Source organism: Bombina bombina, chromosome 5, assembly GCF_027579735.1.
Source record: "Bombina bombina isolate aBomBom1 chromosome 5, aBomBom1.pri, whole genome shotgun sequence".
NCBI classification, from domain to species: domain Eukaryota; kingdom Metazoa; phylum Chordata; class Amphibia; order Anura; family Bombinatoridae; genus Bombina; species Bombina bombina.
Window position 1 is genome coordinate 604,521,529 of NC_069503.1, and position 72,089 is coordinate 604,593,617.

Here is a 72,089-nt window from a genome sequence, read left to right on the forward strand (position 1 = left end):
TTTCATACCACCATTTCACCGCCAAATGCGATCAAATACAAAAAATTGTTCACTTTTTCACAAATTTTTTCACAAACTTTAGGTTTCTCACTGAAATCATTTACAAACAGCTTGTGCAATTATGGCATAAATGGTTGTAAATTCTTCTCTGGGATCCCCTTTGTTCAGAAATAGCACACATATATGGCTTTGGCGTTGCTTTTTGGTAATTAGAAGGCCGCTAAATGCCACTGCGCACCACAAGTGTATCATGCCCAGCAGTTAAGGGGTTAATTAGGGGGCTTTTAGGGAGCTTGTAGGGTTAATTTTAGCTTTAGTGTAGTGTAGTAGACAACCCCAAGTATTGATCTAGGCACATTTTGGTATATTTCATGCCACCATTTCACCGCCAAATGCGATCAAATTAAAAAAAACGTAAAATTTTTCACAATTTTAGGTTTCTCACTGAAATCATTTACAAACAGCTTGTGCAATTATGGCACAAATGGTTGTAAATGCTTGTCTGGGATCCCCTTTGTTCAGAAATAGCAGACATATATGACTTTGGCGTTGCTTTCTGGTAATTAGAAGGCCACTAAATCCTGTTGCGCCTCACACGTGTATTATGGCTAGCAGTGAAAGGGTTAATTAGGGAGTTTGTAGTGAGCTTGCAGGGTTAATTTTAGCTTTAGTGTAGAGATCAGCCTCCCATCTGACACATCCCACCCCCTGATCCCTCCCAAACAGCTCCCTTCCCTCCCCCACCCCACAATTGTCCCCGCCATCTTAAGTACTGGCAGAAAGTCTGCCAGTACTAAAATAAAAGGGTTTTTAAAAAAAACTGAATTTTTTTTTTAGCATATTTACATATGCTACTGTGTAGGATCCCCCCCTTAGCCCCCAACCTCCCTGATCCCCCCTAAAACCGCTCTCTAACCCTCCCCTCTGCCTTATTGGGGGCCATCTTGGGTACTGGCAGCTGTCTGCCAGTACCCAGTTTACAATAAAAAGTGCTTTTTTTTTTGTTTTTTTTTTTTTTTCTGTAGTGTAGCTTCCCCCCACCCCACCCCCCACAGACAAACCCCCACCACCTTGCTGATTGTTTTAATTTTCATTTATTATATATTTTTTATTTCCCCATTTTCTGCAGTGTAGCGGTTCCCACCCGCTCCCTCCCCGTGCACGCGCCCGCCCCCACCCTCCCGCACACGCGTGCGCGCCGTGCGCGCCCCCAGCCACCCCCGCCCACGATCCCGCCCCCCTTCACATCCACAGGGCTGTGGAAATTTCTGTGTTAACATTGTACTCTCTGACAAAAAAGTTTCTTTATTAGAACAGTTACGTTTTAACCTGATCATTTCACCCTTTATCATACCAAATCCAGTGCTTTTGGGATGCAAGCTCTTTGCATGCAGCAAAGCATTGGACTTGATGGGTTTGGAGTACAGTTCAGTAGAGATAGTATTGCTACAAACATCACCTATCAATGTTAAATCAAGATAGGGAATCTTGGTACAGTCACATGTATATGTGAAACTTAAACCGCATCTGTTAACATTGAGGGATGCAACAAACTCATCTACTTCCTGTAATGTACCTTCCCAGATAAAGAGCAGGTCGTCAATGTAACGCCTGTAGAATCTGGATACATTGACGAAAAGAGTTTTCCTGTCCATAAACGTGGAACAGCTCCCACCAACCCATAAACAGGTTGGCATAGGAGGGGGCGAATTTCGCCCCCATAGCTGTTCCACGTTTCTGGAGAAAAAGCTCATTTTCAAACAGAAAATAGTTGTGATTGAGTAAAAACTCTATCACATCCATTACATAGTTCTTGAAATCCGTTGAATAATTACTAAATCTGTCTAGGAAAAATCTTACTGATTGTAAACCTAAACTGTGTGGAATGGCTGAATACAGCCCCACTACATCCACAGTTAGCCATATGTAATCCTGAGACCAGACTTCCTTATCCAAGAGATTCAAGAGATGTTTGGTATCTTTTAGAAAGCTTGGGATAAGTTGGACTAGGGGCTGAAGGATGCTGTCTATCCAGGCTGATAATCTCTCCAAGAGAGAGCCAATGCCCGAAACAATGGGCCTACCCTTAATAGATTCCAGAGACTTGTGCACTTTTGGAAGGTGGTGAAAAATTGGGACAATAGGATCTTTTACATAAAGATAATCATGTGTGTCACTATCAAAAAATCCCGCTTCTCTCCCATCATCCAATATGTCGTACACAAGTCTCTGGTATTCAAAGGTAGGATTTTTTCCCAATTTCATGTAGACATTAGTATCATTGAGCTGGCGATAAGCCTCCTCAATATAATCAACTCTGTTAAGCACTACCACATTCCCACCCTTGTCCGCTTGTTTAATAACAATGTTGGAATTCACCTGCAGGGACTTGAGAGCTTTCTTTTGTAATAAAGATAAGTTTTGAAACCTCGAAGAGGTATTCAAACTATCATGTAGGTTATTCAGATCCGCTTCTATCTTCTTATGGAAAAACTCCAAAACATTACCCCTATGTTTAGTCGGATAGAAGACTGAAGGTGGTCTGAAACCTACATGTGTATTTATAACTCCCAAATTCACTCTGCTGGACTCTAATTCCAATTCCAAAAGGGACATGTAGTCATGTACTTCATCAAATGATACATCTATTGGAGAAATTTCCAAAAGACCAGAGTTAGATACATGGTGAGAAATATTAGAGGGCAACAAGTTTTGCTGTGCGAAAAACTTTTTTAACCCCTTAGTGACCAGAGCACTTTTCCATTTTCTGTCCGTTTGGGACCAAGGCTATTTTTACATTTTTGCGGTGTTTGTGTTTAGCTGTAATTTTCTTCTTACTCATTTACTGTACCCACACATATTATATACCGTTTTTCTCGCCATTAAATGGACTTTCTAAAGATACCATTATTTTCATCATATCTTATAATTTACTATAAAAAAAATGATAAAATATGAGGAAAAATGGAAAAAAAAACACTTTTTCTAACTTTGACCCCCAAAATCTGTTACATATCTAAAACCACCAAAAAACACCCATGCTAAATAGTTTCTAAATTTTGTCCTGAGTTTAGAAATACCCAATGTTTACATGTTCTTTGCTTTTTTTGCAAGTTATAGGGCCATAAATACAAGTAGCACTTTGCTATTTCCAAACCATTTTTTTCCAAAATTAGCGCTAGTTACATTAGAACACTGATATCTTTCAGGAATCCCTGAATATCCCTTGACATGTATATATTTTTTTTTAGTAGACATCCCAAAGTATTGATCTAGGCCAATTTTGGTATATTTCATACCACCATTTCACCGCCAAATGCGATCAAATACAAAAAATTGTTCACTTTTTCACAAATTTTTTCACAAACTTTAGGTTTCTCACTGAAATCATTTACAAACAGCTTGTGCAATTATGGCATAAATGGTTGTAAATTCTTCTCTGGGATCCCCTTTGTTCAGAAATAGCACACATATATGGCTTTGGCGTTGCTTTTTGGTAATTAGAAGGCCGCTAAATGCCACTGCGCACCACAAGTGTATCATGCCCAGCAGTTAAGGGGTTAATTAGGGGGCTTTTAGGGAGCTTGTAGGGTTAATTTTAGCTTTAGTGTAGTGTAGTAGACAACCCCAAGTATTGATCTAGGCACATTTTGGTATATTTCATGCCACCATTTCACCGCCAAATGCGATCAAATTAAAAAAAAACGTAAAATTTTTCACAATTTTAGGTTTCTCACTGAAATCATTTACAAACAGCTTGTGCAATTATGGCACAAATGGTTGTAAATGCTTGTCTGGGATCCCCTTTGTTCAGAAATAGCAGACATATATGACTTTGGCGTTGCTTTCTGGTAATTAGAAGGCCACTAAATCCTGTTGCGCCTCACACGTGTATTATGGCTAGCAGTGAAAGGGTTAATTAGGGAGTTTGTAGTGAGCTTGCAGGGTTAATTTTAGCTTTAGTGTAGAGATCAGCCTCCCATCTGACACATCCCACCCCCTGATCCCTCCCAAACAGCTCCCTTCCCTCCCCCACCCCACAATTGTCCCCGCCATCTTAAGTACTGGCAGAAAGTCTGCCAGTACTAAAATAAAAGGGTTTTTAAAAAAAACTGAATTTTTTTTTTAGCATATTTACATATGCTACTGTGTAGGATCCCCCCCTTAGCCCCCAACCTCCCTGATCCCCCCTAAAACCGCTCTCTAACCCTCCCCTCTGCCTTATTGGGGGCCATCTTGGGTACTGGCAGCTGTCTGCCAGTACCCAGTTTACAATAAAAAGTGCTTTTTTTTTTGTTTTTTTTGTTTTTTCTGTAGTGTAGCTTCCCCCCACCCCACCCCCCACAGACAAACCCCCACCACCTTGCTGATTGTTTTAATTTTCATTTATTATATATTTTTTATTTCCCCATTTTCTGCAGTGTAGCGGTTCCCACCCGCTCCCTCCCCGTGCACGCGCCCGCCCCCACCCTCCCGCACACGCGTGCGCGCCGTGCGCGCCCCCAGCCACCCCCGCCCACGATCCCGCCCCCCTTCACATCCACAGGGCCATCGATGGCCGCCACCCGCCTCCCGGTCCGGCTCCCACCCACCAACACATGGAGCAACCGATCTCCGGTGCAGAGAGGGCCACAGAGTGGCTCTCTCTGCACCGGATGACTTAAAAAGGTTATTGCAGGATGCCTCCATATCGAGGCATCACTGCAATAACCGGAAAGCAGCTGGAAGCGAGCAGGATCGCTTCCAGCTGCTTTCCACACTGAGGACGTGCAGGGTACGTTCTCAGGCATTAACTGCCTTTTTTCTGAGGACGTACCCTGCATGTCCTCAGTCGTTAAGGGGTTAATGTCAATTTACGTATGAATCTATTGACATCTATAATTGTATCAAAAAGATTAAAGTCTTCAGCAGGTACAAAGCCTAAACCTAGCTGGAGAACTTGTTTTTGTTCATCTGTTAACTCATATGAAGAGACATTAATTACTGTGTGACTTTGTATTTGTTTTTCTGACGGTTCACTCTCACTGGGTATTTTCTGTCATTCTGCGTTGATACGCTTGCCCCTTCTCTTTCTTTTTCTAGACCTATGCCTTTAGTTCTCTGTTCCTTGGGAAAAACCTGTGTAGTAGATTGTATGGAGACAACTTGGCTTGAGTGATCTAATCCTGTTGAAGTATCAGTCCCTTCTCTATCATCTAGAACTAAATCAAAGGTAGGTCTAATGGTACTAATAAATTCCTGACCAGATCTGTCTGAGGTGTCTGCAATATGTGTTTGAGTAATCTCCTGTCTATTTGTATTGTCAATTACAATGTTACCATTACCTGGATCATTGTATCTACTTTGTTGTTGGTCTCGTGCCTCAGGGAGTAAGGTAGATTTTGGAGAATCATCTTCTGTTGAGGATGCATCTGTGTCTGAAAAAGAAACCTGTTTAGCACGTGATTTTTGATTTTTCTTATTAAATCTCCTAGATTTTTTCTTATAACTAGACCAAAGATACACCAAATTATTCTTATAGTCCAAAAGATCCCTATCAAATTTCTTAAATTTTAGAGCATCAATGTCCTCTTTAACAGAAGTGACAGTCCCTTGGAGGATATCATCAAACTTATTATAATCTTTATGTGTCAAGAATTGATTTAGATCTTCCTGAAGTGTGGTAATTTCACCTCGTATATGATCCAATTGCTCCTTCTTATATGTTATAAGCATATTCATAAGCCTGATTGAGCAATCCGTTAGTATAGAGTTCCATCTTTCTATGAAGACCTTGTCAGTGATCATAAAGGTGGGGAATTTGACGATCCTCAAACCCCTGGGAATCATGTCCAAACTTAGATATTTTTCCATGAGATTAATATCCCACCAGATCTTGTGTTCCTTGATAAGGAGATCCTCTAACTTAGAGAAGACATCTGTGATAGTCACTCTCCTAGATTTACAGGAGAATAGCTCATCCAAGGTGGGCCTTGATCTATCCAAATCAGCTATTGCTCTTAGGGAAAAAGGTTTTACACTTTCCATGATAACTTTAAATGCTCACAAATGGACTGTTATGAAAAAACAGACCCCAAATAGAAAGTCAACAGGTTACACAGCGTTGTGTGTGCTGAATGGTGCTGTCTCTTATATATTGTAAGGAAGTGGGTAAATCGAGTGGAGAAAGGCAAGGGAAAAAAATTTGGGATTTGAAGATCCAGATACACAAAGAATTTCCTAACAAACCACTTCTAAATTATCCCCACTTCCGTAACCAGGAAAAATAATTCTTTATAATTTAGCATATATTTAGGACAGTCTTTGTCATCATGCCTCAATATCCGAAAGTAACTGTGGTATTAATAACTGTGGAAATGAATACCCAAAATTGAAAAACAGCGTCTTACCGGTAAGGAGCGAAGTGGAGCGTCCTTGGGATTAAGCAGCTGTTTGATGCAGATCAGACCCTGGTAACGGGAGCCCTGCAGTATGTAGCGAAAAACCTCTCCACATCAGCGGCTCCTCTCGGTCGACGCATCGGCGGCCCTGTCGGCTTCACCGGAAATGACGTAATCCCAAATGCGCTGTGCGCTTCCACTTCCGTTACCTATGCCGGTCCCCCAGGCAACTCCGAGCGGAGGAAAAGTTCCACATCAAGCAGCTCCCTCACACCGCTGTCGCCGGATAGGCCATAGATCCTCTGTATGTCAGGTATGGGTTATTTCCATATAAAAGTTATTAATAGTGTTATATTCGTTGATCCTTATTTTTTAAGTAACCTTTAGATTAGGGCATGAAGCAACAGGACGTCCAATAAGAAAAATATCCAATAAGAGACCAAACTCCAATTTTCACTCGGCTAACCGCTGCTGGCAATCCCCAGACCAGAATAGATGAGTGTATACAAAGAAAGCGGGTCTCAAGCGAAATTTGAAATCCAATGCACCTTTATTGTGAGCAAAATAGAAAGTAAAATAATAGGACATAAAAACTACATGTAGACTAAGTGGTCAGACGCGTTTCGGCTCACGCCTTCATCTGTGACCTGTACATTATACTCTGCTAAGCATGTATATACCCTAAAGGTATTGCTGATTGGTTGATTGGTGTACAGAACAATCAGTTAATTACGGTTGAGAGAACACCCTCTTAAAATTTAACCCCTGGAAAAATGCATGTAACAGAAAATGCATGTTGTAAACAAACAGATTATCAATGTTAAAAGCTTATGTGCAACAGAGACTGATAATAATGAAACACAATACAATAATACACACTACAATGATAGTAATGGCTGCTGAAAAATGTATATGTACAGACGTGCCTGCTAAAAAAACATCGCTCAAACATGTAAAATTTAATTTCACTGATCAAATGTTATATTTAATCAATATTAATTAATTTTACTTTTAATTTTTATTTAAATTTTATTTAATTTCTATTTAATTTTTGTTATGTTGATTGCAGGCTCTCAACGTGTAAACTTATAATAGTGAGCTCAAAAAGAAAAGAAGAGAAAAGAGGAAAAAGAGAATAAAAATAGAAATAGAATTTGACTGGGGGGAAGGTTTCCTGGACTATTAACACATTTTGTCACATAAATTTAAGGACATTTTTAACTGTAAAAGTTGTCACTTGAACCATCATCCCTTTGCCAAATCAAAGCTCTTCTTAATCAAAAAACTTTATCACTAAATCTTAGGTTTTATACCACATTGAGAGAACTGCAAAAAGCCATAGATTCTCATAGCAAGTGTTTTTTTCAGCAGTGATTGGTCAGGAACATATATTATATGTACTATAGTATTGAGCTTATATAGAGGTTTTAATATGTATGTGCCCCTAATGACCCCTATTATAGCAAACCCCACTCTAATCACCAACCCTCCCCGGAGAGAAAGTGTGATAATAAAGTAAGATACTTAATGCTCGTGGGATACTCCTCTATCAGACCGAACTCGGCCAGTAGTCTTGTTTAGGGATGGGCGAATGTTTCGCAACATTCGAAAAATGAAACGGATTTTAACACATGCGTTCGTTCAAATCAAATTTTGAATGTTTACATAACATTCTAACATTCGATTTTTGAATGTTCGGTTTAGAATTTTACGATTACATTCGAAAATATTTGTTTCGATAAATTCTAATTTATATTTGTAATAGTATTTCTAATGCTTTCTTTAAATGTGATATTCGAATTATGCAATATTCGAATTCGAGAAATTCTAATTTATATGTTTGTAATAGTATTTCTAATGCCTTCTTTAAATGTAATATTCAAATTATGCAATATTCTATATAGAAACATTCAAAATGATATATTTGTATCTATTATGTATCAATTTACTAGATTCCCTCCCTACCACATGAACTATTGAACTTCTGAATAGTATTTGTTAAATAGAATGTTAAATTCAAAATTTCGAATGTGGACATTCAATATAATTATAAACATTCAAATTTGAAAGTGACATTCGAAAACGGTAAATAGCATTCTATTATAGAGTTTTTAAGAATATTCGTTCTTATCAACATTCGGATTTATAAATTGAATTTCGGTAATAACATTCGTTCTAACATTCTAATTCGGAAATTTACACATTCGCCCATCCCTAGTCTTGTTATCCTGGCGTCAAGCCGAATGATAGGGAATATCCCAGAGCAGAGAAAGATATTAAGATGAGTAAGGCAGCACTCACCACAGGCAGGACAGTCCCCAGCGGCATTGGCAGAGCAGTCCAAGGACAAGTCACTAGAATGGTCAGGCAGACAGGGTTTGGCAACAGCAAAGCAGTCCAAGGGCACAACACTAGAATGGTCAGGCAGGCAGGATTTGACAACAGTAGAGCAGTCCAAGGGCACACCACTAGAATGGTCACGAAGGTAGGGTTTGGCAACAAAGAGGCAATCCAGAATAACAGGGGTTAATAAGCAGAGTAGTCAGACAGGCAGGGTTCAGCAGCAGTATATCAATCCAGCAAATTAGGGCTTAGACAGGCAGAGTAGTCAGACAGGCAGGGTTCAGCAGCTGTATATCAGTCCAGCAATTTAGGGGTTAAACAGGCAGAGTAGTCAGACAGGCAGAGTTCAGCAGCAGTATATCAATCCAGAAATTCAGGGATATAACAGGCAGAGTAGTCAGACAGGCAGGGTTCAAACACATTAAGGCAATAAGTAGAAACGATCTATCACACCCAGGAGCACACAAAGTAACACCTATACTTGGGCAGTGATAGATCCGGACCTGACACAGCCCCTGGCAACGAGCAGGGAAGGAGACGCCGCGCCCCTAGCAACAGCTAGAGCGGCGCGGCATGACATATACTCACATATCATAATTCTAAATTACTCAATTTATTAAAATGGATTTTTATCAGCAATCCCACATTTGTGATCAGGATTTAACAGTTTGCCTTCCTGTTTTTGTTGGTGACCAAGATCTTTTGCACTGGTGTTCACAGGGGTAAATCCATCTCAAGTGGTCCAACATAGGTCGCTTGACCATTTTTAAGTTTCCTAATTTTTATTGAGCGATTACCTATCAATACAATATCTCAGCTCAGGATTGTCCTAGCTTCTTGGAACAAAAATTGATCTCTAGATCAAATTACAAGATAAATGTACATATATAAACATTTAGCAGCCTTCTAATTACCAAAAAACAATGCTAAAGCCATATATGTCTGCTATTTCTGAACAAAGGAGATCCCAGAGAAGCATTTACAACCATTTGTGGCATGATTATACAAGCTGTTTGTAAATAGTTTCAGTGTGAAACCTAAAGTTTGTAAAAAAGTGAACATTTTTTTTATTTGATGGCATTTGGTGGTGAAATGGTGGCATGAAATATACCAAAATGGGCCTAGATCAATACTTTGGATTGTCTACTACACTACACAAAAGCTAAAATTAACCCTACAAGCTCCCTTCAAGCTCCCTAATTAACCCATTCACTGCTGGGCATAATACACATGTGGTGCGCAGCGGCATTTAGCGGCCTTCTAATTACCAAAAAACAACGCCAAAGCCATATATGTCTGCTATTTCTGAACAAAGGAGATCCCAGAGAAGCATTTACAACCATTTGTGCCATAATTGCACAAGCTGTTTGTAAATAATTTCAGTGTGAAACCTAAAGTTTGTGAAAAAGTGAACTATTTTTTTTTTTTATCGCATTTGAAATGGTGGCATGAAATATAGCAAAATGGACCTAGATCAATACTTTGGGTACTAAAAAAAATATATACATGTCAAGGGATATTCAGGGATTCCTGACAGATATCAGTGTTCCAATGTAACTATCGCTAATTTTGAAAAAAAAAAATAGTTTGGAAACAGCAAAGTGCTACTTGTATTTATTGCCCTATAACGTTCAAAAAAAGCAAATAACATGTAAACATTGGGTATTTACTCAGGGCAAAATTTAGAAACTATTTTGCATGGGTGTTTTTTGGTGGTTGTAAATGTGTAAGAGATTTTGGGTGTCAAAGTTAGAAAAAGTGAGTTATTTTCCATTTTTTTCATCATATGTTATAAAAAAAATTATAGTAAACTATAAGATATGATGAAAATAATCTTTAGAAAGTCCATTTAATGGCGAAAAAAACGGTATATAATATGTGTGGTAAGAGGAAAATTTCAGCTAAACACAAACACTGCAGAAATGTAAAAATAGCCCTGGTCCCAGACGGTCAACAAATGGAAAAGTGGTCTGGTCATGAAGGGGTTAACCCTTTTAATAATTTTTTTAAAATAATTATTTGAATGGTTTTATTGTTTTTTTTGTATATATGAGTGTAAAACTTTATTTTAATGTATTTTTTGTTGTGTTTACTGCAATTTTAGTTTTAGCCCTAATTATAAATAAGTACTAAGTAGTCACGCTAACCAGACGAGCGCAAATTTAGTTTGCGCTTGTTTGGTCACATTTACTTTCATCTTGTAATATGTAATGTGTAAGTAAGTGTGGGTGCGATATTTCAATTCCATGCATGCTAACGTTGGCATGTCACTTGTAATCTAGCCCACAGTGTTCAACTGGGTGTTTAACAAATGAACAGTCAATATTTCATATGAATACAGGGCAGAACAGACAGGATTGGCCAACTCCTTACTCATAAAATTAAATAAGTCCAGCCACATATATAAAACAATATCCTTTCTTTCATAAGATCTAGTTACAAGAACCTTATGAATCAAAAAAGCATATTGTTTTATATATTTGGCTAGAATTGTATAATTTTATATACAGTACAAATGAACAGTGTCATAAACAGAGCTATGGGGCCGATTTACTATGCCCCAAATGGTGCCTAATGCACCTGTTTCCGCACTAGCCTTCAGGCTCGCCAGAAACAGGAGGTAAGAAGCAGCGGTCTTCAGACCGCTGCTCCTAAACTCGTCCGCTGTCTCTGAGGCTGTGGACATCAAACCGCCTGATGAAATACGATCAGGTTGATTGACACCGCCTGCTAACGGCCAAATCTACAGGGGGCGGCATTGCACAAGACCGCTACTCCTTAACTCATCCACTGCCTCTGAGGTTGCAGACATCAATCCGCCTGATCATAATTTGCACTGTCTAGAACCTCCCGTTGTTTTCTTCTTAAAAATAAATTTGGCAAAGATAAACCTTGTTCTGTACAGTGAGGTTTGGAACATTTGTCAATATTTTTAACCTCATCCCTTAGCAATTTAACGATATACAGTTTGACAACTGATAAATCCTGTTTTAAAAGATGAGAAAGATGAGATAAATTGAAGTTATTTTTATGAAAGTTGATTCCCTGCAGTGTTTTTGATTTAGATGAAAATCTTGCCACATCGAAAAATGAAGTTTTCTCAATCAATTATTGAACTAAATAAAGAAATAAAACTACTTTAAAAATATTAAAATTTAAAAACATCAGTGAGTAAATATGCCCAGTTAACCCATCAAGTCCATATACAAATGACATTCAGATTGATTAACCCTTATCAGAAACAGCACTTTATCAAATTGCAAAACACACACAATATGCTAAACTATCATCCCATCTATCCTGCTTTAGTATTTTGCGACAGGAGTGAATTATTGCCTGTACTTTTCCCAGCACATTGTTCATACAACACTCTTAAGGTTTAGGAACCGTTCCTTGAGGTTTTAATTCACTACCATTTATTTTTAAGTAGCCTAATTAAAAGTTATTTTTTTATTGTGTCCTTGTCCCTTCTTAATCTTGCCATAAGTTGTTCTTTAATGTTCAATTACCTTTATTAGGGAATTTGAGTGCTTGAAGTTGTACATTTCTTTGCAGTCTTGTACTGCTTTTGGGAAATTATTCCCAGTACACAGCACCAACACCTATAATATATTATAATCCTTAAGTGTAGAATATTATTCCACTCCAAGATTGGAATTCATACAGAAATAGTAGGTTCTCTATAACTGTCATAGTAGTGCCATCGGTTTCTTTGTATTTACCCATTTTCTGATGGCTACTTCCAGCAGGATAATGCACCATGTCACAAAGCTCAAATCATCTCAAACTGGTTTCTTGAACATGACAATGAGTTCACTGTACTCCAATAGCCTCAACAGTCACCAGATCTCAATCCAATAAAGCACCTTAGGGATGAGGTGGAACGGGAGATTTGCATCATGGATGTGCAGCCGACAAATCTGCAACAACTGCGTAATGCTATCATGTCAATATGTAACAAAATCTCTGAGGAATGTTTCCAACACCTTGTTGAATCTATGCCACGAAGAATTAAGGCATTTCTGAAGGCAAAAGGGGGTCCAACCCGGGAAGAGCAAGGTGTACATAATAAAGTGGCCGGTGAGTGTATGTACCAATATATAGAGCGATTGTAAGAGATCTGGTAAACCTGCAAATTCTCATGATATCGATGTTTATCAGCCATTAAAATGAATGTTCTCGGGCGGAGCCTGGCCAAGCTCTGAGATGGCAGCTTAACTTGGGAACTCCGTGCAATGCCTGATATATAATTGACGAAACATGCCATATTAACCTGCTAACACACCGCTGATTGAAGCAGATACCTCCCGGATAGCAGAGGCCTAATCAGCTGCGAGTCCACGCAACTCCGGGAGTGGCTCCCAACTTACAGTCACTTTTCCCATCCAAGGTCACATACGGATGTAGAGGAGAAACTGTGCAGTGGAGGACAGAGAAAAGAGCTCATAGGCTGGTGGACTATCGAATGTGGCAATCGACTTTGGAGGAAGGGCAGGTCATCTGTGACCGAGCAACAATACAGAGGCAGAGGAGAAAGACTCCGCAATTGACATCTAAAGCCTCTCACAAACTATAATTCTATAACATAACATATATATAAAGTCACAGTGTGGCTTGGAGAACAAACTTTCCCTGAGGTGAAGGATACAACATATATCTACAACTTTAGTCTGTCTTGCAAAAAAGACTTGCCATTTTGATTACCCTCTACGGCTCTTCTGCTGATCCGCTGCTTTCTTAGGGTCTGGAAGTCATATAATACAGACATGGCGGCTAGAAAGAACATTAAATCTGATAAGACTTTCAAATCCACAGCTATGGATACTTTCCTAAAAGCCAGCTAAAGGGCTTGTCATAACATTAGAGTATACAAATGGTGAAGACTCTGTTTTATCTAGTAACTCTCAAGATGCTTTAGGAAACCTAACTGCTGTAACGAAAGCTGATCTACAGACATTAGTGTCCAAAGATGATATGGCCGCCAGCTTTGAAAGGCTAATAAAATTAATAACCTCCATTCCTCAGTCACAACTAGCCTGGCAGAGATCAAGAAAGACATATCTGAATTGGGAGACAAGGTTGAGGCAGTGGAGAATAACCAAGAGGCATTGGTGGAGGATATCAATACAGCAACTGACTCCATCTCAAATCAGCAGCAACAACTTCAAGATCTCCAAGACAAGATGGAGGATCTTGAAAATAGAAACAGGAGTAACAACATCAGAGTCAAGGGTATCCCGGAGAGTGTAGAGGCCTCTGCGTTGTCCTCTTACCTGGCACAGCTTTTCAGAGCTATCACTGGGGATGAGGGAGATACAGATTTTTTGATGGAAAGGGCCCATAGGGCCTTGAAGCCCAAGCCAAAGGAAAGCCTCCCATGTTAGATGTTATTATCAAGATACTAAGATTCCCAGATAGGGAAACTATTATGTCAGCTTCTAGACAACACCCAACCTTCAAATTTCAGGGAAACGTTATCCAATTTTACCAAGATTTATGCATATGCACACTCCAGCGTAGATACGTCCTGCGTCCTCTTACCTCTCTCTTGAAAAAACACAAAATTCTATACAGATGGGGTTACCCCTTTGCCCTACACATCTCTCATGACAGCAAATTGATTTCTCTCAAATTGGAACAAGATATTCCAGAGATCTGCAAGTACTTGAATATTGAGGAGCCAGAGATGCAACAAAATTCTCCTTCCCTGCATCAACCTGGACCCAAAGATCCACAGGCCCTCGCTCAAAAATCTAGGTGGACTAGGGTAACGAAAAAGAAACAATTCAAGACTTGAACTGAACTTTTGGGTAATGTTGTGAATGTTTCATTGCAAAATGTGAAGCCCACTGGCGGCCTGTGTTTGACCTTATTATAGATTCCACATTGTTTATATCTTTAATGCTAGTATGTCGTTAAGGAGCTTTGACATGTTTAGATTAGCTATACTACACTTACCTGCATTCAATCCATTCATATGTATGGACATCTAGATGTCCAAATTCTTGTTGCTGTTCAACTTATATACATGTTATGTTTTATATTTATTTTTTACTATGTATGCAATTGTCGCTGTGGGGGCAATGTCCAGTCCACCACATTACTGATCATTCCATCAGAAAAAACACATCCCAGTTACAAAGCTAAGCTGCAGATTATTGTGGTAGTAATCCATGATTACACTAGGCCCCGACATCAACACTGTCTGTTGAAATTGAACATTGACTCTCCACAGGAATATTACACATAGATATAGCTCTTTGAACACTTAATCTAATCTCACATAATGTGAGAGGTCTGAACACAGACACTAAAAGGCGCACAGTGCTAAATCATTATAGAAACCTACACGCGAACGTAATCTTCTTGCAGGAAACCCATCTCACTAGACCACATATCCCCAAGTATTGGTCCAGAGAGTTCCAACAAAACTTCCATTCCACTGCTGGTTCGAAGAAAAGAGGGGTGTCAATACTACTCCATTCCTCACTGCACTTTATGCACACCAAAACAATCTCGGATAAGGAAGGTAGATACTTGTTAGTTCAGGGTCAAATGCCCCGAATGAAAAGCACAATGTATTCTTCTGTGATATTTCACATCTACTTACAGGTTGGCCGCAAATGAGGATCATACTGGCCGGAGACTTTAACATTGACCTCCAGGCACTTTAATACACACCAAATATACATCTCACCAAAAAGCAGGCTAGGATGAGAACAACGGCCAATAAGATCTTAAACTCGCTTTCCCCACATACACTCACTGACACATGGAAATCTCTGTATGGGGTTACAACTGATACAACATATTTCTCAGCAGCCCACAACAGCTACTCTAAGATTGACTATATTCTAATTAGTCAGATTCTACGCCCACTACTGATATCTGCTAACATTCACATTTGTACATGGTCAGACCATTCTATCATACAGATTTTTCTCAAAAGCGTTAGGGACACCAATAGAACTCAGACATGGACCTATGATCCGTCTTGCCTTCGAGACCCACAAATAAAACAAACACGATACAGGCTATGGGGGAATACTGGAATATAAATTTAGGTACTACGGAGAGTCCAATTTCTGTCCAAATGGTTCTCAGGGGCATACTAATCAAAGAGAAATCCACATTAAAAAAGAAAAATAACTCCATTGTTGCTAGTCTTAATAAGGACATTGAGATTCTAGAAAAACAACACAGATTAACCTTAGCTGTAACTACCTTAAAACAACTACACCAAAAAAGACTACAGCTTAACACGATTCTTAATGATCAATCTTTAAAAAATGCCCATAGAATGAAAACAAATTACTTCCTGTACGCCAATAAACCGGACAAATATTTAGCTAAAACTATTATGGACAACTACTTGGCTGCGACCATCCCCACATTACACAGAAGTGATGGTAAGGCAACATCTCACCCCAAGAGATAGTTGACACTTTTGCATTCTACTACAGCACATTATACGATGGCAAAAAAGTAGTCCACAATCCCTCTACACAAGATCTACTTAATGACTTTCTCACTAAGGCAGGCTTGAGGAAAATTTCAGAAATAAATAATGAACAACTGAATGCCAAAATTACCTTTTAACAAAGTCGCCCAAGCCATTAAATACCTCAAACCAGGGAAAACACCAGGACTGGATGGTCTACCCAGCGAATACTACAAGTTATTTGCGGGTACCCTGATTCCACATCTCACCCAATTCACAAACCATATTTTATAAGGTAATCCCTTACCCAAAGATTTACTTAGAGCGAAAATTGTAGTAATCCCAAAACCAGGGAAGAACCCAAAGCAATACTCAAGCTACAGACCGATTTCCCTCAAAAATCAGGATTCAAAATAGTGACGAAAATTCTGGCCAATAGATTAAAGCAGATTTTACCAGATATTATACACCCCGATCAAGTGGGTTTCATTAAAGACAGGGAAGCCCCAGATAATGTAAGGAGAATGGTGTCAGTGTTGGAGTATCTCAAAGCTCATAGAGTGCCTTCTCTGCCTCTCTCACTGGATGCGGAGAAGGCATATGACAGGATAGATTGGGGATATATGTTGACTGTTTTGGGCAATATGGGATTTAGTGGACCTTTTGTCTCCGCAATTAAAACATTATATGCTTCCCCCACGGCTCATGTTAGAGCGATGGGTCACCAGTCACATGCGTTCGACATACTAAATGGTACAAGACAAGGGTGCCCACTGTCACCCTTGCTCTTTGCAATATGCATAGAACCACTTGCCGAATCCATCCGTAAGGAGGTAGATGTTAGGGGTTTAGATGTGGGAGGGACATCCTACAAAATAATTCTGGGACATCCTACAAAATAACTCTGTTCGCGGATGATGTTCTACTGATCCTGACCAGGCCTTTGATTTCCCTGCCTATTGTATATGATATTATAAACAAATTTTCAATTATCTCAGGATATAAGATTAATATAGACAAATGTGAAGCTCTCCCAATTGACATCCCAAGACATACTATTAAGCTTATTGAAACTAACTTTGACTTCAGATGGGCAAAGGACCAGTATCCAGTATTTGGGGGTGAAGTTGACATCTGACTATGACAAACTTTATCAGGCTAACTATCTTGCTCTATTTAAAACCATGAAAAAGGAAATCTCTAAATGGCAACTTTTCCTGGTATGATAGACTCTCCTCTATAAAAATTAACTTGCTACCTAGGCTACTATATCTCTTTAGAGTGTTGCCGATTAAGGTAAATAAGCGGGACCTAGAAGCCTTACAATCTACATTACTCAGATTTTTAAGGGGTAACAAATCACGCAAGAATATCATACCAAGCTCTTACGCGCCATAGGCAACTAGGGGGAGTTGGGGTCCCAAATCTTTGGGACTATTACCAGGCTTCCAGACTGGCTCAAAATTCTTTTCTGGGAAGGAGGAACTGCGATGCAGTATGGCCCAAATTAGAAGCCTCCATGGGGGGACATTCTATGGTAGGGCGCTATCTTAGAGGCTGACAGAGTGTATAAACCACGAGCACTCTTGCTTTCGATTCGGCAGTGGAATAAGACACAGACAAATTGATTTCAGATTACACTAGAATACGACCATTAAAATATATTGTTCCAGGTAATGGTCAGCCATTTGTGCATATATACAACATGGAAGTGGGGGACAGACCACGACATTGGAAAGGTATTGTAGCACATTGAACAGAACCAAACATGCAATTTCGCACATGTACCTTGCTATTGAATCAGCAAAAGCTAAGAACAAACCACCCACTCATTGTTAGTAGATGGGAAACAGATTTAGCGATAGAGATTTCAATAGATGAGTGGAATTCGCTTGTATACGAATCTGGTAGAGGGTTACTGAGTGCTGATTTAAGGGAAAACTGTATCAAATCGGTATTCAGATGGTACCTGACCCCTGTGAGGACAGCACATTCTACTAAAGGAGGTTCAGGCAATTGCTATAGAGGGTGCCAGACTAGAGGAATGTACATACAGTACATATGTGGTGGGAATGTCCCAAAGTCAAGGAAACTTGGACAAAGACGTCAGACTTTTTCTCCAGACTAATAGGAGACCAAATTACAGTTTCGTCCCCACAAGCTTTATTGAATACTAGAAACAGCGACTACAATACACATATCAACACATTTTTTAGGATAATATATACCATTGTCAGGACTTCCATAGCCAAGTATTGGAAGACAAGGGTTCCGGAGTGGTCTGAGATTTTGACTAAAATAAATAACACCTATGCGATGTATGAGTCCGCAGCTCACTTACAGAACACAGTGGACTCCTTAAGTAAGATCTGGTTCTATTGGATGCTGGAGGGCCGAAATAGTGACATTGACTAAATCTCACAGATTGGAGAGATCAGGGGACTGTACTCTATATGACATCTTACAAGGATTGAGGTATACACAAGCTAAAACAAGAGGAGGTGGGGGGATGTTGCGAACACAGTGACTTATTTGGTTTGTTATTGCTCTTTCCTTTTTGTTTATTTTATATTAGTTGTACCTTATGTTCGAGAGTTTTAATGGATATAAAAGTTTAAAATATGTGTCGCAATTGGAAGAATAACCAGATGCTTAAAGATGGGGGACCCATCATGGCATGAAGTGCTAGATAAAATAAATAATATATACCATGTCAGAATTAGCCTCCTCGATCCAAAGAACTACTGAGCACTTTCTCAAGATCTGGTTTTACTGGATTATGCAGGGAGACACTTATGGAAGGCCCTTGGAGGGGATGTGAGAAACGCCCATAGATACTCAAAAGATTTAACACTGACACACAGAAGTGGATACACCCCCAGCCCTATCCATTGGCTTACAGTGGGATAACCCCCCTTCTCGAGTTAGATTTGATTATGCTAAGAAAGCTTTAAGGACTGGTGACCACAAAAAAGACCACAGATTTGTTTATTTGTTTATTAATTTAAAAAAAATAATAAAGAAGAACACTGTTATATGTACAATTGCTGCTTTGTTAGTTATTGAACAATCTCTGACACAAACCAAAGCCAGTTACTTCAGTAGTATGTTTGCCTCTCTTTTCGACTTAGATGAGAAAAGAGACTACTGCACGACAACTGTATGGTTTAATTTGATTCTGTGGGGGATATATTGCATTCGCGGATCTTAATACATTCTCCATATTTTTAAATAAAGCCATCAAAAACAAGCACACCAAGTATGGGGCGATGAGCATCGGACTGTTGTTAACTAACAGTCATCGATGACCCTGCTATTCGTGTTTTTCCCAACTTTATACCATTTTACTAAACGTCACCACTATACTAAAATGTTTAACCCCTATCCCGCCACCGCCGCAACCAAAATAAAGTTATTAACCCCTATTCTGCTGCTCCCCGACACTGCCGCAATCTAAATAAACTTATTAACCCCTAAACCTCTGGCCTCCCACATCACCACCACTAACTAAACCTATTGGCCCCCAAACTGTCAGCCCTCCACATTGCCAAAAACTAAATTAAGCTATAAACCCCTAAACCTAACAACCCCTTAACTTTAAATTAAAATTACAACACCCCTATCTTCAAATAAATTAAAACTTACCTGTAGAATTAAAATAAACTAATTTTAAACTATTAATTAACCTACCCTAACTATTATACTAAAATTACATTAAACTACCAATTAAATTAAATAAATTGCATATTAAAAAACCTAACCCTACTAAAATTATTTAAATCTACCATTAAACATTATTACAAAGTCCTAAAGTACAAAAACAAACAAACACTAAATTACGAAAAATAACAAACCAGATTATCAAAAATATTATTTTTTTTACACCTAATCTAATAGCCCTATCAAAATAAAAAAGCCCCCCCCCCAAAATAACAAAAACCCTAGCCTACAATAAACTGATTGGAACAGCCAATAGAATGAGAGCTCAAATTCTATTGGCTGATTGGAACATCCAATAGGATTTTAGCAGCTCTAATTCCTATTGGCTGATTGGAACAGCCAATAGGAATGCAAGGGACTCCATCTTTGATGGCATCCCTTGCATTGAAGTTCCAGTGTACGGCGGCGACCATATGAAGAGGATGCTCTGCGCCGGATGTCTTCAGGATGGACCCGCTCCGCGCCGGATGAATGAAGATAGAAGATACCTTCTTGCCGCCTGGAAGAGGACTTTGCAGGCTGGATGAAGATTGAAGAGGCCACCTGGATGAAGACTTCTTGTCGCATGGATGATGACTTCGCCGGCTGGATGGATACTTCAAGCGGGACTTCAAGAACTGTAAGTGGATCGTCGGGGGTTAGTGTTTTTTTAAGGTTTTTTTGGGTGGGTTTTATTTTTAGATTAGGGTCTGGGCAATGTCCATACAAATGCCCTTTTCAGGGCAAAGGGTAGCTTTTTTAGTTTTTTTTTAGAGTTAGGGTTTTTATTTGGGGGTTGGTTGGGTGGTGAGTTTTACTATTGGGGATGTTTGTATTTTTTTTTTTACAGGTAAAAGAGTTGATATCTTTGGGGCAATGCCTCACAAAATGCCCTTTTAAGGTCCATTGGTAGTGTATTGTAGGCTAGGTTTTTTTTTTATTTTTGCGGTGCTTTTTTATTTTGATAGGGCTATTAGAGTAGGTGTAATTTTTTTTATTTTTGATAATTTGATTTGTTATTTTTCGTAATTTAGTGTTTTTGTTTTGTACTTTAGGACTTTGTAATAATGTTTAATTGTAGATTTAAATAATTTTAGTAGGGTTAGGTTTTTTTAATATGTAATTTATTTTATTTAATTGGTAGTTTAACGTAATTTTAGTATAATAGGGTAGGTTAATTAATAGTTTAAAATTAGTTTATTTTAATTCTACAGGTAAGTTTTAATTTATTTGAAGATAGGGATGTTGCAATTTTAATTTAAAGTTAAGGGGTTGTTAGGTTTAGGGGTTAATAGCTTCATTTAGTTTTTGGCAATGTGGGGGGCTGACGGTTTAGGGGTTAACAGGTTTAGTTAGTGGTGGTGATGTGGGAGGCCAGAGGTTTAGGGGTTAATAAGTTTATTTAGGTTGCGGCGGGGTCTGGGAGCATCAGAATAGGGGTTAATAGCATTATGTAGGTGGCGGCAATGTTGGGGTTTATGTTAGGGTGTTAGGTGTAAACATAACTTTTTTTCTACCATAGAAATCAATGGGGTAAGCTTCATTCTCTTGCAGCATCGAACATAAGCTTTCGGTGCTTTCATACTCCCATTGATTTCTATTGCATCCACGGCCTCAAGGGTGGTAGTTTGAGAACCAGGTATGCTGCGTCCGAATAGCCACGAGTGTACCTGTTAAAAGTTTGATAAATGGGAAAAAGTGTCAAATAGAGCCGAAGGTGTATTCGGAACATCTGTAATGACATAAGCATCGATCTGCGTCGGATTGAGACCGGCGAATCGTATGTTACGTCACAAATTTCAACATTTGCTGGTCTTGAGGCTTTAATAATTAGGTTGAATCAATCTTGCAACAACTACGATGCGGAATTCCGGCGGATTTGCGGTTGACACTTTGATAGATAGGCCCCTTTGGCTCAGGAAAGAGACTTTACAATGCTATGCAGATAGATGTCTATCAGAGTTAATACTCTCATGTTTTCCTCCTTCTCTCTTAACGATTTGTCACAACTATGCAAACCTTTTGTATGAAAAACAGTTATGTGTCATACGTTGATGTATGTTTTGTTGCAATCTTAACCTCATAATAAAAAATATTTCAACTAAAATGTAAATGCTGTCATTCACATTTAAAATTTTAACTTTCTATCCTTTTAAGGGGCTAGTCTAATGTAAAAATAAAATGCTGTACCACTCATGAGAATACAACATGTGAGCCAATCAGGAATAGGAATACGTATTCTCCAATCACTGGCCTTATCCTCATCTGAAGAAGACGGAGGATATAACAGGAGTGCAATTTAACATGTTTAACTTTTTTTTTTTTAGTTTTTAAACACATAATAAAAGAAGGGAGTGTGTCTACAAAATAAAATCCTCTAACAAAATATTTTAGTTTTTCTCTAGAAGAGGTCAAATTAAACTAAAAGGTAATAGAATGAAAAGGGACACAATCTTTGAAAAAGCTCTTTTTGCAAATTAACAACAAGCAAAATTACATTTCACACCCATAAAAAGTAATTATCTTTTGTTTTTCATGTATGATGATATAATATATATTTGTATGGTTATGTCTTTACATATAAATCAGTACACTATATAAATATAAGATAAATTGCACATATTTTAAACTATCCTAGCTACAATTTAAATTGCCCTTTTTTGCCAACAATAAAATATAGGTTTGTTTGAACAACTAATACACAGAATGCTCCTGACAGTTATTTTTCTCCTGCATTATATAGACGTATACAGAACAAATACAAATAATAATTTATCAGCTATGATAATTCACATGTCTAGTATGCTGTTTGTACAACATGTTTGTTTAAGCAATTCAATTTTCCCATCCCATCTGTTTAATTGTCAATTAAGCAAACTGAACTTCACCAGCATTTTCCTTGATCTTATACTTCCTTGCACAGTGACTGTAGTTAAACTTAGTTACATATTGTGTAGCTGTGGCAGTTCTTTGTGCAGCTTTTACATTTGACCACATGCCTGTTGATTATTAACTTAACATATTATCTCTCTTAACAGTAATAATAGGGTCAAAGCAAAGTCGTATTGCTCTTACAAGCAAACATTGCCGACATTATGTAATAATCTAAAGACTTACAAAACTGACCCTGAAATGTAGGACTTAGATTATGGTTTGTCTTCTGTACTTTACCAGTAAAAGATAAAATGATATGTTGATGTTACCAATCTAAAAGAAAACTACTTAATATATGTTTTATGCCAATACAAGAAAATGCAATGAAATCTTAATATTCATGTAGCATCCCCTATTTTATTATTATTATTATTATTATTGTTATTATTTTATTAATAATAATTATTTATTTTTAAAGCACCACCAAATTTGAAATGGTGTAATAAAATAAGTATAAGGATAATTTCACTCACGACTCCCTGATAAAGATGTTGGATGTTGTAATACATGATTTTTAACACTTTAACGACCATCGCCGTTCCCTTAAGCTCGTGTCCTGGACCTCTCTCTGCCGCGATCTTGATAAAAGTAGCGAGATCTCACTATTTCTGCATGTCCCACTCTGTGGCCCTCTCTGCATCGTACAGCGGTGGGGACGAACGTTGGTGGTGTGGGAGGGTTAGGAGGGAGGCAGGTGGGTGGCCCTTCACTGGAGGGGGCAGGAGCGGGTGGGACCAATACGCTAGAGAAAACATTTTTTACAGCGGCAGTGAGTGGGAAGGAGGGGGAGGGAATTTTGATAATGGATGGGGGATTAGAGGGTAGGAAAGCGATCTAGGAGGGGGAGGGTAATGAGGGGGGCAGCTACACTACAGACAAAAATTTAATTATTATCATCAAATAAACAAATTAATGGATAACTGGGTACTGGCAGACAGCTGCCAGTACCAAAGATGGCGGCAATTAGTTAGAAGGGGGATGGTTAGAGAGCTTTTTTGGAGGGATCAGGGGGGTGGGAAGATAAGAGGGTAATCCTACACTAAGGAAAATAATAATAGTAAAAAAAAAGAAAATTTATGCTTACCTGATAAATTGATTTCTTCTACGATACGACGAGTCCATGGATTTCATCCTTACTTGTGGGATATTAACCTCCTGCTAACAGGAAGTGGCAAAGAGCACCACAGCAGAGCTGTATATATAGCTCCTCCCTTCCCTCCACCCCCCAGTCATTCGACCGAAGGTTTTAGGAAGAGAAAGGAGAAGCTAAAAGGTGCAGAGGTGACTGAAGTTGAAATAAAAAAATATAATCTGTCTTAAAAAATGACAGGGAGGGCCGTGGACTCGTCATATCGTAGAAGAAATCAATTTATCAGGTAAGCATAAATTTCCTTTTCTTCTACAAGATACGACGAGTCCACGGATTTCATCCTTACTTGTGGGATACAATACCAAAGCTACAGGATACGGATGAAAGGGAGGGATAAGACAGAGACCTAAACGGAAGGCACCACTGCTTGAAGAACTTTTTTCCCAAAAACAGCCTCAGAAGAAGCAAAAGTATCAAATTTGTAAAATTTGGAAAAAGTATGAAGAGACGACCAAGTCGCAGCCTTACAAATCTGTTCAACAGAAGCATCGTTTTTAAAGGCCCATGTGGAAGCCACAGCCCTAGTAGAATGAGCCGTAATTCTTTCAGGAGGCTGCTGTCCAGCAGTCTCATATGCCAGGCGGATGATACTCCTCAGCCAAAAAGAAAGAGAGGTAGCTGTAGCTTTCTGACCCCTACGCTTTCCAGAATAAACAATGAACAATGACGATGATTGACGGAAATCCTTAGTTGCCTGCAAGTAAAACTTCAAGGCACGGACCACGTCCAAATTATGTAACAGACGCTCCTTCTTAGAAGAAGGATTAAGAAACAAGGAAGGAACAACAATTTCCTGATTAATATTCTTATTTGAAACAACCTTAGAAAGAAATCCAGGTTTGGTAGGCAACACCACCTTATCAGAATGAAATATAAGATAAGGCGAATCACATTGTAACGCTGAAAGCTCAGAAACTCTTCGAGCCGAAGAAATAGCAACTAGAAACAGAACTTTCCAATATAATAATTTAATATCTATGGAATGCATGGGTTCAAACGGAACCCCTTGAAGAACTTGAAGAACTAAATTCAAACTCCAGGGAGGGGTAATTGGTCTACATACAGGCTTAATTCTAGTTAGAGCCTGACAAAAAGACTGAACATCTGGCACATCTGCCAAATGTTTGTGAAGCAAAATAGACAAAGCAGAAATTTGTCCCTTTAAGGAACTTGATGATAATCCTTTCTGCAATCCTTCTTGGAGAAAAAACAGAATCCTGGTAATCCTAATTTTACTCCATGAGTAACTCTTGGATTCACACCAATAAAGATATTTCCGCCATATCTTATGATAGATTTTTCTTTCGAGCCTGTATCAAAGTATTGATGACCGAATCAGAGAATCCCCACTTAGATAAGATCAAGCGTTCAATCTCCAAGCAGTCAGCTGCAGAGAATGTAGATTTGGATGCAGGAAAGGGCTTTGAATGAGCAGGTCCTGTCTCAAAGGAAGTTTCCACGGTGGCAGAGATGACATGTCCACCAGATCCGCATACCAAGTCCTGCGTGGCCACGCAGGTGCTATCAAGATTACTGAAGCTCTCTCCTGTTGATTTGAGCGATCACACATGGCAGGAGAGGAAACGGTGGAAACACATAAGCGAGGTTGAAAGACCAAGGCACTGCCAAGGCATCTATCAGTTCGGCCTGGGGATCCCTCGACCTGGATCCGTATCTTGGAAGTTTGGCATTCTGACGAGATGCCATCAGATCTAAATCCGGTCTGCCCCATTGGAGAATTAGTGAGGCAAACACCTCCGGGTGAAGTTCCCACTCCCCCGGATGAAAATTCTGATGACTTAGAAAATCTGCTTCCCAGTTCTCTACTCCTGGGATGTAGATTGCCGATAGATAACAAGAGTGGGCCTCCGCCCATCGGATCATCTTGGATACTTCTATCATCGCTAAAGAACTCCTTGTTCCCCCCTGATGATTGATATAAGCCACAGTCGTGATATTGTCCGACTGGAATCTGATGAATTTGGCCGAAGCCAACTGAGGCCACGCCTGAAGCGCATTGAATATTGCCCTCAGTTCCAGAATATTGATTGGAAGTAGAGACTCCCCCTGAGTCCAAACACCCTGAGCCTTCAGGGAATTCCAGACTGCACCCCAGCCCAGTAGACTGGCGTCCGTTGTCACAATCACCCAGGAAGGCAAACCTTAGGAACTGATGATGATCCTTGTGAATAGGGATATGAAGGTATGCATCCTTCAAATCCACGGTATTCATATATTGACCCTCCTGGATCATTGGTAAGATTGTTCGTATAGTCTCCATCTTGAATGATGGAACTCTGAGAAACTTGTTTAGACATTTGAGATCAAAAATGGGTCTGAAAGTTCCCTCTTTTTCGGGAACCACAAAAAGATTTGAGTAAAACCCCTGCCCCTGTTCCAGTTTTGGAACGGGGCAAATTACTCCCATGGTAGAGAGGTCTTTTACACAGCGTAAGAACGCCTCTCTTTTTATCTGGTCTGCAGATAATCGAGAAAGATGAAATCTCCCTCTTGGGAGAAAATCCTTGAATTCCAGTTGATACCCGTGGGTCACGATTTCCAGTGCCCAAGGGTCCTGAAGTCTCTTGCCCAAGCCTGAGCAAAGAAAGAAAGTCTGCCCCCTACTAGATCCGGTCCCGGATAGGGGGCCGCCCCTTCATGCTGTCTATGTAGCAGTAGCGGGCTTCTTGGATTGTTTACCTTTATTCCAAGCCTGGTTGGGTCTCCAGACTGACTTGGATTGAGCAAAATTCCCTTCCTGCTTTGTGGAGGAAGAGGAAGCAGAGGGTCCTCCTTTAAAGTTTTGAAAAGAACGAAAATGATTTTGTTTACCCCTCATCTTAACAGACTTATCCTGAGGTAGGGCATGACCTTTACCTCCAGTAATGTCAGAAATGATTTCCTTCAATTCAGGCCCGAAAAAGGTCTTACCTTTAAAAGGAATAGCTAAAAGCTTAGATTTTGATGACACATCAGCAGACCAAGATTTGAGCCATAACGCTCTATGCGCTAAAATGGCAAATCCTGCATTTTTCGCCACTAATTTAGCAATTTGAAAAGCGGCATCAGTAATAAAAGAATTAGCTAGCTAGATAATTCTATCTACGATGTCATCTAAAGGAGTCTCAACCTTCAGAGACTCTTCTAGAGCCTCAAACCAAAAAGCTGCTGCAGTAGTTACTGGAACAATGCAAGTCGTAGGTTGTAAAAGGAAACCTCATGAATAAATAATTTATTTAGAAGACCCTCTAACTTTTTATCCATAGGGTCTTTGAAAGCACAACTGTCCTCAATAGGTATAGTTGTACGCTTAGCCAGGGTAGAAATAGCTCCTTCCACCTTAGGGACCGTTTGCCAAGAGTCCCGAATGGCGTCTGATATAGGAAACATTTTCTTAAAATTAGGAGGGGGAGAGAACGGTATACCTGGTCTATCCCATTCCTTTTTAACAATTCCGAAATTCTTTTAGGAACTGGAAAAACATCAGTGTAAGTAGGCACCTCTAGATATTTGTCCATCTTACACAATTTCTCTGGTGGTATCACAATAGTATCACAATCATCCAGAGTCGCTAAAACCTCCCGAAGTAACAGGCGGAGGTGTTCAAGCTTAAATTTAAAGGACATTGCGTCCGAATCTGTCTGAGGTAACACATTTCCTGAATCTGAAAGTTCTCCCTCAGACAGCAATTCCATGACCCCCAACTCAGAGCACTGTGAGGGTACATAGGAAATAGCCAATAAAGCATCAGAGGATTCAGTATTCACATTAATACCTGACCTACTGCGTTTACCCTGTAAAACTGGTAATTTAGATAATACCTGTGTAAGGGTAGTTGACATAACTGCAGCCATCTCCTGCAGAGTAAAAGAATTATACGCACTAGAAGTACTTTGCGTCGCTTGTGTGGGTGTTAAAGGTTGTGACACTTGGGGAGAATTGGATGGCATATCCTGATTCTCTTCAGACTCAGAATCATCCTTAGACACACAATTTTTACTGAAAATATGCTCTTAACAATGTAAGGCCCTTTCAGTACAAGAGGTACACAATGTAAGAGGGGGTTCCACAATGGCATCTAAACACATAGAACAATGAGATTCCTCAATGTCAGACATGTTGAACGAACTAGTAATGACCACCAATAGTCGTTTAAACACTTTATTAAATGCTTTAAATAACTTTTTGAAAACGTGTCCTACGCCTTTAAAGAATAAAAAAGCGTGCAATTTTTTCAAAACTGCTTTAAACCATTAATTTACTTTCAAAATTAACTTAATCCTAAATAAAGGCTCCAAAAATTATTGCACCCCAAGAGTAAGGGGGGGGATTAACTCTAAAATGTATTTATAGCCACAATTATGTTAAAGTCAGCAAAAATACTCTCTGCTGTGGCGCCTACCTGCCCCCAGGGTACTTCGAGATGACTCGACAACAATCCGGAGAGGAAAAACTCTGTTAAGGCTCCACCGGAGCTAATGCCTGCTGCTTCCCAGCCAGAATACAGAGCGCGTCTGAGCGCGAAAATAAGCCCCGCCCATCAGGACCGATGACCGAGTAGGCCTGAACAACCGCATGGAGGAGCGGTTACCAATATAAGCCATGTGGAATCTTTACCCCTAGTAACTTACACTACGGTCAAAATGTTTACCCAAACACCAAAACCGCTAAACATATCTCCCAGTGTCTTTTATAATGAGCACTCAGCACTCTGTCATTATAAAAAAAAATTTGGCCCAAAAATGTCAACTGAATAAAATAAGGCATAGGTTTCAGTAACATCCCCCTTTGGTAACAGGTCTACTGCTTACCCCTTCCCTAACAGGGAAATAAATGTCAGCCAGTTCTGACATACCAAGTCTCCTCAGAAATAAAGGGTTGCACATACCTCAATGCTGCTTGTAGCATAAACCGTTCTCCACACTAAAGATGTCTCCTTTATTACCTTCAGATCTGTGGGAACCAACGTGGATCTTAGTTACAGCTGCTAAGATCATTAACCTCAGGGCAGAAATCTTCTTCCATATCCCCCTGAGGGAAACAGTACTCACCGGTACCATTTAAAAATAAAAAAACTTCTTGATTGAAGAAACTAACACTAACACCTCACTTTACCTCTTCCTTGTACAAACACAGGCAAAGAGAATGACTGGGGGTGGAGGGAAGGGAGGAGCTATATATACAGCTCTGCTGTGGTGCTCTTTGCCACATCCTGTTAGCAGGAGATTAATATCCCACAAGTAAGGATGAAATCCGTGGACTCGTCGTATCTTGTAGAAGAAAAAAGGTATAAAACTGCATACTGGCAGACTGTCTGTCAGTACTTAAGATGGGGGTGAGCATTGGGGGGTGGGGGAGGTAAGAGCGCTGTTTGAGAGGGATCAGGGAGGGATCAGGGGGTGGGAAGTATTACGTGGAAGGCTAACCTCTACACTAAAGCTAAAATTAACCTTACAAGCTACCTAGTTAACCCCTTCACTGCTGGGAATAATAAAAGTGTGGTGTGCAGCTGCAATTAGCGACCTTCTAATTACCAAAAAGCGCCACATATGCCTGCTTTCTCTGAACAAAGGGGATCCCAGAGAAGCTTTAACAATTATTTGTGCCATGATTGCACAAGCAGTATGTAAATAATTTTAGTGAGAAACACAAAGACCTAGATTTGGAGTTTGGCGGTAGCCGTGAAAACCAGCAATAGAGGCTCCTAACGCTGGTTTTAGGCTACCGCCGGTATTTGGAGTCACTCAAAATAGGGTCTAACGCTCACTTTTCAGCCGCGACTTTTCCATACCGCAGATCCCCTTACGTCAATTGCGTATCCTATCTTTTCAATGGGATCTTTCTAACTCCGGTATTTAGAGTAGTTTCTGAAGTGAGCGTTAGACATCTAACGACAAAACTCCAGCCGCAGGAAAAAAGTCAGTAGTTAAGAGCTTTCTGGGCTAACGCCGGTTTCTAAAGCTCTTAACTACTGTACTCTAAAGTACACTAACACCCATAAACTACCTATGTACCCCTAAACCGAAGTCCCCCCACATCGCCGACACTTGAATACATTTTTTTAAGCCCTAATCTGCCGACCGCCACCTACGTTATCCTTATGTACCCCTAATCTGCTCCCCTTAACACCGCTGACCCCTGTATTATATTTATTAACCCCTAATCTGCCCCCCACAACGTCGCCGCCACCTGCCTACAATAATTAACCCCTAATCTGCCGACCGCAAAGCGCCGCCACCTACGTTATACTTATGTACCCCTAATCTGCTGCCCCTAACACCGCCGACCCCTATATTATATTTATTAACCCCTAATCTGCCCCCCTCAATGTCGCCTCCACCTGCCTACACTTATTAACCCCTAATCTGCCGAGCGGACCTGAGCGCTACTATAATAAAGTTATTAACCCCTAATCCGCCTCACTAACCCTATAATAAATAGTATTAACCCCTAATCTGCCCTCCCTAACATCGCCGACACCTAACTTCAATTATTAACCCCTAATCTGCCGACTGGAGCTCACCGCTACTCTAATAAATGTATTAACCCCTAAAGCTAAGTCTAACCCTAACACTAACACCCCCCTAAATTAAATATAATTTACATCTAACGAAATTAATTAACTCTTATTAAATAAATTATTCCTATTTAAAGATAAATACTTACCTGTAAAATAAATCCTAATATAGCTACAATATAAATTATAATTATATTATAGCTATTTTAGGATTAATATTTATTTTACAGGTAACTTTGTATTTATTTTAACCAGGTACAATAGCTATTAAATAGTTAAGAACTATTTAATAGCTAAAATAGTTAAAATAATTACAAAATTACCTGTAAAATAAATACTAACCTAAGTTACAATTAAACCTAACACTACACTATCAATAAATTAATTAAATACAATTCCTACAAATAAATACAATTAAATACTAAAAACTAGCTAAAGTACAAAAAATAAAAAAGAACTAAGTTACAAAAAATAAAAAAATATTTACAAACATAAGAAAAATATTACAACAATTTTAAACTAATTACACCTACTCTAAGCCCCCTAATTAAACAACAAAGCCCCCCAAAATAAAAAATGCCCTACCCTATTCTAAATTACTAAAGTTAAAAGCTCTTTTACCTTACCAGCCCTGAACAGGGCCCTTTGCGGGGCATGCCCCAAGAAGTTCAGCTCTTTTGCCTGTAAAAAAAAACATACAATACCCCCCCCAACATTACAACCCACCACCCACATACCCCTAATCTAACCCAAACCCCCCTTAAATAAACCTAACACTAAGCCCCTGAAGATCTTCCTACCTTGTCTTCACCTCACTGGGTATCACCGATCGGTCCTGGCTCCGATATCTTCATCCAACCCAAGCGGGGGCTAGACATCCACTGAAGAAGTCCAGAAGAGGGTCCAAAGTCTTCATCCTATCCGGGAAGAAGAGGCGATCCGGACCGGCAACCATCTTGATCCAAGCGGCATCTTCTATCTTCATCCGATGACGACCGGCTCCATCCTGAAGACCTCCACCGCGGACCCATCTTCTTCCGGCGACGTCCAACTGAAGAATGACGGTTCCTTTAAGGGACGTCATCCAAGATGGCGTCCCTCGAATTCCGATTGGCTGATAGGATTCTATCAGCCAATCGGAATTAAGGTAGGAATATTCTGATTGGCTGATGGAATCAGCCAATCAGAATCAAGTTCAATCCGATTGGCTGATCCAATCAGCCAATCAGATTGAGCTCGCATTCTATTGGCTGATCGGAACAGCCAATAGAATGCGAGCTCAATCTGATTGGCTGATTGGATCAGCCAATCGGATTGAACTTGATTCTGATTGGCCGATTCCATCAGCCAATCAGAATATTCCTACCTTAATTCCGATTGGCTGATAGAATCCTATCAGCCAATCGGAATTCGAGGGACGCCATCTTGGATGACGTCCCTTAAAGGAACCGTCATTCTTCAGGTGGACGTCGCCGGAAGAAGATGGGTCCGCGGTGGAGGTCTTCAGGATGGAGCCGGTCGTCATCGGATGAAGATAGAAGATGCCGCTTGGATCAAGATGGTTGCCAGTCCGGATCGCCTCTTCTTCCCGGATAGGATGAAGACTTTGGACCCTCTTCTGGACTTCTTCAGTGGATGTCTAGCCCCCGCTTGGGTTGGATGAAGATATCGGAGCCAGGACGGATCGGTGATACCCGGTGAGGTGAAGACAAGGTAGGATGATCTTCAGGGGCTTAGTGTTAGGTTTATTTAAGGGGGGTTTGGGTTAGATTAGGGGTATGTGGGTGGTGGGTTGTAATGTTGGGGGGGGTATTGTATGTTTTTTTTTACAGGCAAAAGAGCTGAACTTCTTGGGGCATGCCCCGCAAAGGGCCCTGTTCAGGGCTGGTAAGGTAAAAGAGCTTTTAACTTTAGTAATTTAGAATAGGGTAGGGCATTTTTTATTTTGGGGGGCTTTGTTGTTTTATTAGGGGGCTTAGAGTAGGTGTAATTAGTTTAAAATTGTTGTAATATTTTTCTTATGTTTGTAAATATTTTTTTATTTTTTGTAACTTAGTTCTTTTTTATTTTTTGTACTTTAGCTAGTTTATTTAATTGTATTTATTTGTAGGAATTGTATTTAATTAATTTATTGATAGTGTAGTGTTAGGTTAATTGTAGGTAATTGTAGGTAGTTTATTTAATTAATTTATTGATAGTGTAGTGTTAGGTTTAATTGTAACTTAGGTTAGTATTTATTTTACAGGTAATTTTGTAATTATTTTAACTATTTTAGCTATTAAATAGTTCTTAACTATTTAATAGCTATTGTACCTGGTTAAAATAAATACAAAGTTACCTGTAAAATAAATATTAATCCTAAAATAGCTATAATATAATTATAATTTATATTGTATCTATATTAGGATTTATTTTACAGGTAAGTATTTATCTTTAAATAGGAATAATTTATTTAATAAGAGTTAATTAATTTCGTTAGATGTAAATTATATTTAACTTAGGGGGGTGTTAGTGTTAGGGTTAGACTTAGCTTTAGGGGTTAATACATTTATTAGAATAGCGGTGAGCTCCGGTCGGCAAATTAGGGGTTAATAAGTGTAGGCAGGTGGAGGCGACGTTGTGGGGGGCAGATTAAGGGTTAATAAATATAATACAGGGGTCGGCGGTGTTAGGGGCAGCAGATTAGGGGTACATAAGGATAACGTAGGTGGCGGCGCTTTGCGGTTGGCAGATTAGGGGTTAATTATTGTAGGTAGCTGGCTGCGATGTTGTGGGGGGCAGATTAGGGGTTAATAAATATAATATAGGGGTCGGCGGTGTTAGGGGCAGCAGATTAGGGGTACATAGGGATAATGTAAGTAGCAGCGGTTTACGGAGCGGCAGATTAGGGGTTAAAAATAAAATGCAGGTGTCAGCGATAGCGGGGGCGGCAGATTAGGGGTTAATAAGTGTAAGGTTAGGGGTGTTTAGACTCGGGGTACATGTTAGAGTGTTAGGTGCAGACGTAGGAAGTGTTTCCCCATAGCAAACAATGGGGCTGCGTTAAGAGCTGAACGCGGCTTTTTTGCAGGTGTTAGGTTTTTTTTCAGCTCAAACAGCCCCATTGTTTCCTATGGGGGAATCGTGCACGAGCACGTTTTTGAGGCTGGCCGCGTCCGTAAGCAACTCTGGTATTGAGAGTTGAAGCTGCGTTAAAAATGCTCTACGCTCCTTTTTTGGAGCCTAACGCAGCCTTTATGTGGACTCTCAATACCAGAGTTATTTTTATGGTGCGGCCAGAAAAAAGCCGGCGTTAGTTTTTCGGGTCGTTACCGACAAAACTCCAAATCTAGCGGAAAGTTTGTGAAAAAGTTAACTTTTTTTTATTTGATCACATTTGGCGGTGAAATGGTGGCATGAAATATATCAAAATGGGCCTAGATCAATATTTTTGGTTGTCTACTAAAAAAATATATATAGTTTTAAACAGAAATACAACCTTGTTTTTTTTATTTACCTTATAAAAATGCTCTGTTCTTTTGGGGAAGTCTTAGTCTGAACTGTCCGGTCTTTAAGGGGTTAAAGAATAAGTGTACAACAAGTATTATATTTTCTCTATATGTGATTGACCATGACAAGTTATATGTGTTTTAATAACATTATATACGTCATTAATACAGTATATATGTTTATTGCTCCTATAAAATTTATAAGGTAAACACCTAATATCAGGGTGTAAATGGTGCCAGAAGATAGCTGATTGCATTTCTTTTTAAAGCTGTAAAAAGTCTGTAACGATATAGTGTTGCATATTATTAAGCATGTTTTTGACTCAGGCTGCCATGATTGTGTCACATAGGTTTACAGTAGCAAACAATGAAGAGCTGTTTCTGCACTTGATCAACAATTGCAGCAATTATATGGGACAGAGAGAAGGACACGTTTCCAAATAAAGTACATGATTTTAGAAGATAACTAAAACAGTTAAATTAACAGCAGAGAATGAGAAAACTGTGGCCTAATGTTGCATTGGGCTGCAGATATAAAAAAAACATAATTTATGCTTATCAGATAAATTCCTTTCATTCCAGATAGGGAGAGTCCATGGCTTCCTTATTCCTATTCCTTACTGTTGGGAAATACAACATCTGACCACCAGGAGGAGGCAAAGACATTCCAGCCAAAGGCTTAAATATCCCTCCCACTTCCTCATTACCCTAGTCATTCTGCCAAGGGAACAAGGAAAAGTAGGAGAAACATTAGGGTATAAATGGTGCAAGAAGATAAAATAAATAATAGGGGACTGCCCATAGACAAGAAAAAAAGTGCGGGGGCCATGGACTCTCCCTATCCGGAAGGAAAGGAATTTATCTGGTAAGCATAAATTGTGTTTTCCTTCCTAAGATAGGGAGAGTCCACGGCTTCATTCCTTACTTTTGGGAAAACTATACCCAAGCTCCAGAGGACGCTGAATGAATAACGGGAGGGAACAAAAAGGAAGAGGCGGACACTATTCTGAGGGCACCACAGCCTGCAAAACTTTTCTCCCGAAAGCTGCTTCAGCCGAAACAAAAACATCAAACTTGTAAAAATTTTAAAAAGTATGTAAGGAGGACAAGGTAGCCACCTTACAAATCTGATCCATAGAGGCCTTGTTCTTAAAGACCCAAGAGGAAGCCACTGCTCTAGTGGAATGAGCCGTTATCCTCTCAGGAGGACGATGTTCCGCTGTCTCGTAAGCTGAGCAGATGACACTCCTTAACCAAAAAGATAGGGAAGTCGAAGAAGCCTTCTGCCCCATACGCTTCAACGAATAGACAACAAACAAAGAGGAAGATTGTCTAAACTCTGTAGTAGCCTGAAGCTAGAACTTCAAGGCAGAACCACATCCAAATTGTGAAGTAAGCGTTCCTTTGCTGAAGAAGGATTAGGACACAAGGAAGGAACCACAATCTTTTGATTGATGTTGCGATCTGACACAATCTTAAGAAGAAAACCTAATTTAGTATGTAAAACTGCCTCATCTGCATGAAAAATCAGATAAGGGGCTCACATTGCAAAGCAGAGATCTCAGAAACTCTGCATGCAGAGGCAATAGCCAATAAAAAGAGAACCTTTCAAGATAACAATTAAATGTCAACGGAATGCAGAGGCTCAAACGGAACCTGTTGCAAAACCCAAAGAACAAGATTTAGGCTCCAAGGAGGAGCCCCAGATCTAAAGACTGCACGTCTGGAAGCTCAGCCAGTCTTTTGTGCAATAAAACCGACAGGGAACTAGCAGAAAGACCCTTCTCCAGCCAATCTTGGAGAAAAGATAAGATCCTGGCAACCTTAACACTCCTGTGCTCTATACACTTCCAAAAGTGCATAAAAATCTACTTAAACCCCCAGGCCGCCCAATTGTGGCTAGCAACCAGTCTATCTTAACCAATGTGTCTATCTTTCTAGATCGAATTCTTAGACCATTTGTTGAAATATCTAATTCTTTTTTGAAAGACACAAGTGACTTTTTAAGAAAGATAGACACCTTGGTTTTTGAATCTGACAAGTTTATCCTATATAGTTTAGATGTAGAAAGTTTATATACATCAATTACTCACGAGAGCGGTATGGGTGCTGTTAAGATGGTGTTAGATATGGATAAAAACTATTCTAAAGCCCAGGTTCACTTTCTCCTTCAGCTATTAGAATTGATTCTTTATTGTAATTACTTTTTATTTGGAGATGAATTTTTCCTTCAGATACAAGGGACTGCAATGGGGTCCAACGTCGCCCCGAATTACGCTAACATTTTTATGAATGTATTCGAAGAGAAGTTTGTTTTTTCCAATCCTGGATTTCATCGGTATGGCGCCTGTTGGTGGCGCTATATCGATGATATCTTTGGGATATGGTGGGGCGACGTTGGATCCCTACTTAAATTTGTGGAGGATATAAATGGAGCATCTGGCCACATAAAATTTAAACTAACTTGGAGTGAGAGTAACATTGCTTTTCTTGACACTAGGATTATTAAGGAAGGAAGAGAGCTGAAGGTTGACTTATTTAGAAAAGAAACAGACAGGAATAGCTTATTGCACTTTGATAGTGCCCATCCTGGATCCCTCCTGAAGGCACTTCCCCGTAGTCAGTTCTTACGAGCCCGCAGAATTATTACTGATGAAAATTTATTAAGAAAAAGAATGATAGAAATGGCAGACAGATTTTCTAAAAGAGGATACCCATCAGATATATTAGAAGCTGAAATTAATCATGCACTTTCTGTTTCTAGAGAAAGTTTACTTAAAACAAAACAGAAGGAAAATAATAAAGAGGATCGCCTCATATTTGTATCTGAATTTAATTCCCAGTCTAACCAAATCCAATATATCCTGAGAAAACATTGGTCAATACTCTCTGAATGTAACCCCCAAATTAAAGAATTTAAGAACTTACCCATGCCAGCGTATAAACAGAGTTTTAATTTGAAACAACAATTAGTTAGAGCAGATATAGGGACAAATATTAGGTTAACACAAAAATTCATTAAAAGTAAGAATGAGGGGTGTTATCCCTGTCTGGGATGCTCTTGTTGTAACAACATGATTAAAGGGCCCACATTTGTGCATCCAATTACTGGAAAAAAGTTTAAAATTAATGGCTTTCATACTTGCTTAACCACTTATGTGGTTTATTTAATTAAATGCCCCTGTGGGCGTGGCTACGTCGGAGAGACGACCAGAACTATCAAAGATAGGATAATTGAACATAAAAGCTCTATTCGGATTAAGAATTTTAAAGCGCCAGTAGCACAGCACTTTGTAGAAATGGGCCATTCAATTGGGCAATTGCGCTTTCAAATTATTGAGAAAATAGAAATACCGAGAAGGTTAGGGAATAGAGAACTTCTCCTTAAACAGAGAGAAAGTTTTTGGATTTGGAAATTAGGCACTATGGAACCGAATGGGTTAAATAAAGATCTGGATATGTCTGTCTTTCTTTAATAATTTTTTATGAATTAATTTTTTATTTTTTCATGAATTAATCTGTATTTGAGAAAATAATATGATTCTATAAATATCTGTGATTGTAATTTAATTGTAATTAATATATTATAGAATTTTTTTAATGTTTTTTGATGTATAAAATAAGTTTGATGTAAAGAGTTAATAGGAAGTTGAACCTGCAGCGCCACTTAGTGGTGTTTGGGTTTAAATAGAATCATTTCAGTATGATGTTTAGCATGAATAAGGTAGCAATACCGAAACGTTGCTGTTAATGCTGTGTTGTACCCAATAAACACAATTGTTTGCTGCTACTCTTTTTGGAGTGTGTTTGAACCTTAACTCTTTGCCAGGAAAAACCATGCTCTTCACACTAGAATAAGTAGGTCCTCCACACCTTGTGGTAGATACGCAGAGTAACTGGTTTACGAGCTTGAATAAGAGAATCAATGACACTCTCAGAGAAACCTCTCTTGGCTAAGACTAAGCGTTCAATCTCCACGCAGTCAGCCTCAGAGAATCTAGATTTTGATAAACAAATGGACCTTGTATCAGCAAGTCTCTGCGACAAGGTAACTTCCACGGAGGAGATGAGGACATCCCCACTAGATCCGCGAACCACGTCCTTCGCGGCACTGATGGAGCAATCAGGATTACTGATACCGGCTCCTGCTTGATGCGGGCCACCACTCGAGGAAGAAGCGGTAATGAAGGAAAAAGATATATGAGTTTGAACCTACAGGGCACTGCTAGTGCATCTATTAGATCTGTTTGGGGATCCCTTGACCTCGACCCGTACCTGGGTAGCTTGGTATTGAGACAGGACACCATGAGATCAAAATCCAGCGTCCCCCACTTGCTGCATATCTCAGCAAACACCTCATGATGGAGAGACCATTCCCCTGGATGGAAGGATTGCCTGCTGAGAAAATCCACCTCCCAGTTGTCCATACCCAGAATGTGGATCACTGACAGTGAACAGCTGTGGGCCTCCACCCTCACCAGAATATACTTCCTTCATCACCAAGAAACTTCTCGTTCCCCCCTGATGGTTGATGTAAGCCACCAAGGTAATATTGTCTGATTGGAATCTGATAAACTGGGACGAACCCAGAAGAGGCCAAGCCTTCAAGGCCTTGAAAATTTCCTGTAGTTCCAAAATATTGATCGGGAGGGAGGACTCCTCCTGGGTCCACAACCCCTGTGCCTTACTGGCACCCCAAACAGCTCCTCATCCGGATAGGCCTGCATCCGTAGTCACAATCTCCCAGGATGGTCTTAAGAAAACTCAGGACAGATGATCTGGACAGAGCCACCAAGAGAGCGATTCTCTAGTCCGGCTGTCAAATACAATCTGTTAAGACAGATCTGAATGATCGCCGTTCCACTGCCTCAGCATGCACAGTTGTAAAGGTCTGAGACGGAACCTGGCAAAAGGATTGATGTCCATGCAGGACACCATGAGAGCAATCACCTCCATACACTGAGCCACAGAGGAACTCAAGGAGGTCCGGAGGGCAAGACATGCTCAAGTTAGCTTGCAACGTCTCTGGTCTGTTAGAAATATCCTCATGGATATGTAGTCTATTATAGTACCCAGGAATTCCACCCTGGTACTTGGGATAAGAGAACTCTCTTCCAAGTTTATCTTCCATCCATGTGATCGAAGAAGACTGAGAAAGGACTCCGAGAATTCTTCCGCAAGACGAAAGCATGGTGCTTGCACCAGAATATCATCCAAGTATGGGGCTACTGCAATACCCTGAGTTCTGGCAACAGCTAGAAGAACCCCCAGAACCTTCATAAAGATTCTTGGAGCAGTAGCTAGGCCAAATGGAAGGGCAATGAACTGGAAGTGCTGGTCCAGGAATGCAAACCTCAGGAACTGAAAGTGTTCCCTGTGGATTGGAACATAAAGGTAAGCGTCCTTCAGATCTATAGTGGTCATAAACTGGCCTTCCTGAATTAAAGGAAGGATGGACCTTATCGTCTCCATCTTGAAGGAAGGGACACTGAGAAATTTGTTTAAGCACTTTAGGTCAAGAATTGGGCGGAAAGTTTCCTTCTTCTTCGGGACCACAAAAAGGTTTAAATAAAACCCCAAACCTCTTTATTCGATAGGCACCGGGACAACAACTCCTAAGGAGGATAGATCCCGAATGCACCCTAGAAAGGCATCCCTCTTTTCTGGTCTGGTAGACAGATTCGAGAGAAGGAATCTGCCCCTTGGTGGATGAGATTTGAAGTCTGTCTTGTATCCCTAAGATACCACCTCCAGGACCCACGGATCCTGTATGTCCTTGAACCAGGCATTTGAAAAAAGAGACAGTCTGCCCCCTACATGATATGATCCTGGATCAGGGGCCGCCCCTTCATGCCGATTTGTTTTCGGCAGGTTCCTTATTCTGCTTGGATTTATTCCAGGACTGAGCCGGCTTCCAAGTACTCTTGGGTTGCTTGGGCTTGGAGGAGAATTGGTGTCATTGGGATTTGTCACAACGAAAGGAACGAAAATTAGAAGATTGTCATCCCTTAGTCTTGTTCTTTTTATCTTGCGGTGGAAAGTTACCCTTGCCTCCCCTAACCGTAGAAATAATGGAGTCCAGGCCTGGACCAAATAAAATCTTTCCCTTGAAGGCAAGAGAAAGGAGTCTGGACTTAGAAGTCATATCTGCAGACCAAGACTTCAACCAGAGCACCCGGAAGGTTAGGACCGCAAAGCCAGAGGCCTTTGCATTTAGGCGAATAATTTGCATGTTCGCATCACAGATAAAAGAATTAGCAGTTCTCAGAGCTTTAATTCTGTCTTAAATATCATCAAGGGGAGACTCCACTAACAAAGAGTCCCACCAGTAGGTAGCCGCTCCGGCAACCGTGGCAACTGCAGCCGCTGGTTGAAACAAAAATCCAGTATGTTGAAACATCTTTGTCAGAAAGGTTTCCATTTTCCTATCCATCGGCTCTCTGAACGAAGAACTATTCTCAAGAGGTATAGTAGTACATTTAGCAAGTGTAGAGATAGCACCATCCACCTTAGGAATGGAGCCCCACAAATCCAGTTGAGAGTCCGGGACCGGGAACAACTTTTTAAAAGTAGACAAGGGGAAAAGAAAGAACCAATTTTTTCCCATTTGTTCTTAATAATGTTTGCCATCTTAACCGGCACTGGAAAAGTCAAAGGAACTTTCTTGTCTTCATAAACTCCATCTCATTTAGGTATCATAGGTCCTTCAGGCAGCGTGGCCTCTGGAACCTCTAACGTAGACAAAACCTCCTAAAAAACGCAAGGGCTCAATTTTAAATAGAAAGGACGGTTCCTCCACAGCAAGAGGCTTAGACGCTAAGGACTCCGACCTAGAAAGTTCACCCTCTGAAGCTCCAGAGGTTAACTCATTATCGGATAACTGGGACATAATAGCTAAATCTGAAAAAATATTAAGATGACTCTGAGTCAGGAGAACTATGATTAACCTTTCTCTTGCGTTTGTTAGAGCAAGGTAATGCACTGAGGGCCGCAGACAGTGCCGTTTGTAACTGCACAGCAAAGTCTGCAGAAAGAAGGCCCATTCTGGATGGAGGATTAGATGTGCTACGGGGAACTGCATGTGGTGTGGATAATGTAGCAAGGGTAGTAATCTCACGGGACACCGAGTCCTGAGAGGTAGACAGCTCAGAGGTGCTAAGAGCCTTAGCAGGCTTGTCTCCCTTCTTAGACTTTATAACGATGTTAAGGTATGTGGAATATAATTAAGTGGGCAGGAAAACCACGGCCTCCTCACAATATAAACAGGTATGATTTAGTACAGAAGGAGTACCTTCTAACATGTCAGAGTCCTCCATAGCTCAGGTTATACCCATAGAAGGACACAAATAAAAACGTTTTTTATTATAGAAAACTGCACCTTTATACTCCCAATGGCTGGGGCACTCACCAGCTCCTAGACCAACTCCTAGACCCAGACAGTTAACAGAGGAAACGCTCTCCTCAGGTTCAAGTCTCAGCTGGAATGGAGGAAATGAACATAGACCACATCTGGTCACATGGAGTGCAAGACAGTACTTCCCCTGTTATTACAAGTACAGCAAGGTATAGGAGGTGTGCAACACTTTCAAAAACGAAAGTGAAACTTAAAAGTGAAACCTGTTCCAGTCAAAAACACACAGTCTATCAGCCCAGGAAAGAAATCACACAAAGCAGCATGTAAATAATTAATACACTGATAAATTAATCCCAACTGTTCAATAAACCCTCTTCAGAGGATATTAACCCTGGATGGTTTTGCAGAAAAACTTTCCCTGCATCTCCAGACTCTAGCTTTTATCAATACTCTCACTGTGAGGTTGACATGACTACTTAAAACTCGAGTCCTATTTCGAAGGGCAGATACCCTTTTTCAGGACTCTCCAAATCTTCTGACCCTTCTCTGCCACCTCCTAACGTGAAAAATCACTGGGGAAATGAGGAAGTGGGATGGATATTTAAGCCTTTGGCTGGGGTATCTTTGCCTCCTCCTGGTGGCCAGGTGTTGTATTTCCCAACAGTAAGGAATGAAACCGTGGACTCTCACTATCTTAGGAAGGAAACGTATTTTGCAGATTTAAAGGGACAGTCTACATCTTAGTTATTTAAAAAAAAAATATGTAGTGTGAATAAAGTTGGCTTGTCAAGAGACTGCTAGCAATATTGGGTGATAAGTTATGGAATAAATAAAACTTGAGTGAAATACTGGATGTGTATCTGCATCTGTATAATAACACCCAGCTCTATACAAAGACACAGTAGTGACACTGGCACATGTGTATAGCCAGACAAGGGCTGGTTATAGGGTCAGTGGTATCTGCATCAGTATAATAACACCCAGCGCTATATAATGACACAGTAGTGACACTGGCACATGGGTATAGCCAGAGGAGGGCTGATTATAGGGTCAGTGGTATCTGCATCAGTATAATAACACCCATCAGTATATAATGACACAGTAGTGACACTGGCACATGCGTATAGCCAGACAAGGGCTGTTATAGTGTCAGTGGTATCTGCATCAGTATAATAACACCCATCAGTATATAATGACACAGTAGTGACACTGGCACATGCGTATAGCCAGACAAGGGCTGGTTATAGGGTCAGTGGTATCTGCATCAATATAATAACACCCAGCACTATATAAATGACACATTAGTGACACTGGCACATGCGTATAGCCAGACAAGGGCTGGTTATAGGGTCAGTGGTATCTGCATCAGTATAATAACACCTATCAGTATATAATGACACAGTAGTGACACTGGCACATGCGTATAGCCAGACAAGGGCTGGTTATAGGGTCAGTGGTATATGCATCAGTATAATAACACCCATCAGTATATTAGAGCTGAGCATCTTCACCTGTCTCACGATTCGATTACGATTATCATCGTAACGATTCGATACGATTTGATTCTACGATGCATCGCGATGCATCACGATTACTGCACTATTTTTGCCCATTTTTTAAATTTTTTCAGAAAAAAAAATTCAAGCAGTCAAAATATTGAAATAAACTCTTTTTTTATTTTATTAGCTCAAAAAAGGACTCTCTTCCTGTGGCAAAGTCTGAACACAGCAGACAACAACAGTTTATAGAACAGTAAATACTAAATGGCAATTGTTGTATTGGTTTGGAAACAATATTATGGCATCAAACTGTAGTTACAGAGTACGTAGTGTAAAAAGTGCAGTGCTCGCACTCGCAGTGTACATCTTCAATAAAAGAAAATATTTAAATGTATATTTTATATATAGTAAGTAAGTACACTATACACTTGTAAAGAAACATGAACAACAAATAAATGTCTAACCTATCTATGTTGGTTTTAATTTAATGTCTTTCTTTACTTACTTAGTAATAATAATATAATAATAGACATTAAATTAAAACCAAAATAGATAGGTTAAGCTTAAGTTACCACCATAATACCTTATTTGTGTGAAAATTGTCCTCCTCAAAAAACAAAACATAAATACCTTATATACGGTACAAAATTACAGGTGCACTCCTCTGTGCCTTCATGACTGTCAATTTGTGGCAAACAAACATCACGTGAATCTGGAACACAACACACAGCACAGAGTGTGCACACAACACACACATGTGATTGTGACATATACAATTAGTTTACAGTTACAGACTTACAGTAGTACTAGAGAGACATTTAAAACAAGTAGCATTGAACTGAACTACTATAACTACAGTTTCTTCTTGATGATTGATTATATTATCTTTATGGGATCACAAATATAATTAGTTAGTTATTAGTTACTGTTAAAGCAGTACTACACACAACTGAACACAGTGAACAGTGACTGAGTCTGTCACTGAACACAGTACACAGCAGTCACAGTCACACACAAAGAAACAATACATAAAAAAGCACACAGACATCAAGGAGTAAATCATGGTGAAGAAAGGGTGGCACGCCACTCACCTGAGGTGTGTGTGCTTTATTTTTGTATTGTGCTGTTGTGTGTGTGTGTGTGTGCTGTACTGTCTGTAGGGTACAGTATATTTGTGATCCAATAAAGATTTACTCAAGGCTTTTCCTTCCCCTAACATAGTGGTTTGGCTTCAGTCTCACTCTCTGCACACTCATAGACAGTTAGACAGTCACTAGACAGACACTAGAGACACAGTGGAACAAACACAAACAAAAACATTCAAAGGCACCACAGCCAGTCAGCCACAGTCACACTCACACACACTCATAGACACTTAGACAGACACACATACAAACAAAAACATTCAAAGGCAGTAAAGGCTCTCGGTCTCACACACACTCATAGATAGATACATACAAACAACATTCAAACTGGCACTCACTCACAGTCAGTCATGTAGTGTACTAGTATATTTTGTGATCCAACAAAGATTTACTCAAGGTTTTAAGCTTCATTTTTCAAAAAGCTATAAGCTATATAACAGTAACAAATATAAAATAACTTAACAGTAGTCTGCACTGGGCAGTGGAGCACACAGCACTTTCTTCTGGATGTGCCAGAAAACATTAAATATTAATATAAACCTGAATCACTACTCAGAAAGAATTATGGAATATGTAGGTTTTTCTGTAAGAACACTAGTTGGTCCACATGCTCTGGTTTGAGGGTGCTTCTTTTTGCCGTTACCACATCTCCTGCAGTGGAGAAAACCCGCTCTGCAGACACGCTTGTACCTGGGATACACAAGTATCGCTTTGACAAATGAGAGAGGAGGGGAAATATGACCTCATGTACATGCCACCAGTTCAAAGGGTCTTCAGTGAGAGGCAGAGATGGGGCTTTACAATATTTCTCTATTTCCTCTTCAGCCTTGGCATAGGGGGTCTTGGGTTCTATTGTACCTTCAGTGTCAGTGAAAGACTGTCCCAGCAAAGTCATGAGCAGCGATGTGGACTTTCTTTTGGGAGGAGAAGGGTTATCCTCCTCGATGGGTGATTCTTCTTCCAGAGTTTCTTTTCCCTCAGGCAGTGGCACTTCATCCACGTTTGTCCTCCTAGATGTAACTGTACTAGTACACTCAATCTGTGTTTGAACAAAAGAATAGAAAAAATAGCATTCATTATTACCTCGAGCAGCCAGCCAGCTAATGCTATGTGTGTGCTCAGAGAGACAGTAACAGCTCACATCTATTAGGACTCTGGAGTGGACGGAGGAGGAGGAAAGTTGACTGACTGTGGCGTTTTCGAACTGACTTATATAATAACCCTTGTACTCATTAAACTAGCTACTAAGAAGCAAGCTACTGCTAGCTAGCTAAGCCTATTTTGTTATGGATGGTATGTTTTATGTTTGTTTTCAATTTATACATTTTTCAAGAAACATGATGCAATTAAAATTACCTCCAAGGATGCAGCCTCCTCAGTCACTCCTCTGTATATCTCCAATCTCTCCTCCTCTGTGAGAATAAAAGGCAGTCCCTTAAAACGAGGATCCAGGGCAGAGGCTGTATAAAGTATCTTCTTCTCTGCCTCACTGCTGTACCTCTTCAGGAGATCTGTTTTGATGGCATTCTTGATCTCATGGATCATGGGTGTGTCTCCCATGGTGTCTGTCATGTTCTGGAGCAGTTGTGCATTTAGAGGGGCAATGAGAGAAACAGTTGGATTGCGCTCTTCTGACATCAGTGTGGTTGCATCTTTCATTGGCTTTAATGCACTCACAGCATCCTCTGCATTTGATACATCTGTTTCGTTGAGAGTGCAGAGATCTGACTCACTTTTTCTGACTTCTGGAGACAACAATGTGGCACAGATTGCAGGTTGCTGTTCTAGGAACCTCTCGACCATGTCATATGAGCTGTTCCACCTTGTTGTCACATCAGTTATCAGCTTATTATTCTTCAGGCCAAGACATTTCTGTTTTTCTTTCAGACAGTGGTTTGCTGTAGTGCTGCGGTGAAAAAATGTTGATATTCGTAGCACTCTGCCTAAAAGCCTGGAGAGTGTGGCCACTTTCAGCGCCCGCTGGGATGCGAGATTCAGTGTATGGGCGAAGCATTTTACATGAGGGAATTTTCCAACTTGAGCAGCAACAATCATGTTCGACACATTGTCGGTCACAAGCACTACAGATTTATCGGACAGCTGCCATTCTTCCACGACACGAGACAGTAGCTCCGCCAGATGAGAACCCGTGTGAGACTCATAAACTGCTCTCGTTTGCAGCACATGCGACAAGATCTTCCAGTCCTTGCTAACGTAATGTGCAGTTACTGTTACATAAGACTCCGTCGTGACTGAAGTCCATGAATCACACGTTAATGCGACTCGACTGGCTTGGCTCATTGATGCAATTACCTGAGCTTTTGTTTCGTGGTAGAGTGCAGGTATAACGTTTTCTGTTAAGTGATTGCGTGACGGGATCTTATAACGTGGCTCTAGCGTCTTCAACAGGTTGCGAAACTCAAGGTTTTCCACAACAGAGTAAGGCCGTAGGTCCTTCTCTATGAAAGTTGCCACAGCTTTGGTTATTCTCTTCCCTTTTTCAGAGTTGGGCGGCAAAGTTGACAGCATTGCATCAATTCTTGGCTGATGAGCTTCAGCTAGTCTTGTTATTTCCTTGGCAGTGGCACTGGCGGCAGCGGCAGGGGTTAGCATCTCAGAGTGAAAACGTCTAACGTGATTTCTCAAGTTAGTAGTATTCCCTAGGTATTTAATTTTTGTGTGACAGGCTTTACAAATCTTGTCCAATTCGTGCTTTCCAGTATGTTCATAAAATCCAAAATGTGCCCAGATGCTTGCTTTTAAAATGCTAGGTGCATTTTTTATCTCTCTATCTTTTTTGTCTCCCTCTGTCATTTTAGCATGACATGTACATATGTGACGGATGATGTTGTTGTCAACGTCGAACTCTGTCAGTGTTAAAAAAAAACCAAAAAAACACTAAGTTCAAGTTGTCAAAATGTCAAGCCGCAAATGTAAAATCAACAAGTACTAGTAACTTCAACTACTTGCCATACATTTTGCCAACATAATTTTTAAAACGAATTGCATTTCAGGGGACATCACTCACTGACACTGTAAGTTACTGTAATATATTACACACTTAAAGGTGCAATGAAACCCAAACATTTACTTTCATGATTCAGATAGAGAATACAATTTTAAATAAACAACATAACTAACTTCTATTATTTAATTTGCTTAATACTTCTCAGATATCATTTGTTGATGAAATAGCAATGCGCAACACACATTAGTGCACGACACAAGGAGGAGGCGATGCATTTCAAGAAAGGATAAGCAAATGATATAATAGGGAAAGTTGTTTCAAATTGCATGCACTTTCTTGAATCAAAAATTGGGTTTTATGGCCTTTAGTTTAGTATGTTTAAAAATGCAGCTTTTAGCCTTGTTAAATAACTTATAAAACAGGGAATGGGTTCTTCGGATTGGCATGTGGCATCTTTTAAGAGAGCACTCACCACATGCATTTGCATTGCATATTAAATTGCATATATAAAATTTATTATATTAAATAAATAGTATACTATTATTATATATATATAATATAAGTATATATCATTTAAAATATTTGCACTTCAGACCAGGCAAGGCATCCATGTGAAAAACATCTACAAGATTATTGATTGTAGTATTGTAGAGGGGCCACAGACCGGCATCCATGTGAAAAACATAGATAGATTAGAGAGTAATAGACAATAGTATACTATTTATTATTTATAATAAATTTTATATAGGCAATATTCAATAATGCAGCAGCCTGAGCCTCAGTCAGTCAGTAGTAGTAGCGTTAAGTAAATAATATTGATTTGATAATTAATAATTTAATTGTACCCCTTATTGTTGTTGTGTACCCCTTATTGTGCTCTTTCATTAAGCTAATTAGTAATTACTAGGCAAGTAGGCAATGGCATAGGCAATTCAAATTATGGCATGGCAATGGCATTGGCAAAATGTACAACGTTTTGGTAAATAAATAAGCTTTTAAAGTTATTAGTTTCTCACCATAGGTCTCCTCCTCTGTCTCTGTCTCCCACAAAATAAAAATGAGCCCGCCGTGTAAGTGTATACCGCCGTGTATACTCGGAGTCGGAATCGTCATCACCATCATCAATCTCTCAGGCAACAGTCCTGCTCCTACTGCGTAACTTCGGCACTTCCAGAGACCGCCCATGGAGCGCCTATGTTGCTTTATTGGGTGACGTGACGTCAGTGACGTCAAAACGCTGTACTGCGCACTTTTGCGCACTTTCTGTTACTTGTCCTGGAGGCGGGGTCACGTGGGTAACGTGAATCGATTCTCGCGCCTCAGCGCATCGATGCAGAATCGTTTTATGCCGCATCGCGATGCATCGTCAAAACGATTATTTTTGACAGCCCTACAGTATATAATGACACAGTAGTTACACTGGCACATGCGTATAGGCAGACAAGGGCTGGTTATAGGATCAGTGGTATCTGCATCAGTATAATAACACCCAGCGCTATATAATGATACAGTAGTGACACTGGCTCATGGGTATAGGCAGAGGAGGACTGGTTATAGGGTCAGTGGTATCTGCATCAGTATAATAGCACACAGCACTATATAATGACACAGTAGTGACACTGGCACATGGGTATAGCCAGAGGAGGGCCGGTTATAGGATCAGTGGTATCTGCATCAGTATAATAACACTCAGCACTATATAATGACACAGTAGTGACACTGGCTCATGGGTATAGCCAGAGGAGGGCTGGTTGTAGGATCAGTGGTATCTGCATCAGTATAACACCACCCAGCACTATATAATGATACAGTAGTGACACTGGCTCATGGGTATAGGCAGAGGAGGGCTGGTTATAGGATCAGTGGTATCTGCATCAGTATAATAACACCCAGCACTATATAATGACACAGTAGTGACACTGGCTCATGGGTATAGCTAGAGGAGGGCTGGTTATAGGATCAGTGGTATCTGCATCAGTATAATAACACCCAGCGCTATATAATGACACAGTAGTGACACTGGCTCATGGGTATAGCCAGAGGAGGGCTGGTTATAGGATCAGTGGTATCTGCATCAGTATAATAACACCCAGCGCTATATAATGACACAGTAGTGACACTGGCTCATGGGTATAGCCAGAGGAGGGCCGGTTATAGGATCAGTGGTATCTGCATCAGTATAATAACACCCAGCGCTATATAATGATACAGTAGTGACACTGGCACATGGGTATAGCCAGAGGAGGGCTGGTTATAGGATCAGTGGTATCTGCATCAGTATAATAACACCCAGCGCTATATAATGACACAGTAGTGACACTGGCTCATGGGTATAGCCAGAGGAGGGCTGGTAATAGGATCAGTGGTATCTGCATCAGTATAATAACACCCAGCACTATATAATCACACAGTAGTGACACTGGCTCATGGGTATAGCCAGAGGAAGGCTGGTTATAGGATCAGTGGTATCTGCATCAGTATAATAACACCAAGCACTATAAAATAATGTTTTTAATTTCAAATGTACCTCGGTGTCCTTCACTAAGGTCTGTACTTTGGAAAATGTCTGCCACAGCCTTTGTCTGTGCCTATCCCTGATATGATACACTGGCTTGAAGCTTATTACACTTTTTTAAACAGTTTAAAGTTTTTTTAAACACTTTTAGATTATAATATAAAATTTTAAAGCCACATAAAAGTGCAAAAAAGAAAATACTCTAATGTACTCTAATATTTTATCATTGCACTATTTATTCGTTGTGTGGGTTTGGCGGATTGGGGTTATTAGATTTATTAGGTTTGTTGCGATGTGGGTTAATGCCGAATTCAGGGTTAATAGGTTAATTAAGTTTATTGTGTTGGTGGGGGTGGCGGTTTAGGGGTTAATCACTTTATTAGGTATAAAGCGTGGTGGATGGTTGGTGGATTAGGGGTTAATAGTTTTAATAGGTACTTTGCGATATGGGTGAATACTTTATTAAGGTATATTGCATTGTAGGGTTATGGCGGTTTAGGGGTTAATAACTTTTTTAGGTATATAGCGTTGTGGAGGGTTGGCGGATTAGGGATTAATAGGTTAATTAGATGTTTTGCGATGTTGGGTTTGGCGGAATAGGGGTTGATATAGTTTATTAGTTAACAGTGTAGGAGATAGTGTATAATATACACCTAGTAGCGCTACAAATCTAATAATAATAAATATAGCACATATGTAATAAATTCCTCAAATTAATTTTTAAAATCCGTGATATCCTAAAATCAACAATATATTAATTATAAAAAAGAAAATAATAAAGAAAATAACACAAATCAAAAGCAAAACCAATACACCAACCTGTCCTGATAAAGACAACTCCAAATATGAGATGAACTCTTAAAGGACTGAAGCTCCTTGTGCCATAAATGTTAGAACTTTTCTTATCTTCTGTTATCTTGTGAGTATATAGGTAGCGAGTGCAGCTACAATAAACTTTGTGACTCTACACTTGAATCGTTGTTTGCGCTTCTCTCCTTTTCTCCAGTGTCTAGACGATAGTTTATTAGTTATTGCGGTGGGGGGATGACGGTTGACAGGTATATAGATATTGCGCATGCGTTAGGTGTTAGTTATTTTTAGGAGGCAGATAGATATTGAGCATTCGTTAGGTGTTAGTTATTAGATAGATATTGAGCATGCGTTAGGTGTCAGTTATTTTCAGGCGGTAGATAGATATTGTGCATGTGTTAGGTCCTGGTTTCTCAACAGCCGGGCCGTGGCCCAGTACCGGGCCGTGATAGCCCTGCTGGTGGGCCCTGACCTGTCATGCCCCCACTGCACACTCTTACCCCACTGCACACCAGGGGCAGACTGAGACCAATCAAGGCCCCAGGAAAACTGTCTCACACTGACCCAAATGTATTCAAATTTATGCAAATGAACATGGTAGCCTCCCTGCCCTAATCCCAACAGGCCCATCAACCTCCAGAGCCAGGACCCCCAACATTAAGGGCCAAAGAAAGGGCCCCCAACCTCCAGGGCCAGACCTCACACTCCATGGCCCTCACAGTGACAGACCCTCGGCAGGACCCCCCACACTCCAGGGCCCCCACTAAACCCACACTGAACTGCTTAGTTACTGATAGGGCAAATCCCTGCTGCTTACTATATATATATATATATATATATATATATATATATATATATATATATATATATATATATATATATATATATATATATATAATCTATCTACCGGGCCCTGGACATGTCCAGCTAAAATTTACTGGGCCTTGAGGTCACTTTGGTTGAGAACCACTGTGTTAGGTGTTAGTTACTATTTTCAGGGGGTTACGGTGCTCACATATTCAGCGCAAGTCTTGCTGCACCTGCCTATGTGTGGCAAGGTGAAAATGGAGTAAAATTTCTCCATTTTCACCTTGTAAGTCCTTACGCTGAATATGTGATACTGATTTTCAACGCGGTTCTATGTTAGTTTATGGGAGTAAAAATTGCGGACGACGGGTGAAATATATGTGATACCAAAACCGAGTAAACACAGGCGTCGCCAGCTTTTGCGGGCGACGCTGCATATGTAATCTTGCCCTAGATGTGTTCAGCTAGCTGCCTGTAGTGCAATGCTGTTCCTTCAGCAAATGATAACAAGAGAATGAAGCAAATTTGATATTAGAAGTAAATTGGAAAGTTGTTTGAAATTGTATGTTCAATCTGAATCGTGAAAGCAAATTTTGGGGTTTTCTGTCCCTTTAAGTTTTTATTTTTTTTCCCTTTTAAATGGAGAGTTGATATCTGACATATTTCTAGAGACATTATTTATTTTTATTTTTTTATAAGATTTGAACATTCTTGGAAAATGACATCTTCTGAGACCCACTAGCTTATATTTGAGTTACCTTTGTGGGGCCCCCCAAAAAATTATTGCACCAGAGCCCTCTGCTGTAAAAGCAAGAGTGTGCATGGTGGCACCCTGTAAGCTGGTCCTTTACTCACAAAATATAAAAAGAAAACCAAACAGTACTGACTTTTGTCACAACAATAGCAAGGTCAGTGTAACAAAGTAGCTGAAATAATTTGTATGACAGCTCTTCTCAAATTTAATAGCAGAATAAATAAGTGCTGTGCTCAGAATATGACATTATCATGATCACGTCATCACACTAAACAAAACATTTTTTTTTAAAGAACGTCCCAGTACCAAAATATTTTTCCATTTTTTACGTGTGCTTGGCTGTGTGTGGTATAAGCATACATTTTTCAATACATTTCTATTTTTTTAGTACATATGTGATTTGTCTTTCTTGTGCTGGACAGTTCTTTAAAAATATTACAAATGTATATTTTGCCATAATTTTAAACAACTTTCCAATTTACTTCTATTATCAAATGTGCTTCATTATCTTTGTATCCTTTGTTGAAAAGCAGGGAGATTAGCTTAGGAGTGTGCATGTTTTTGCAGCATTATATGACAGCAGTTTTGCAAGAATGTTATATATTAGCAATAATTTGATGGCAGCACTTTTTCCTGTCAAGGTATCTCTTCAACAAAGAAAATCATGAGAATGAAGCAAAAAATTTCAGGTGGCTTAAAACACAAACGGCTAGATTACGAGTTTTTGTCGGTAAGGCTTGCGGTGCTAACGCGCATTATATGCTCACCGCTCACCTACAAACAACGCTGGTATTACAGGTTTTTTTAAATCCAGCGTTAGCTGCAAAAAAGTGAGCGGAGAGCCAAATTTAGCTCCACATCTCACTGTAATACCAGCGCTGCTTACGTTAGCGGTGAGCTGGCTAAATGTGCTTGTGAACAATTTCCCCATAGGAATCAATGGGGCTGATTCGGCTGAAAAAAAGTCTAACACCTGTAAAAAAGCAGCGTTCAGATCCTAACGCAGCCCTATTGATTCCTATGGGAAAACACTTTATGTCTACAACTAACACCCTAACATGAACCCCGAGTCTAAACACCCCTAATATTACACTTATTAACCCCTAATCTGCCGCCCCCGACATCGCCGCAACCTACATTATATTATTAACCCCTAATCTGCCGCTCCGGACACTGCCGCCACCTAAATTATACTTATGAACCCCTAATCTGTCGCCCCCAACATCGCCGACACCTACATTATACTTATGAACCCCTAATCTGTCCCCCCAACATCGCCGACACCTACATTATAGTTATTAACCCCTATTCTGCTGTCCCGAATGTCGTCGCAACCTAACTACAATTATTAACCCCTAATCTGCCGCCCCCAACGTTGCCGCCACTATAATAAAGTTATTAACCCCTAAATCTAAGTCTAACCCTAACCCCCCTAACTTAAATATAACTTAAATAAATCTAAATAAAAATACTATTATTAAATAAATGATTCCTATTTAAAACTAAATACTTACCTATAAAATAAACTATAAGATAGCTACAATATAACTAATAGTTACATTGTAGCTAGTTTAGTATTTATTTTTATTTTACAGGCAACTTTGTTTTTATTTTAACTAGGTACAATAGTTATTAAAAAGTTAATAACTATTTAATAACTTCCTAGTTAAAATAAATACAAATATACCTGTAAAATAAATCCTAACCCAAGTTACAATTACACCTAACACTACACTATAATTAAATAAATTACCTAAATTAACTAGAATTAATTACAATTAAATTAAATAACTAAATTACGAAAAAAACAACAACACTAAATTACAGAAAATAATAAAATAATTACAAGTTTTTTAAACTAATTACACCTAATCTAATCACCCTAATAAAATAAAAAAGCCCCCCAAAATAATAAAAATCCCTACCCTATACTAAATTACAAATAGCCCTTAAAAGGGCTTTTTGCGGGGCAATCGGAATTGAAGGGACGCCATCTTGGATGACGTCACTTAAAGGAACCGTCATTGTTGAAGAAGACTCCAGATGAAGAGGATGCTCTGCGTCGGATGTCTTGAAGATGGACCTGCTCCGCTCCGGATGGATGAAGATAGAAGATGCCGTCTGGATGAAGACTTCTACCCGTCTGGAGTACCTCTTCTGCCCGGATAGGATGAAGACTTCGGACCGTCTGGAGGACCACTTCTGCCCGGTTGGGAGAAGACGTCTCAAGGTAGGGTGATCTTCAAGGGGGTAGTGTTAGGTTTTATTAAGGGGGGGATTGGGTGGGTTTTAGAGTAGTGTTGGGTGTGTGGGTGGTGGGTTGTAATGTTTGGGGGGTATTGGTTTTTTTTACAGGTAAAAGAGCTGATTACTTTGGGGCAATACCCCGCAAAGAGCCCTTTTAAGGGCTATTTGTAATTTAGTGTAGGGTAGGGATTTTTATTATTTTCGGGGGCTTTTTTATTTTATTAGGGGGATTAGATTAGGTGTAATTAGTTTAAAAAACTTGTAATTATTTTATTATTTTCTGTAATTTAGTGGGAGGGTTCCGTAATTTAGTTTATTTAATTTTATTGTAATTAATTGTAGTTAATTTAGGTAATTTATTTAATTATAGTGTAGTGTTAGGTGTAATTGTAACTTAGGTTAGGTTTTATTTTACATGTATATTTGTATTTATTTTAACTAGGAAGTTATTAAATAGTTAATAACTATTTAATAACTATTCTACCTAGTTAAAATAAATACAAAGTTGCCTGTAAAATAAAAATAAACCCTAAGCTAGCTACAATGTAACTATTAGTTATATTGTAGCTATTTTAGGGTTTATTTTATAGGTAAGTATTTAGTTTTAAATAGGAATTATTTATTTAATTGTAATAATTTTATTTCGATTTATTTAAATAATATTTAAGTTAGGGGGGTATTAGGGTTAGACTTAGATTTTGGGGTTAATAAATTTAATTTTGTGGCAGTGACGTTGGGGTCGGCAGATTAGGGGTTAATAAATGTAGGTAGGTGTCGGCGATGTTAGGGACGGCAGATTAGGGGTTAATAATATTTAATTAGTGTTTGCGAGGCGGGAGTGCGGCGGTTTAGGGGTTAATACATTTATTGAAGTGGCGGCGATGTCCGGTTATGCAGATTAGGGGTTAAAAAATGTAATATAGTGTTTGCGATGTGGGGGGCCTCGGTTTAGGGGTTAATAGGTAGTTTATGGGTGTTAGTGTACTTTTAGCACTTTAGTTAAGAGTTTTATACTACGGCGTTAGCCCATAAAACTCTTAACTACTGACTTTTAAATGCGGTATCAGTCTTGACAGGAGAGGCTGTACCGCTCACTTTTTCCAAGACTCGTAATACCGGCGTTAGGAAAATCCCATTGAAAAGATAGTATACGCAATTTACGTAAGTGGATTTGCGGTATGCTCGAGTCGCGGAAAAAAAGTGAGTGGTACACCTGTACCTGCCAGACTTGTAATACCAGCGGGCGTTAAAAAGCAGCGTTGGGACCTCTCAACGCTGCTTTTTAAGGCTAATGCAAGACTCGTAATCTAGGCGAAAATAAGGTAGAGGGCAATTTTCTCAAAAGTTTTAACGGAACAGTAAATCAATCCATATTTGTATTTATTTATAGAATTTTGAACCTTCTAAACAGCATTTTGATCTCGGTTACTCAAAAATGTTCCTTACATTGTTTATAGCTGAGAAATCTTCACTCTATCTGTGATATCATTATTAGTGTCTACTGGGAGTGTGTCTGTTTATATGTAGATATTTTGCTAGGGGTGTGGTCAGTGTAGTAAAGAACGATTGAGAAACAGGAAACTGATTACATGACGCTTGCCAACTGTGTTTATTTTTAGGTAGCTGAGCAGCATTTTTTATAAAGCAGGATACATTGTAAAATGCATCAAGTTGTCAAGATGCTATTTTTTCTTGTGCATGTTTTTGGTAAACAAACTTATTTTTCTGTATTATTTCTTTTATCACTTTCTATTAAATAAAAAAAATGACATTTGTTAAACAAAACATAACATATTTAAAAAAAAAATAATTAAATTTGATTTTTAGTTATATCTGTATTTTTAATGAACCAAGCATCTGTGCCCTACAACTGTCCTATACTTGCAAATTACAAGCTGGTATCAAGCTGTTTTGAGTTGAGAATGTTAAGTATGATTAATGTCTTCCTTTTATGGCTTTCATGATGCTTTTTAAAGTATATGTAATGTCCAGTTGCACCTCTATTTCTTCTAGGTACAAGAAAAACTCTATTCAAGGAATATCTAGGATACTGGTCTAGATTACAAGTGGAGCTCTAACGTTGGCATGCGCGATATTGAAATATCGCACCCGTGGTAAATTTACGTGCATTACAAGTTGAAAGTAAGTGCGTACCACTGAGCATCTAAAATTAAGCTTGCATAAAGGGTTAGGACTAAAATTAAACTTGCACTAAACACAGTATAAATGCATTAAAATAAAGCGTTACACTATCTGATAAAAATTATTCATATTAATATTAAAAACATTTTTAGAAGGGTTAAAAGGTGTATATATATATATATATATGTATGTGTGTTTATGTATACATGTGTATTTAGGCGTTTATATATGTACTAGTTAATAAGCCTGCCCAGAGGGCAGTCTATGTGTTAAAAATGTAACCCCCCCCCCCAAGCTACAAAAAATAAAAAAAGTAAAAATACAGAAAAAAATAAACAAAGCTGTCCAAAATAATAAATTTAAACCTAAACTAATACCCTTATAAAAATAAAAAATCCCCCCCAAAATAAAAAACACCCCTTAATCTAATACTAAACTACCAATAGCCCTTAAAAGGCATTGCCCTAAAGAAATCAGCTCTTTTACATTAAAAATAAACAGTTCCCCCCTAACAGTAAAACCCCCCACCCACAAAACCCCCGAAAATAAAAAAAACCTAACACTAATAAACCTAAACTATCCATTGCCCCTAAAGGGGCATTTGTATGAGCATTGCCCTTAAAAGGGCATTCAGCTCTTTTGCAAATTGCCCAATGAACCCTAATCTAAAAAAAAAAAAAAAAAAAAAAAAAAAAAAGATTTTAAAAAAACTTAAAACTAAAGCCCCAAATAGGTTTTCATGGTTTCAGAAGTCCGGCGGAGGTCTTCTTCCAGGCGGGTCCATCATCTTCATCCACAGCAAAGACGGCGCAAAGCGGAGGTCCAGAGCGGTCTTCCCAGATGTGGCGATCCTCGCGGTGGTCATCTGTGGCGGCAGCCTCGGCAGTCCTCGCGGCGGCGGTCCTTGGCAGCATGGAGGCTCCTCTTCATCCGATGTCCATCGTATACTGAATATTGAATGCAAGGTACCTCAATCAATTTGGGGTACCTTGCATTCCTATTGGCTGAATTTTTCAAAACAGTCAATAGAATTAGAGCTACTGAAATCCTATTGGCTGTTCAAATCAGCCAATAAGATTTCTGTAGCTCTCATCCTATTGGGGTACCTTGCATTCCTTTTGGCTGAAATTTTCAAAATCAGTCAATAGGAATGCAAGGTATCCCAATAAATATGGAGTACTATTAATTCAATCTTCAGTGTGTGGCGGCGATCGCATGAAGAGGAACCTCCACGCCTTTGTCGAGGACCACTGCCACCGAGGATCGCCACATCTGGGAAGACAGCTCCGGGCCTCCGCTCCACGCACATCTGGAAAGACCGCCACATCTGGGAAGACCGCTCCGGACCTCTGCTCCGCACCGCCTTCGCTGTGGATGAAGATGATAGTCCCGCCTGGAAGAAGACCTTCTCCGCCGGGGTTTAGTGTTAGGTTTTGTTTTTTTGGGGGGGTTTGTTTTTTTAGATTTGGGTTTATTTGGCAATTTGCAAAAGAGCTGAATGCCCTTTTAAGGGCAGTGAAAAAGAGCTGAATGCCCTTTTTAGGGGCAATAGGTAGTTTAGGTATATTAGTGTTAGTTTTTTTATTTTGGGGGGTTTGGTGGCTGGGGGGTTTACAGTTAGGGGGGACTTTGTTTATTTTTAATGTAAAAGAGCTGATTTCTTTAGGGCAATGCCCTACAAAAAGCCTTTTTAAGGGCTATTGTTAGTTTATTCTTAGATTAGGGGGTGTTTTTATTTTGGGGGCTTTTCTAATTTCATAGGCATTAGGTTTAATTTTTTTATTTTGGATAGTGTTTATTATTTTTTGTAATGTTAGCCTTTTTTTATGTTCGATAATTTTAGCTTAACGTAATGTAATTTTTAATTTTTTTATTTTAATTGTAATGTAGTATTTTTTATGTAATTAAGGGGTTAATTTACGGGGTGTTAGGTTAGAAGGCTTAGTCATTGTGCGGGCTGTTAGTTTATTTTTTTCTTAATAGTTTGTACGGGTGGTTAGTTTTTTTTTTTTATTACTTATTGTGGACGGTTAGGTTTTGTTTTGTTAATACTTATTGCGGGCGTTTTTTTTTTTTTAATGCTCCGTTTGCCTTCGCTGTCCACCTGCAGCTTCGCCGCATCCAGGTGAATTATTTTGGCTGCCTCACGCTGCCAACATTCCTTTGAGGATGCGTGCGCAACTGCCAACGGCAAGGGACGCGTTACAAACGCGATTATAGTATAGATATAATACATATATACTGTACACACTTTTGAGCATTTTTTTAGTCAAATACCTGCAAACATGAAAAAACATTTTTATCAAATATTAATAATATTTATGCGCTAGATAACAAGTGGAGTGCTAATTTATCGCACGCCCGTAAACGTGCGAATTTGCTCATTTACAGGTGCGCAATAAATCACCAGCCATATTAAGTGATAAATTTTTTTATTTTAAAACAATCCCTGATGGGCCTTATAACACTGATGTTGTAGAATCTCACCAAACCAGAGAGCTTTAGGTAATCTGGCCTTATAATATAAAAGAAGCATATGTTCTAACGGTGACATAAAATCTTGAATCTAAATACAACACATGGTTTTATTGTAGCTAAGTGGTAACTGAGGGCCTTTTCATTACTTGCTTCCTCTAATCTCACACCTTTCTTTCCTCTCTCTGACTTTCAGCCAATAGAATGAGAGCTGCTTAAATCCTATTGGCTGTTCAGCTCAGCCAATAGGATTTAAGCAGCTCTCATTCTATTGGCTGATTCATCATCCAACAGAATTAGAGCTGATCAAATCCTATTGGCTGATTTGAACAGCCAATAGAATTTTAGCAGCTCTCGTTCTATTGGCTGATTCCAATCTTTCAGCCAATAGGAATGCAAGGGACGCAATTTTGAATCGCGTATCTTGCATTGAAGATTTAGTATACGGCGGCGACCGTATGAAGAGGATGCTCCGTGCCGGATGTCTTCAGGATGGACCCGCTCTGCGCCGCCGGGATCAAGATAGAAGATGCCGCCTGGATGAAAATTGAAAAAGTCGTCTTGATGAAGACTTCTCGCTGCTTGGATAAAGACTTCGCCGTCGGGATAAAGATTGAAGAGGCCATCTGGATGAAGACTTCTCCGCCGGGATGAATATCGTTCAAGCGGGACTTCAAAACCTGTAAGTGGATCGTCTTGGGGTTAGTGTTAGGTTTTTGGGTGGGTTTTATTTTTAGATTAGGGTTTGGGCAGTAACAGAGCTAAATGCCCTTTTAAGGGCAATGCCCATACAAATGCCCCTTTCAGGGCAATGGGTAGCTTAGGTTTTTTAGATTTTTTTTTTATTTTGTGGGTTTGGCGGGTGGGGGGTTGTAATGTTAGTGGGTATTTGTATTTTTTTTCACCAAAAGAGCTATCTTTAGGACAATGCCCTACAAAAGGCCCTTTTAAGGGACATTGGTAGTTTATTCTAGATCAGGTTTTTTATTTTGGGGTGTTTTTTTTTTTAAATGGGTATTAGAATTGGAATAATTTTTATTATTTTTGATAATTTGTTTGTTATTTTGTGTAATGTATTTTTTAGGGGGTGTTTGTTTTTCTTTTGTAGGAAAAGAGCAATTATCTTTAGGGCAATACCCTACAAAAGACCCTTTTAATGGCCCCCAAAAGGCCCTTTTAAGGGCCCTTGGTAGTTTGGGGGGTGGAGGTTTGTATACTGTTAGGGGGAGTTTGTTTTTTCTTTGTAGCAAAAAAGCTGTTTAACTTAGGGCAATGCCCTACAAAAGGCCCTTTTAAGGGCCCTTGGTAGTTTATTTTAGATTAGGCTTTTTTATTTTGGGGTGTTTTTTTTTTTAAAGGGTATTAGAAAAGGAATAATTTTTATGTTTTGTTTGTTTTTGTAATGGTAGTTTTTTTTATTTTTTGTAATGGAAGTTTTTTTTTATTTTTTTAGTGTAAGGTAGCTTAGGTTTTATTTCACAGGTAATTTTGTATTTATTTTAACTAGGTAGTTAGTAAATAGTTAATAACTATTTACTAACTAGTCTACCTAGTTAAAATAAATACAAACTTACCTGTGAAATAAAAATAAAACCTAAGCTAGCTACAATATAACTAATAGTTATATTGTATCTAGCTTAGGTTTTATTTCACAGGTAAGTATTTGGTTTTAAATAGGTATTATTTATTTAATAATTGTAAGTTTAATTTAGCTCTATTTTAATTATGTTAAAGTTGGGGTTACGTTAGGGTAAAGGGTTAATAGTTTAATTTAGGTTGTTGCGACATGGGGGGCTGGCGGTTTAGGGGTTAATAAGTTTATTTAGTGGTAGTGATGTGGGAGGCCAGAGTTTTAGGGGTTAATAGCTTTATTTAGTTGCGGCGATGTCGGGGAGTGGTGGAATAGGGGTTAATAGATTTATTATAGTGTGGGAAATGTTGGGGTGCAGCAGAATAGGTGTTAATAACTTTAGTATAGTGGCAGCGATATTGGGAGAGGCAGATTAGGGGTTAATACCTTTATTTAGGTGGCAGCAATATTGGGAGCGGCAGATTAGGGGTTAATAACATTATGTAGGTGCTGGCGATGTCGGGAGCAGCAGATTAGGGGTGTTTAGACGTGGGGTTTATGTTAGGTTTAAACGTTAGTTTTTTTTCCCCATAGACATCAATGGGGCTGCGTTACAGAGCTTTTTTTACGTGATCGCAGGTGTTAGACTTTTTTCTGACCCACTCTCCCCATTGATGTCTATGGGGGAATAGTGCACGAGCACGTCAAATCAGCGCTTGTTTTTGGTGCGGTATGGAGCTTAAAAAACCCATATCGCCCACACAAGCCTGTTTTTTTAAAATTTGTAATGGCAGCGCTATAGGGGATTAAATAACGCCACTTTTGTTGCGTTCGTTAATTTCCCTATAGCGCTCAAAACTCGTAATCTAAGCGAATATTATTTAATCTGGAAAAAAAAATGAATTATTTGCAAAACTGCAATGCCACAAATAAAATAAACTAGAAAATGTGTCACATATTCAGTGATTACTTAAAATTATTGTAATCCCTGCAAATTTACTTTGCATATTTGTAAAGCATACACTTCAGGGTTTAACCCCTTAATGACCGAGGACGTGCAGGGCACGTCCTCAAAAAAAAGGCAGTTAACGCCTGAGGACGTACCCTGCACGTCCTCGGTGTGGAAAGCAGCTGGAAGCGATCCTGCTCGCTTCCAGCTGCTTTCCGGTTATTGCAGTGATGCCTCGATATGGAGGCATCCTGCAATAACGCTAGATGGCCATCCGATGCAGAGAGAGCCACTCTGTGGCCCTCTCTGCACCGGACATCGATGGCCGGTATCGTTGGTGGGTGGGAGCCGACTTGGGAGGCGGGTGGGCGGCCATCGATGGGCCGGGTAATGTAGAGGGGGGCGGGATCGGGGGCAGAGCCGATGGGGGCGCGCACGGGCGCGCGCGCGCGTGCCCGGGGGCGGCGGGCGGGCGCGTGCACGGGGCGGGAGCGGGTGGGAACGCTACACTACAGAAAATATAACTGTTTAAAAGTTTGAGAAAGGGGTATATTTATGGCAAAAAAAATATAAATCGATGGTATCTAGGAGGGGGTGGGGGGTTGGTTTTTGGTGGGGCAGGGTGCTACACTACAGAAAAGGGGAAAAATTTAAAAATCACCAATTTTATTCTAAACTGGGTACTGGCAGACAGCTGCCAGTACCCAAGATGGCGGCCATTAAGACAGGGGGAGAGTTAGAGAGCTGTTTGGTGGAGGATCAGTCAGTTTGGGGGCTAAAGGGGGGTCCTACAGAGCAGCATATGTAAATATGCCTTTTCTTTTTTTAAAAAAAAGCCCAAATATAGCTTTTATTTTAGTACTGGCAGTTTCTGCCAGTACTTAAGATGGCGGGGACAATTGTGGGGTGGGGGAGGGAAGAGAGCTGTTTGGGAGGGATCAGGGGGTCTGATGTTTCAGGTGGGAGGCTAAGCTCTACACTAAAGCTAAAATTAACCCTGCAAGCTCCCTACAAGCTACCTAATTAACCCCTTCACTGCTAGCCATAATACGTGTGATGCGCATTTAGCGGCCTAAGTACCAAAAAGCAACGCCAAAGCCATATGTGTCTGCTATTTCTGAACAAAGGGGATCACAGAGAAAAATTTACAACCATTTATGTCATAATTGCACAAGCTGTTTGTAAATAATTTCAGTGAGAAACAAAAAGTTTGTGAAAAAGGGAACTTTTTTTTTTATTTGATCGCATTTGGCGGTGAAATGGTGGCATGAAATATACCAAAATGGGCCTAGATCAATACTTTGGGTTGTCTGCTACACTAGAATAAAGCTAAAATTAACCCTACAAGCTCCCTACAAGCTCCCTAATTAACCCCTGCACTGCTGGGCATAATACACGTGTGGTGCGCAGCGGCATTTAGCAGCCTTCTAATTACCAAAAAGCAATGCCAAAGCCATATATGCCTGCTATTTCTGAACAAAGGGGATCCCAGAGAAAAATTTACAACCATTTATGCCATAATTGCACAAACTGTTTGTAAATAATTTCAGTGAGAAACCGAAAGTTTGTGAAAAAGTGAACGATTTTTTGTATTTGATCGCATTTGGCGGTGAAATGGTGGCATGAAATATACCAAAATTGGCCTAGATCAATACTTTGGGATGTCTTCTAAAAAAAAATATATACATGTCAATGGATATTCAGGTATTCCTGAAAGATATCAGTGTCCCAATGTAACTAGCGCTAATCTTGAATAAAATGGTTTGGAAATAGAAAAGTGCTACTTGTATTTATGGCCCTATAGCTTGCAAAAAAAGCAAAGAACATGTAAACATTGGTTATTTCTAAACTCAGGACAAAATTTAGAAAATATTTAGCATGGGTGTTTTTTGGTGGTTGTAGATGTGTAACAGATTTTGGGGGTCAAAGTTAGAAAAAGTGTGTTTTTTCCATTTTTTTCTCATATTTTATAATTTTTTTTACAATAAATTATAAGATATGATGAAAATAATGGTATCTTTGGAAAGTCCATTTAATGGCGAGAAAAACGGTATATAATATGTGTGGGTACAGTAAATGAGCAAGAGGAAAATTACAGCTAAACACAAACACCGCAAAAATGTAAAAATAGCCTTGGTCCCAAACGGACAGAAAATGGAAAAGTGCTGTGGTCATTAAGGGGTTAATTAATACACATATAAATACATAAATATAAATATTTTTATACATATACAGTATATTTATTGCTACCCAAATTGATCCCTGAACTAAGTGGTTTATCGGCATTCCCATTGAAGCCTCACTTGTAATACCAGCGCACATTTACGTGTGCTGGTTTTACTGAGTGGAGCGCAAATATAGCGCTTGTGTAAGCGCACTATTGCGCTCCACTCATAATCTAGCCCTTATTGTTTTATATGGTATTTCAAATTTTCCTTCTCTAATTAAATGTTGAAAAAATTAATCTGTACGTGACATTTGATATAAACAAAAAAAAGATTAAAAATAGAGAAACATATCAAGTCTAACGCCTAGATTTAGAGTTTTGCGTTAGAAGGGGTGCGTTAGCTACGCATGTTTTTTTCCCCCCGCACCTTTTAAGCAACGCTGGTTTTTAGAGTTCTCAGAAGGGCTGCGTTAGGCTCCAAAAAGGGAGCGTACAGGCATATTTACCACCACGGCAACTCTCAATACCAGCGTTGCTTACGGACGCGGCCAGCTTCAAAAACGTGCTCGTGCACGATTCCCCCATAGGAAACAATGGGGCAGTTTGAGCTGAAAAAAAACCTAACACCTGCAAAAAATCAGCGTTCAGCTACTAACGCAGCCCCATTGTTTCCTATGGGGAAACACTTCCTAAGTCTGCACCTAACACCCTAACATGTACCCCGAGTCTAAACACCCCTAACCTTACACTTATTAACCCCTAATCTGCCGCCCCCCGCTATCGCTGACCCCTGCATATTATTTTTAAGCCCTAATCTGCCGCTCCATACACCGCCGCAACCTACGTTATCCCTATGTACCCCTAATCTGCTGCCCCTAACACCGCCGACCCCTATATTATATTTATTAACCCCTAATCTGCCGCCCCCAATGTCGCCGCCACCTACCTACAATTATTAACCCCTAATCTGCCGACCGGACCTCACCGCTACTATAATAAATGTATTAACCCCTAATCCGCCTCACTCCCGACTCAAAAACCCTATAATAAATAGTATTAACCCCTAATCTGCCCTCCCTAACATCGCCGATACCTAACTTCAAGTATTAACCGCTAATCTGCCGACCGGACCTCGCCTCTACTCTAATAAATGTATTAACCCCTAAAGCTAAGTCTAACCCTAACACTAACACCCCCCTAAATTAAATATAATTTAAATCTAACGAAATAAAATAAATCTTATTAAATAAATTAATCCTATTTAAAGCTAAATACTTACCTGTAAAATAAACCCTAATATAGCTACAATATAAATAATAATTATATTGTAGCTATTTTAGGATTAATATTTATGTTACAGGCAACTTTGTATTTATTTTAACCAGGTACAATAGCTATTAAATAGTTAATAACTATTTAATAGTTACCTAGTTAAAATAATTACAAAATTACCTGTAAAATAAATCCTAACCTAAGTTACAATTAAACCTAACACTACACTATCAATAAATTAATTAAATAAACTATCTACAATTATCTACAATTAAATCAACTAAACTAAATTACAAAAACAAACAAACACTAAATTACAAAAAAAAAACACTAAAAAAGAATTTTAAACTAATTACACCTACTCTAAGCCCCCTAAAAAATAACAAAACCCCCCAAAATAAAAAAATGCCCTACCTTATTCTAAAATAAAAAATTTACAGCTCTTTTACCTTACCAGCCCTTAAAAGGCATGCCCCAAAGAAAACAGCTCTTTTGCCTGTAAAAAAACATACAATACCCCCCCAACATTACAACCCACCACCCCTAATCTAACCCAAACCCCCCTTAAAAAACCTAACACTAAGCCCCTGAAGATCTTCCTACCTTATCTTCACCACGTTGGGTATCACCGATCTGTCCAGAAGAGGGTCCGAAGTCTTCATCCTATCCGGAAAGAAGAGGTCCAGAAGAGGGTCCGAAGTCTTCATCCTATCCGGCAAGAAGAGGGCATCCGGACCGGTAGACATCTTCACCCAGGTGGCATCTTCTATCTTCTTCCATCTGGCGTGGAGCGGGACCATCTTGAAGCAGAAGATGCGGATCCATCCTCTTCTTCCGGCGACTCCCGACGAATGAAGGTTCCTTTAAGTGACGTCATCCAAGATGGCGTCCCTCGAATTCCGATTGGCTGATAGGATTCTATCAGCCAATCGGAATTAAGGTAGGAGAAATCTGATTGGCTGATTGAATCAGCCAATCAGATTCAAGTTCAATCGGATTGGCTGATTGGATCAGCGAATCAGATTGAGCTCACATTCTATTGTCTGATCGGAACAGCCAATAAAATGCGAGCTCAATCTGATTGGCTGATTGGATCATGTAGCGTATCATGTCTGACGCACATCAATAAATGCCGACAGCATACGCTGTCGGCATATATCATTACACAAGCAGTTCTTGTGAACTGCTTGTGCAATGCCGCCCTCTGCAGATTCACAGACAATCGGCCGCTAGCAGGGGGTGTCAATCAGCCAATCGTATAGGACCGGGCAGATTGATGTCCGCGGCCTCAGAGCAGGCGGACAAGTTATGGAGCAGCGGTCTTTAGACAGCTGTTTCATAACTGCTGTTTCCGGCAGAAAGAGGGGCATCAAGCTCCATTCGGAGCTTGATAATTCGGCCCCTTAGAGTTTAGAGATGTTTGGAATTGGGAGTGAAGTCCATTGGGCTTATGGCCAAAGTTTGGGCGGTTTCCATTGTCCATTTTTTATGATAAATGTTTTTCTGTAAGCAACTCCTTCATAGTTCTTAGATTTAATTCGCAATCACTATTTCTCGTGAAGTTATTTAAGAGTCAGCACTAATTGCCTGAAATGCAAGCCTGTCAAAAGATCTGAGATAAGGAGGCAGTCAGCAGAAGCAACAGTGTTGGTTGTGCAAAACTGGGGAATGCTAAATAAAGGGATTATGTATCTTTTTAAACAATAATATTTTTGGTGTTTAGTATCCCTTTACACTAGGCAATTAGATCAATATATTTAAATGTTATTTACAGAAGACTCTTTAGAGTTCCCTTGAGATGAAAAAAGAGCCAGTTGTACCACAGTAGAAAAAAAGGTTAAGGTTCACTGATATATTCAAATGGTAAATATATGTATTTACAGTGACAAAAAAATTGTAACACCCGATCTTAGTGGGCATTCAAACTCTAAGAAAAAAAATCACTATAAAATAAATTTTATATTAAATGAGAAAGAAAAAACTATAGATTACAAACGCAGCGTAAAAATTGTAGCACTATGATGCGCTAACATCTCTAGAGCTAAAATCTGGAGGTCAGATAGCGTGGCTGCGCTAAATACCTCATATAATACCTACGGGGTGCTCTGAAAAACTCAGGTCCTGGCTATCATTCGAGGGCTAGCCCAATGGTGCGTTAACCTGAAAGGGGAAATACTGGATCTATGCTTTTAAATTGATATGTAATTGTTTATTATGGAAAAAAAGTTTTATCAGTGAATTAAGGAGATATGGTATATGACAAGATGTTGGACTGGGAGCGGCTCAAAAGTGTATATGTATGTGTGTTTATTTGTATGTGTGTGTGTGTATGGTGTGCATACATACACATATATACATATACATACACACATACAAATCTACACTTCTGAGCCCTTTCCAGTCTAATACCTTGTCATATACAATATCCTGTTAAATCACTGTTTAAACATTAGTTTTAATAATAAACATATGTATATTTATGTTTCATTTGTATATATGTGTAAATTACCTTATTTTAGTATATTATACATCTGTTATGTTATGCTTTTTTTCTAGCCTTAAAGGGACATTCCAGTCAAAATTTAAATGTACATAGAATTATTCAATTTTTGAATAGAAACATATATGCAATATACATGTATTGGCAGAAATGCTTCTAGTAAAAGTTATCACTGCTGTAGTGTTAACATTTTTCTCTGCACGTCCATGTGAATCATAGCTAGATATTGTCACTGCACCAAATTTTAAACAATGCAACTGGGCAGATCATCAGTGGGGCTTGTATCATGTCAGCAATTAACAAATTGAGTCATTATCAGATGGTACAAGCACCTTAGACTCTCTGAGCAAGTGCTGTGTTTAAAATGCTGGTGCACGGTGCATACTTAAATACACTTTTAAAACAGCTATAGCTTTTATTAGAAGCATTTTTGCTAATGCATGTATATTACAAAATTGCTTCTGTTCAATGCCAAAATGCACCCATGTGGTTTCCAATTTTAGCTGGAATATCCCTTTAACACTTTACTTCAGGTCTCCAGGTACACTAACATTTCCAGCACTATTATGTGTAGTGCTTGAACGCAACACATAACTCACCACTTGTAATAGGATGATAGCCCTGTGCTATCCATTGAAAGTAACATTCTCTGTTTTTTTTTTACTATTTACTTGTAATACCAGATTGTGCCTTATTCTAAGAGCAGGGTCGCAATACGGAGAGCACACCATGCTCTATTAATAGTGCGTCACTTGTAATATAGGCCTATATTATCAAAAACAAAACCTGCATCATGTTGTGGCCCAGGTATCTGCCATTTGAAGAGCTTCTTGAGTATGTTTTTTTTCCCTGTGGCCATTTAAGGAGAGGCATAAATGATCTCCTGCACTGATCAATTATTCAGTATATAGCATGTAGCAGGGTCATATTTCTGAATCCTATAGGAATACGCTACAGCTTCTTTGTCAGCAGTGGAAAAATGACAAGAAAGCAAAATAAATGATGACATTTTAAACAATATTCAAATGTACTTCTATTATAACAATTTTTTTAATTCTCTCTGTATAATTTGTTGAAGGAACATAAGCTCAGGAGCGTGCATGTGTCTGATGTACTATATGACAGCAGTTCTGCAAGAATGCTATCCATTTGCAAGAGCACTAAATGGCAGCACTATTTCCTGTCATGTGGTGCTCCAGATGCCTACCTAGGTATCTCTCCAACACAGCATATCATGGGAACAAAGCAAATTTAATAATAGGAGACTGGAAACTTTTTTTTTAATTGTATGCTGTGTCTGAATCACAAAAGAACATTTCTGTGTTTCGTATACCTTTAAATAAATAATAAAATGATGATCTCATTTTGCTGCAGCAGTATATTTCATCTGCATTATCTATAACTTACATATCCAGTCCTTATACAAATACCCATGGCCCTATCAACAGCTGCAAAAGTAAGAACAGGCAGGCGGGTCACTGCATCTGTGTGAGCTCACACTGTAAAACAGCATCATCATTATTAGTAACAGCAACACCCTCCTCCTCCGGGACTCTCTTCCTATTACATTTGCCTGCATAGATACAGCTGCTAGGGTGGGTTCTGCACACAAGGACTTTAAAGAGCACCCCTTCTGCACCTCAGTGCCTTTGACTATTTATTTCATATCAAATAAATGCAGAAGAAATAACTGATACAGATATAAAGAGATAAAGAGGAAGTAGAAGAAAAGATCAACAGGGCCCCTTTTGGGAGACTGGAAAGAAGGAAGGATCTTGGTTGCAGACAATATATATAAAACGGAATTCAGAGCAGAGGTAATTTTTATATTTTTTCCATCCAGATAATTATTCAGCCTGTTTCTTATCGCCATGCACTGAACAATGCAGGTTAAAGCATGAGGCTTAATATAGCATGCACGTGTCAGTGACTCTACGTGAATTAATTATTTCACCCAGATTCACTGCAGGTATAAAATATTCTGAAGAATACAGACAGTCCTGAGTGCTGTAGTATCAGATTCCTATATCCCTGGCAGATCCCCTCTCATGAAACAGCATTCTGCTCTAAGCCCCTCCCCTTTCTTCTATATTTGTTTCCTCCCTCATCTCTTTTAAGGTGGATTTTAAAAAAATGCTGGTCATTTAAAGGGACAGATAACACTCTAACATGGACAGTAAACACCTTGTAATTACAAGACATATCTGTTGTGTTGCTACAGAATAAAATATCAGCCAAGTCTAAACATTTTAAAACCGCCACCTACCACTTATTTTAATTAGAGGAGCCAATCCAGCCTTGAGGCTGTCATATTGTTCAAGCCAAAATTAAAGTGAAAGTCAACCATAGAGTTTTTGAAACGCTAGGGTTGACTGTTGAAACAAATAAAGGGCACTTTCATTCATAACGTATAAGATACTTCATGCAGAAAGTGCCTTTATTCGTTTCAACCGTTCGCCGTTCTTAGCTGCTACAGCAGCCCACGGCAAAAACATATTTTGCTAAGAGGTGACATTTTCACCTCTTAGCAAATAGCCGTGAAGTAAACTCGGCTCCCATGGGCGCCAAACCGGATTTACCGCACGGCTATTGGCTAAGAGGTGAAAACGTCACCTCTTAACAAAAAAAGTTTTTTGGCCATGGGCTGCCGTAGCAGCTAAGAACGGCAATTGGTTGAAACTAATAAAGGCAATTTCTGCATCAATTATCTTATACTTCATGAATGAAAGTGCCCTTTACTTGTTTCAACAGTCAACCCTAGTGTTTCAAAAATGCTATGGTTGACTTTCACTTTAATATTGTTAAAACTAAAGCCTATTAGCAAAAGATATGAAGCAGGGTTAGACTTAAAAAGTCTGGATGGTGCTTTTTTTCAGCTCAGGGAATAAGAAAAGGTTTTTTAGAGCTAAATTACATGACATGAGGGGGGCAAAATAAAGTATATTGCAAACTTGTTTTACTATTCATAACTAAACATTTTATATAAACATGAAAGCTATTTCTAAGATTAGTATTTTACCTTCTTGGGTGTTTCTTTCAATGGTGTGCCATCAGCCCCAGTAGATAAACTTTTTTTCCACTTTTTTACATGGCAAGATATACAACCAATCAGATGGTGTTCCACCTATGCCCTTGGCTAAACAGAAGTCACAGACACTGACCTATATAGAGCCTGTATACATGAATTTGGAGAACATTGGAGTGGGAAGGAATCATGCCATATAACTATTACTAATTCTGCCCCTTTAAATCTTATGCTGGTGCCTTTGACACATGAACTATGCCAAAGTACTCCTTTGCCCCATAGTATATTAATCTTATCAGATCCAAGAAGACAGTTTAAATCTGCAACACATGGCAATCATGTCTGAGCAATACATTTGTACAGCCACTCTCAAGCGTACGTTTTGGTCATTTAGGCTTCATCAAGAACTCACTCATATTTGTACCATTTACACAGTGCATAATGTACAAGTAAGTAAAATATTGCTTAAATTGTGTTATATTTTTATGCATATAATAAGCATAATATATTTATCATTACACTAATTCAGATTTATTTGAATAGGCAGTATATTGTGATAACGATTATCCATTCGTCTTAAATTCTCATTGCCTTAACAGTTTTTGAAACAAATTTAGGTTGTTTTTTTAAGTTATAATAACAATAATATTTTAGGTTGGAGGTTGTGTTTTTCCAAACAAGGGGATAATAAAAGGTTTCTATATTATGAAAATGTTCATCTTCCAATTCCTTACCTTGAATAAATATTATTAAATAATTCATTTTTCTACATAATTGACTAAAACTTTTCACCTCCCCATAATTTTAAAATTTGTATTTTGCCCAGAAATCAACTTCACCCAGCAGTGATTCACCTACTTGCAGCTGATGAGTGGCAAAAACCACGAAACAGCTGTCCTGGGATGGTCTGAATCACTTTACTAACCCTAGCTAAGCTTAAAAGCTGTGTATACAGCGATGCTATGGCGTAAAGGAAGTCTGCATAAAAGCAGACTGAAGTAAAAAAGTGAGTCATTGTGAACCTCATTTGCATATATTACACAGAATCCGTTGCTGCATTGGAAACAGTGTATCCTGAGGTTTTCTGTGTAAAGCAAGTCTCCTGACTTGTTTAGATATGTTAAAGGGCCATGATACCCAAATGTTGAAACACTTGAAAGTGATGCAGCATAGCTGTAAAAAGCTGATTAGAAAATATCACCTGAACATCTCTATGTAAAAAAGAAAGATATTTTACCTCAAAAATTCCTCAGTAGCCACATCCCATTGTAAAGGACTTCTAAGCAGCAAATCAGTATGTGTGTCCCGGAACAGCTAAGGGAGTGAGCTTACGTGCACACTCATCTTATTTCCCTATTCAGTGTAAGGAAGTTTACTATGAAATCTCATGAGAGTTAAGTGAAATCTCATGAGATCACAGTAAAAGAGTACATGACCTCAGCACAGTTGATGCTGATTGGCTGCTGATCATTTCTTCATATTTTTTTAATTTATTTTTTACCTGCAGCTGAGCAACAGCTGAGTATAACTTTTTACACAGAACTTACTCTGCTGAGCTGAGGAGATTGTGAGGTAAAATATCCTCCTTTTTTACATAGAGATGCTCAGATGATATTTTCCTGTCAGCTTTTTACAGTTATACTGCATCAGTTTCAAGTGATTTAGCATATGAATATTATCTCCCTTTAAATTAACTACACAATGAGTTATTTTTCTTTATATTTTGTGTTTAGTGGAGGATTTTAAACTCACTTTTCACCTCCCCATAGTTTAAAAAGTTGATCTACATAATTGACTGTAATATGTGAACCAAATTAAAATAATTCACAGATAATATATTATATATCTTGTAATAACAATATGCAAATGTTCTAGAGTTGTATTGAAACAAAAAAGTTACACAGGATGCAACAATGCGAGAGCTACAAGATGGCGGCT

At 39.2% G+C, this 72,089-nt stretch overlaps 2 protein-coding genes across 2 annotated transcripts in view; one reads left to right on the forward strand and one right to left on the reverse strand.

Annotated features, from left to right (window-relative positions):
* Positions 1–22,124: 22,124 nt before the first annotated feature.
* LOC128661573 (E3 SUMO-protein ligase ZBED1-like) lies at positions 22,125–45,781 on the reverse strand. Its single transcript, XM_053715815.1, has 3 exons — positions 45,307–45,781; positions 44,562–44,989; positions 22,125–22,128 (listed from the first exon to the last, which is right to left on the reverse strand). Exons 1-3 carry the CDS (start codon positions 45,751–45,753, stop codon positions 22,125–22,127), a joined length of 879 nt encoding a protein of 292 aa, XP_053571790.1. The 5' UTR covers positions 45,754–45,781.
* A 22,903-nt stretch (positions 45,782–68,684) lies between these two features.
* The window catches only part of RALA (RAS like proto-oncogene A), a 231,530-nt gene continuing 228,125 nt past the window's right edge, over positions 68,685–72,089 (forward strand). The window contains exon 1 of the mRNA XM_053714564.1: positions 68,685–68,943. The gene's annotated coding sequence lies outside the window, so the exon portion shown is untranslated. The remainder of the gene's footprint in view (positions 68,944–72,089) is intronic.

Excerpts from the sequence above, each read along its gene's own strand:
- LOC128661573 (XM_053715815.1), bottom strand. The coding sequence starts at position 45,753 with ATGGTCGAGAGGTTCCTAGAACAGCAACCTGCAATCTGTGCCACATTG. Across the intron at positions 44,990-45,306 it reads AGGAGGCTGCATCCTTGGAG|ATTGAGTGTACTAGTACAGT; the intron begins GTAATTTTAATT and ends GTTCAAACACAG.